Here is a 72,089-nt window from a genome sequence, read left to right as displayed (position 1 = left end):
CTGAGAGTCTGGGCAGAGAAAAGGCACATGCACATGGAAAGAAATAAAGAATACAAAGTAAAGAGCCATTTAGAGTAAATTATGGTACAGGCAGTGGGTGCTTGGGCAAGGAGAAAAGGAACGGGTCCTCATGGGAGAATGGCAGGAAGGGCTAGATAGAAATGGGGGCTTTAGGAGGACTGGAGTGCTCATGGCTCAGAAGGGAAGGGAGAGAGCCGATGCAATGCCCTCCACTACAGCATTCTTTCTTGTACCACCTGGCAGTTTTAAGAAAGCAATGAAGCTACAACAGCCAAGTACAGTCAGAAGGAGGTTTGGGGGTTAATGAGTTTTGTTAGCGTGTTACTTTAATTGCTGTCGTTATTTCTGTACATACGCCTAGAGGCTTGCAGTGAATGCATTTTATTATTAATATTAAGCATTTTGTACAGCACTTTCTGTTTGCAAAGTGCTTTACAATCATTAATTAGTTATTCCTCCTGACACCCTGGCGAGGTGATCCAGGCCTCATTCACTCCCCTGCTCGGTTATAAATGACGGCCCCAGTGTGTTGAGGTTAAATGACTTGGCCAAGGTCACCAGGCCCATCAGGGAAAGGCTAGGATTAGAATTCCCCTGTCTCCTTTGGGCTGGGGCTGATACTGCTGGACCCAGCAGCTTCCCTGGACAGTGCTCATAAATGTTACAATAAATAAATAAAACCAGAGGCAGGGAAAAAAAATGGTTCCTAGGCCTCATTGCTAAGGCCTAGGGACACCTCTGTCACAGTGACAGCAACTAGAAATTGCTGAGAGAAGACCAAAACTGAGCCCCAGTAATAACATAACCTTCTGCATTCTCATAGCCGGTTTTAACGCGTCCTCCTGGAGACCCTCGCTGTCCTTGTTGCTGACTCCTTTGAGTCCATTTCCTTTGCACATTCCTTTTTAACTCTGAAGGCATTCACTGCCCAAAAGGGCTCCAAGATGTATAATAATGTGGTGATGCCTGAAAGAGCACCATGTCAATTTAATTTGAACCAATTTGACAAGTCTGATACACTTTCAGGACAGCAGCCCACCATGAGACGACACAAGGCTTCTCTTGTTAGGTCCTTACCCTCGCTATTTCTCCTGGAGGTAATTACCTTAGATCAAGAGACCGATTGTAAACACGTTATGTTTTGCTGACAACACAAAGCTGGGGAGAAGCAGGAACTCCAGTTTGAGAGGCAAGGAAAATGCAACACGATGTGCTTCCCTCTCTAAGCTGCTATGCGGCAAATGAAATTCAGTATTGACAAACGCACATTAATGGCATTGGCCAGGGAGAGGGGCGGACAGGAAAATGCTGACCTGCAGAAGGAACATTTTCTAAAGGTGTCCCTGGACCGCACTGCTGGAAAATTCACAGAGGGAACCATTAGATTCCAGAGACTCTGGGAGTTGTATTTTTATTTTAAAATAATGCATCGACTTAGAAGAGCATTTCCCTCTACCTTACTTCTTTCCCTACACCTGCCCACACCCACTCTCTGGCACTTCTGCCAACTGGAGTAGCTCCTAAGACATTTTCCAGGGATTAGCGATCAAAGCCGACATCCTGTAAGGAAATAGAGATTTTTCTAAAAACAGGAGTACCCGATTTAAATCCCCTGATGACAGATGTTTTTTAAAAGAAAAACCTGTTTTGCCTCAATTCGGGCAGGACAAGCCTAGCCTTGATTTATGTTCATTACTCTCACAATCTTCCTTTCAGATGTGAGAGGGGATCATGATTGTTCAGTTTGTAGCACATTTCTCACTTCCATTTTGATGATATTTCCAGAAAAATGTCAGGACCAGATGGGCCACCTTCCCCCGCAACTCCTAAAGTTAGCTTTACCTTCAAGGAGAAGAAAACACCATCAATGGTTTAGCACATACTTCACAAGATTTCCTTTTTTGGTTTGTTTACTTGTTTTAAGCAATCCTTCTCTGTGTGCTAAAATGCGCATATAATAAGGATCTGTCACCCTGCTACGTGCTGGGTAGTCAGGGTGGGCGGTAGTTAGTGGACACATGAGGAAAAGATATCAGGCTCTGTTCTCAGGGAACTTACCATGGGGGTGAGAAAAAAAAAAAGTGGACTTAAAAATAACAACCTCTGCTCAGCTGTACTAGAGATGGGTCAGATGCCGAAAGATAATCAGTGTGACAGGAATTTGTGGGTCAGGGATAAGAATAATCTACTGGGAACTGATAGTGGAAGAAAGGTTTCAGCAAGGTCTTGAAGAATGAATGTCATATATCTACATGCATGCCCACAAACAGACACCTATGTTTTTTCCCTAATCTAAAAGTCCCATCTGACCTAGAATCACTGATCACTGCTCTTTGAATTCTACTTGACTGCCCTCAAGGTTCTAGAAGCTGGAGAGGAATTTGGTTTGGGGTTTTTTTGGTTCACATCTCAGGACATCTCAGGACAGGCTCTGTATTTCTGGTCACAAAAATACAAGAGCACAAGACCGCAGCACAGGACCTTATTCCAGGACATAAAGAACTTGGTTTTCTTCAGTGTGGATTTTTTTTTTCTAGTGAGGCTCTAAATGCCTGAGCCAATCCCCCAGGGCTCCCACAAGGCACTGGGGCTCCTGGAGGAGGGCACGTACTGATTTTTCCTGGACAGTACTTGCTGATTGTCAGAGCCACTGGCAGAGAACCGCCATTCCACATGGCTTCTCTCCTTCCACTGACACCCAGGGCACTGTAGATCCCTGATCAAGTGTTTCAGGGTGGCACTCCCTCACTGTGCACATTTTTTAGTGCCTTTGTGACAAAGTGTCATTGTTTGAGTAGTTCTCAGTAATAATATGGAAATAATACCTAGTACTAATTAAACACCTATTGTTACTGTGTGTAACTCGCTATGCTAAATGCATTGCAGCATTACTTTATAGAATCCCCCTGACAGCCCTCTGAAGTAGGTATATCCATTATTCCCATGTTTAACATGAATAACCTCAGGCTTAGAGGGGTTGCTAAGAATTTCAAGCTTATACAACTAATAATTGATGGTGCCATGGTTAAAGGCAGCTCTGGCTGACTCCAAGCTTTCTGCTCTTATTTCCCACCTCTTTATATGAACACAAAGGAGACAACAATACAGCATATACACAGAATGGCTGTTCTTCCATCTCAACTGTTTTTAACCCAGATGAAATCTTGAAAGTTAAGAAGAAAGACATGTGAACCACCAAAACAGATATCAAAATTTCCACGTACTGGTGAACTTACTTTTGACTCATAAGAGAATCATTCAGTGACTACTGAATATTCTTTTACAAATAATTATTATGTTTTGTTCCTATCACTTACAAAAGCAGATCAGACAGAGCAACCACTCCCATTTTAACTTATAACAAAAATGAAGTTGGTGGATATATGGTTACATTCCCAAGGAAATGATGTTGGCAGATGGAGGGGTCAGGATGCAAATCTCAGCTTGTCTGAGTCCTCACCATGATTTTGAGAGGGTTTTTCAAAAACATTCTCTGAAGTCAAATCTAAATGTTAATTTAATCTTCAGGAATCTAGAGGTCCTCATACAAACGGGATCATAAGTCATGGGGTGCTAGAACCGCAAAGAGATTCTTTTAATCAAAACCCTAATTTAATAGTTGAGCTCTAAGTCTTTGTAAAATGTGAGAAACATGGCAATTAAAGGATTCTGCACTTTTTGATGTGGTTGTACCAACCTAGGCTAGAATCTGTCATTACTCTAGAATGTGATTATTCCATGGGTGAGTTATAACGAGCCCAAAGTATAAAAATATATAATCTCAAGCAGCTTTTCCTGCCTTAACAGATCATGCCATGACTAGCATGGAATCCTAAATCAACAGACTAGTTTCAGTCTCTTTGTCTTGACTTTTTCTAGTTCAAGTGCTAAAAAGTATCAACATAGTACTCCTATAAATATACATAAAAACCTTCAATCATCATATAAATAGGGATAAAATGAAATACCATCACAATAATAAAAGTAAGAAAAGTTGTGTGAAGTTTTACAAAGTCTGAATTAGTGGCTATGTCAAATAGATATAAAGCTTTATTTAAAAAAATACGTTGTAGGTATTCAAACTCACAGCTGTCTAGCAATGACTCCATATATTTTTCTAGTGAATAAACAGCAAACATGTAGTTAATGCAGGTCTTACAAGTTCACCTCTTAACTAGGCTGTCTAGCCCTCCATCTCCACTTTCAAACATGTTTGTGGCCGGGCACGGTGGCTCATGCCTATAATCCTAGCGCTTTGGGAGGCCGAGATGGGTGGATTGCCTGAGCTCAGGAGTTCAAGAGGGCAACATGATGAAACCCTGTTCCTACTAGAATTAAAAATTTAAAAAATCAGCCAGGTATGGTGGCGGGCATCTGTAATCCCAGCTACGTGAGAGGCTGAGGCACAAGAATTGCTTGAACCGTGGAGGCAGAGGTTGCAGTGAGCCGAGACCGCCGTGCCACTGCATTCCAGCCTGGGCAACAAAGTGAAACTCTGTCTCAAAACAAACAAACAAACAAACAACAAAATAAAAACATGTTTGCACCATAACTCTGCTTCATCCCCACCTTCTTTTAAAATTAAGTTCCTTGAGCACAACGTTTTGCAATGTCTTTTCCTGGGGCTGTTCATAATTCTATCATAAGGAATTTCCAATTTATGGTATCCATATTAATTTACAATTTAGTCTCACTGATAGAACTTCCCTTTTCCTCTGTGGGTATGAGGAATTTAAGACAGTCTCACAGGACATTGGTATAGCAATTTAGCTTCGAAATCCCCAAATCTAATTTTATTTAATTCAGCATGTTTGCTAAACATCTATAGTGTATTCAATGCAATTTTTTTTATTCTGAGGGATGTGAGAGAAAGTGCAGGACATTTTCCTGGGTAAATTTACAGCTTACCATGGAATAAAGAATGTGTATACATGAAACAACAAATAACCAGGTAATGGAGAATATGAAATTCAAAAACATAGTAAAATGTAGCAATAGTATAGACGGGAACATTAGGGAAGGAGAGGTCAATGTTGAAAACAGTGTTGTCCTGAGAAATTTAGTGGAAACGCCGAGCTAGGTGTGCATTGTAGAGAGAAGTGATCATCTAGAGATAGATGTAGGGTTTGCCACCAAAAGGAGATTAAGGTCATGACCAGCATTTGGGCAGGACAAAGCAAGACACTAAACAATCTAACGTGAGAGGCACATGTGACAGAGGAGGCAAGGGCAGCTTAGAAAGAAAGTTTGGTGCAGTAGATAGATGGCCACCCCTATGCAGCACAATACACAGATCTACAGGATGTTCTTCTATTCACAGTAGAAACAACAGGCTCAATTGTAACTTGGAGGGACTGGTCAGAGCTCCCTGCAGATTCTCATTGAAATATTTCTCATCAAGAGAACATTTAAGAGGATGGAGAGGGGTGCAAATGGCCAATAGAAGGACCTACTGAAATGAAAGCAGCAAAATAATTTCCCAGATTGCCACTGACTATTAAAATAGGCCATGAGGGTCCATGGTTATTACTTTAACAATTAGTTAATTTTAGCAGCAGGGAGGCCATTAGCTGACCAGCTCACTCTTCTGCCCAGCATATCCTAACCAATGAGCTGTGATTGGGGCAATAAAAATGAGATTGTGCCCAAACAATAAAATATTTAGACTTTTAATATGTTGGTGGAAATGGACTACATTTTAAAGTGACAGATCATCATATTTTCCTTCACTTTATTTATTTTTCCAAGGTCAATGTGCCTAATCATTGCCTCAGCAGTCTGAGAGAAGGTATAATAAAAGCAACTAAAAGAGGAAAGAGGAAAGATGGTGGGAAGAAACACAAATTAATAAAAAGAAAGTATACAAATACATTCTGTGTGCTACAGTGAGTAAATATACTTGAATTTTGTTTCTAAAAAGGAAAACAGGATATGTGTAAAATCACAGCATAAATATCAAATTGACATAATTTATAAAGAATATGGAAATTAATGATGTAAACATAACTTTATCTTTGAAGAGTGTCTATGGGTAATGTCTTCATCCATAAATGCCACCCAAATGTAAGTAAATTGCCAATTTTAAATTAATTTGCAGAATGCATGCAAATAACTTAAAAATTCTACATACAAGTTAATGCAAATATTGTAAAACTCCCGAAAATGGAAATGAGTATGCTTAACTTTCTGCACCAACAAAGCTAACATTTATATTACTATTTCCTTTCAACTGAGGTTTGTTTTTCTACACCAAATGAGTGTAATGTGATTGTGAGATTTATCCTGAGGTGAGCATTCTGACTTTTATCTTTCTTAAAATCCTCCCTGCTGCATATAGGCAATAATGACCACCCAATCAGAATTGGTCTCTCTTCACCCATGGTCTGCAGTTGAGCATCCTTGTCTCATCTCACTGGGAATGTACTTTCTTTCTCTATCCTAATACTACTCAAACATTACAACATATAATGTCCATCATGAAAAACTGAGCTTCTTGCTTATAAGTGCACCCTATTTCTCACATGATATTAAAGGCTTTTAGTATTCTATGGAAATTTCATTGTGGTCTGAAGCAACCAGGAAAGGCTTTGAAAGGAAATGTAAACCTGAACAGCCCTTGAAGAACAAAGACTGTTTGGATGGGCAAGAGGAGAGGGCAAAGCCCTATGTTCTAAAAGATAAGACCTAGATGAGTGAGGGTTAAAGGAACACACTTGCTACTTTTCTGAGAGCAAAGGCCACTTGAATGAGGGTAACTCAAATGCAGAGCAATAGCAGAGCCGACTACAGACTACACCCTACAGATGGTCCTCCAAACCAGCCAGCCCAACCATGAGACAACCCTCTCCAGCTCGGGTTATGCATCCCCTGGACCAGGAATTCTTTTGGCTTTAGACTAGCATGTGGGTAGCCCTTGCATTGCTTTCATGGCATTACATCATCGTTGAGTTCTTGGCACATCGGTTAGCTTCAAATTTACTAGTATTCATTATTTGTTTTTAAAAAAAAAGAAAAAGGAAAGAAAAGAAAGAAAGAGGATAATTTACATTTCCTGATTCAAAGCCAGGGCCTATTCATCATCGCCTGCACATCGCTTATAAAGATGATAAATGAATGTATAGTAACTGAACCCTAAAACAAAATAATGTGTTTTTCTTAAAGCTTCGCAGGGCTGCATTTCCGTTGTAATTAGTTTACTTTTTTTAATCAAATTCTGTTAAGCGGCAGTCAAAATGAAAGCTGATTTTCAGACTGCTAAAAGCAGCCCAAAAAAGAGGAGAGAAAATAAGGATACTTTTTCACATTTAATGGTGCAAAAATATCAAGGTAATTGCATAACTTTCAGAAACAGCAAGAATATAATCATGTCTCACTGATTGTATGATATTCAAATATAGGATGCTATAAGAGAACCTACCATTTGATAGAAAACCTAGTTCAATTGCTATTCCATCTTTGGAAATTCACATTAAGAAGAACATCTTTAAATTTCCATGGGTCTACATCACCCATAAGATAAATTCCAAACACCAAAATATTACCATTTCAACTTCATACTCCTTCCTAAAGTTAAGCCCTGTTCTCTCGAAAGTATCCACTTATTTCATCTCACGGTTCCCTGTTTTTGAGCCTCATGTTATTCTCTCAGCCTGCAGTGGAGTTACTGCTACATTCTGCTAGTTTGCTTCCCTTCTCTGTAAAGCTTTCTCTGGCATCTTCACCAACAATGGTAGCTCATTATGTAGCTAGATATTTCCATCACTCACATTTCACTTAACACATAAACACTCTTGACATTGTCTGTATTGTTTTTAGATTTTGAATGGTTATTAATTTCTCAGATGTATGGCTTGTCTCCCTGACTAGATTTCATAATCCTTGACAGTAGAGTTTAATATACAAGATTATTGTTGAATACAAGACTATTGTTCGTAAACTGACAATATTGGGAGAAAGAAAGCAAGTTCTCATTGGGCTATGGCAGCGATGCTACCTCACTGATGTGAGCTCTCATCAGTTGCATCCCAGCCTTGGAGGACCTGAGAGTCCAGGCTAGCTTTCCTGTTACCAAGAAAGCAAGTAGAGGGGAGGAATGTGTGCCCATTGTCCTATGTGACATGTGTTGGAGATCTTTTCTACATAGGACCTGCACATGAAATACAGTGGAGTACTTGAAAATTTCCTGGAGTAACCCTTTCCTTTTGTTTAACATTCTTTCTTTTCTTGTTTTCTTTTTGAGACGGACTTTCGCTCTTGTTGCCCAGGCTGGAGTGCAATGGCACGATCTCGGCTCATTGCAACCTTCGCCTCCTGGTTTCCAGCGATTCTCTTGCCTCAGCCTCCTGAGTAGCTGGGATTACAGGTGTCCGCCAACACACCTGGCTAATTTTTGTATTTTGGTAGAGATGGGGTTTCACTGTGTTGGCCAGGCTCGTCTCTAACTCTTGACTTCAGGTGATCCACCCTCCTCGGCCTCCCAAAAGGCTGGGATTACAGACATCAGCCACCACGCCCAGGCTGTTTAACATTTCTTGCCACTATTCTCTGAGGTCCTCAGCCACCATCCCCAAGCACATATTCGGTCACACAAAATATCCCAGAATAATTATGCTCTTAACCCTCCTCTGCATTTACCATTTTATTTGGACCTGTTCTCAGATCTTGCCTTCTTTCTAGGGAAGCATGTGTAAATGGCCTAGACTCTAGGGCCTAGAGTATGGCACCTTCCAGGAAATGAGTCAGGTTCTCCCCATTCCTGTGCTTGTGGTGCTGTAATAATGAGTAACGGCTAGCACTAAGTGAGCACAAACCGTATTTCAGGAAATCTATCATATGATTTACAAGTTTTCAATCTTATTTGTTTCCAACATTTTGTACATAATATTGCATCCTTACTGATAGCCTTGGAGGAAGAGGTATACGTCTTCCTACGTAAACTTAATGTGTTACTTTGTCTCTAGATCTGATGCCTACACAAAGATTTTTAGTCTTAGAGGCAGACTTTTTCCCTTCCTTCCTTCCCTCCTTCCTTTCTTGTTTATGAGATGTCTGTTCTTCTTAAGGTACCCCTTATTTTCCTCCAGAATTAATTAGCTGTGAGTCTTCTTGTTGACTTTGCCCATATTACAGAAAGCCTTTTCAATGTGCGTGCACAGCTCTTCCCTAACTTTAGGAAATGTTTCTTCTACTTAATTTATATTCATATGTTGCATTTGGAATACCTTTAATACTCTTGTTTGGGAAAATCAGTTATTGATGACCCTTTCCTCTCATTTGGGTGTGGGGAATCTGAGGCACACATGCTCCCCAACTAGCAGAGCCTTCACATCTGCAAACTTGTCTGGATTTTGTATGTTTGGATCAGTGGTAGATGAGGGATACCTGAGGTGGCCAGGGAAGCTACGTGGGAACATTCTCATTATAGCAAGCAAGCTATTCTCCTAATCCAATGGTTCTCAAACTTGAGCAGCATCAGAATCACCCATAGGGCTGGTTAAAGCACCAACTACTTGGCCCCACTCCCAGAGTTCCTGACTCAATAGGTTGAGGTGGTGCTTGAGAACTTATATTTCTAACAAGATCTCAGATGCTGCTTCTGCTGCTAGCCCAGTGATCATATTTTAGAATCACTGTCCTAAATAATATATCCAAATGATCTTGTCAGTATGAAAGAGAATTTGACAAATGACTCTCTTGTTTTCAGAAATTATTAACAAATATATTTATCCACACCATCCAGTGGGTGTGTGTTTTTAAATCAGCTTTCAAGATAGAAGTCAGAGCAAGGCAATCTCCATTTTGGAAAAGTTTTTCAAGCTCATCCTTCGCATCACTGATCAATAAATTTCCAATGCTGCATCACATTGCCAAAAATGAGGACTTTGGTTTTGGTGCTGCAATTTCTATTTTATCATGCTTTATTTTCTTATGCAGATTATCTTCCCACCTATGTTGTTATTCATTTCATCACATTTGTAGTTTGATTTTAGCCTTTTCAATACTTATGGATTTCTTTCCTTATTGCATGTAGACTATGCCTTATATCTTACTAAACATGGCATGCAGTTTTCTGAAATTTTTTCTGGTTATTTTAGTAAATTATTTTCAAGTCTTAACTTTCTATTAATGTTTAGGATAATATTTCATATTCTTTTGCCTTTAATATTTTTGTCCTAGGTTCTGGTCTAGTTTTCCTATGTTCCTGCATCCTTAAATAATGAGATTTACACATATCAGTTCAATATGGGCATTTAGTACTCCTTTTAGTGATTCCATATTTCAAGAAGTCGTGATATATTTCAATCCAACCTTTTTTGAGAGATATGATGTGTAAACATGCTTTGATCGGGCCGGGTGCGGTGGCTGACACCTGTAATGCCAGCGCTTTGGGAGGCCGAGGCGGGCAGATCATGAGGTCAGGAGATTGAGACCATCCTGGCTAACACGGTGAAACCCAGTCTCCACTAAAAATACAAAAAATTAGCCAGGCATGGTGGCAGGCACCTGTAGTCCCAGCTGCTACTTGGGAGGCTGAGGCAGGAGAATGGCATGAATCTGGGAGGCGGAGCTTGCAGTGAGCCGAGATCACGCCACTGCACTCCAGCCTGGGCAAAAGAGCAAGACTCCGTCTCAAAAAAAAAAAAAAAAAAAAAATGCTTTGATCTTACTAGTCACCTAGCATTTGTCAAAAAGCAAACAAAAACAATAGCAAAACCTTCTCAAATCTTCAGCTGGATAGCAATTTGATAAATAATCCAACTAGACCAAGGCTGCTTTGCTGGATATAGATTCTTAATATCTTATTCTATTGCCTGATTCCTAGAACTGATGCTATCTATAATAAACAAATATTTAAGTAATATTAAATAATAAATTAAAACTAAATTAAAATTAAAACTAATTAAAATAAAACTAGTGTGAACAGTTGTTAAGGATGTTCTTATTTTTGTCACTCCCAAGAACACTGTATGTATGGGATTTATCAATCAAAATGCCAAACGCCAAAGCCATTCCTTGTTGGCACCCCATCCCACCCTCTTCTTTCCCTGTTATCTAAAGATAAAAGAGAAACAAACTCTGCTGCAAAATGCTACATCAATGCAGTGAATTTGGGTGATCTCCCAGTGTTATGATCAGCATAGACACCAAAGGTAATAGGTATTGAGCCTAAAGAGAAGACCCCAGACAGGGTAAATGAGCATCTTTGGGGTGCTCACTAATGTGGGGCTGCATGAAAGGCCACAAATGATTTTTCTCAATACAACTAAATGAACCATATAAGTGTTAAAATATCTCCAAGAATCTGGCACTGGCTGTCTGCCTTAGTTTCTCCAGAGGTTATGAGTAATCATTTTTTAAATTTCTGACAAAATTTCCATTGGCTAATGTGTGCAGACTATTCCAGAGACTGCTAATCAATGCTCATTTAACCAGAAATCAGAATAAGTTTTCTAATATAAATGTTGTCATCTCTTCTCTTTTTCACAGTTAAAATCCTTCAATATCTCCCCATCAATGGCAGGATAAACCTTAAAATCCCTTAGTATGAGACACAAAGTGTTTCACGTTCTCATCTCAGCCACCTGTCCAGACTTCTCTTCCATCACCCTCTCCCAGTATTATGGACTGAATTGTGTCCTTCAAAATTCCTGTGTCAAAGCCTAACCTCCCAGTGTGACTGTATTTGGAGATGTGTCCTCTATGGAGGTAATTAAGGTTAAATGGAGTCTTAAAGGTGAGGTCCTGATCTAATAGGATTAATGTTCTTATCAGAAGAGACACCAGAGAGTTTGTGTACTCTCCCTCTCTCTGTGTCTCTGTCTCTCTCTCTCTCTCTCTCTCTTCAACCCCACTCACCACCACCCCTGCCCCTGTGCACGTGCACCAAGGAAAAGCCATAGGGGGACATAGCAAGAAGGTGGCCACAAGCCATGAAGAAAACACTTACCATAAACAGAATTTGCAGGCACTCAGTCATAGACTTCCCAGACTCCAGAACTATGAGAAAATAAATGTCTGTTTATTAAGCCAACCAATCTGTTGTATTATTTATAGTACCCCCAGCAGACTAAGACACAAAGGTCCCTGTTTTAGTCAGAGCTCATCAGGAAACAGAAAAAGATAGATGATCGATAGGTAAGCAGGTGGGTGGATGATTAGAAGGTAGTGGTTCACATGATTATGGAGGCTAAGATGTTCCAGTATCTGAAATTGGGAGAGAACTGGGAGAGCCTGGTGTAGTTCCAGTCTGAGCATTAGTTCAAAGTCAGGAGAAGAGTGATGTCTCAGTGAAAGACAGTCAGATAGAAAGAGCAAATTCTTCCTTATTCAGCCTTTTCTTCTGTTAAAGCCTTCAGCAGATGAGGCACACCCACACGGGGCAGGGAGATCTGCTTTCCTCAGTCACTGATTCAAATGTCATCTCATCCAGAGACTCCCTCACAGACACACCCAGAATAATATTTTACCAAATATCTGGGCAGACTGTGATCCTGTCAAATTGACACATAAAATTAACCATCACAGTCTCCTTTGGTAGCTGTGATACCAGTTATCAAACACAACCACGGACTACACACAGTTCTACTGATTCAGCAGGTTGTCTGCTGTCTTGTCTTCTTAGCTTCCATGATTGTGCGAACCAGTACCTTGTAATAATCTTGGTGCATGTCATTTACTCCTCTGCCGTAAATGCCTTCCTTCTGCATCCCTTCACTGTCCGTGTTCACCTAAATCTCCACTCAAGGGCTGATTCCTCTGAAGCCTCTCCTGATTTCCTCAAGCAGAATTGCCACTTTAAGCAACTGATGAGAAAGCCCGTATTAGGTACTATTGTAATTTTTATTTATAAATATAAAAGGCTTACTTCTCACTAGACTTTGAGCTCCTCCTGTTTAAAATTCGTCCTTATTTCTTTTTATATTTTTGCACTGAGTACAGACCATTATTAGATAAGTACTTTAATAAGTTGATGTTTGAAGTAATGCATATTTGAAAAAGAGCAAGGTTAGAAATCGAAAGACAAGAGTATGAAACTGTGACAATGCCATCTCAGGCATTAGTGAGGGGCGCATTGCCAGGACTCCTGATGGCAGAGCATAAGGTGACTTCTTCCCCCATGCAAACATGAGCACTCTATCCAGCCTCTGCAGCATCATCCCATCTTCCTCCCTGTTCCCATTCCCTCTATTTTGACAGATAATGGGTGGCTCCCTCAGAGACCTCTGTGGGAGCGCTCAACAATCTTAGCACCACACACCCGAAGAATATAATTCTCCTGCCTATCTCCATGTATAAGGAGATGGAGTGCAAAGGAGAGCCCGGCTGAGTACCTAAAATGGCATCACGCAGGCCAGATCAGGCACAAAGTCCCCTGGAATCAGACAAGAAAGGCTGGCGATGACTGGGGAACCCTTCAGGATGGGGGAAGACAAAATATGAGGATGCATAGCTAAAGGAAGCCTTCCTGTCTCAGACACGGTGCTCCCACACCCTGCCTGGTGGGGAGGAACACAGATGCTGAGTTCCATGGTGTCAGAGCAGTCTCGCTCACAATGCTGGAGAAGTTCCCACACTCCTGGTCTGAGAAACCCGTTCCAGGAGGCAGAATGCTTGTTTGGAGTTCTAGGACAGAGAAAGACAAGAGGACAGGTAAGGTCCAGGCAATTACTGTAGTGGAACTCCTAGGTAAGGTGGAGGTAGGGGTTTCCTGCTAGAGGGTGGAAAGGCCCGAGAGGAAATACAGGCACTCAGTGGGAAAGTCTCGATGTGGTCTCCTATCTCTCTGTCCATCTTGATGTCCATGATATTATGAGTCACAGTAATGCCCAGTCCCCCTATGTGTGTGCCTTCATTACATGACGGCAGACAGAGAGAAGGGTGGCCAGCTTTCAGGAGATTTGAATGCTGTCTCTTGGCTTTCTGCTGTTTTCAAATCACCATGCCTGGGTCTTGGGATCAGATACCTGATTTCTTTAAATTTTAAGAAACTGAGAGCTTGATTTTTCTCCTGACTGGAAAATTTGCAGCCAGTTTGCCTCTGGCTGTTGTTTTTTTTTTTAGGGACCTGTATAAAAATTGGCCTATCTGGCCTCAACAAGTAAACCCATCCTAACTGGCGGCAGCACCACACTTAAGCTACCAAAGGGCTGCGGGTAAAGACATAGTTACTCTCTCCCTGCTCTCGATGCCGATCTGTGTGTTGGAAAATGGAAAAAATATATATATTCAATGGCAGCTTGAGGGAAAATTGAATGTACAAGTTCATATTCACATTCATACAGACTCACCCTTCAAGTCCCGAGGGCCAGAGAATTTGGATACATTTGCCAGTTAATCTTAAAGTTTTGCTGGACTTGATCAACGAGTGCTGGGAGGGGAAGAGTGTGGTCCCTTTAAATGATACCGAAGTGGGGAAGGGAAGTGCTGGGTAGAGAAAGGCGCGTCCCTGGCTAGGGCTCCACTACCACAGACCTAGGTGAGGACAGGCACTCCTGCCTTCACGTCCAAGTGTTGCATTTTCCAAGACCACTCTGGCCTGCCACGTCCCCATTCTGGGCCTATAAAAACCCCCAAGACCCTAGCAGGCAGACACACAGGCAGCCAGACATCGAGAGGAGCACCTCAGTGGAAGAAGACATAAGCAGCTGCACAATGAGAGGATGTGGAGGGCATGCACAGGCGGAACAGTACACCGGCTCACCAGCAGGTCATCCACTGGCAGAATGAGGCAGAGTTTGGCTGGGGCAGTTGGAGGAGAACCCGGGCCACCAAGAGCCCTGCCTCCAGAGGAAAACCATCTCCCTTCTGGCTCCCCCATCTGCTGAGAGCTACTTCCACTCAATAAAACCTTGCACTTGTTCTCCAAGCCCACATGTGATCAGGCTTCTTCCAGTACACCAAGGCAAGAAACCCCGAGATACAGAAAGCCCTCTGTCCTTGTGACAAGGTAGAGGGTCTAACTGAGCTGACTAACACAAGCCACCTATAGATGGCAAACTAAAAGAGCACCCTGTAACACATGCCCACTGAGGCTTCAGGAGCTGTAAACATTCACCCCTAGACACTGCTGTGGGGTTGGAGCCCCACAGCCTGCCCATGTGTATGCTCCCCTAGAGGTTTGAGCCCAGCAGCAGGGGGCACTGAAGAAGCAAGCCACACCCCCATCACGAGCCCTTGAGCGGGGCAAAGGAACTTTTCCCATTTCAGAATGATTCGTTCTAAGTACCATTCAAAGTGGTGGAATCTGGCGGCATTGGCCCCGCCATCCTGTCAGAGTGGCAGGTAGAGTTCTGGATAGCCCACAGTGACACAGTGTAGCTGGTCTTGTGGTTGATGCGGTAGATCATGCTGCTACTGGATTCCAACCCACTGATGAGAAATCAGTGCTGTGACCACCTATGCTTTCTAGTGAGGTGGTAGCTCTGCAGAGCAAGAGAAGATATCATCTCTTCAGGGACTAGATGATCTGTAGGTGAAGTTGTGTTGTATGTCTGGGGTAATGAGAAAAGCTCTCTTTCGACCAGGTTCAGTGGCTCATGCCTGTAATCCCAGCATTTTGGAAGGCCAAGGTGAGTGGATCACCTGAGGCCAGGAGTTTGAGACCAGCCTGACCAACATGGAGAAACCCCATCTCTACTAAAAATACAAAATTAGCCAGGTATGGTGCCTGTAATCCCAGCTACTCAGGAGGCTGAGGCAGGAGAATTGTTTGGACCAAGGAGGCTGAGGTTGCAGTGAGCTGAGATTGTGCCATTGCACTCCAGCCTGGGCAACAAGAGCGAAACTCTATGTCAAAAAAAAAAAAAGAAAAGAAAAGCTCTCTCTCTTGCAGAGAGGGCTCCTGAATGGGTCTTCCACTCTGTGAAGAAGTTCAGGAGATTTTATAGATGAGCTTGTGGAGGCGGTGTCTGATTTACATAGGGCGCAAAGGATTGGTTGGACCAGTTGCGCCATTTACATAGCAAGTGAAGAAGCTGGCTACCCACCCTAATCTTCTATTATGCAGATAGGTTCTCTACCTGGCTGGTGCCATGTTGCCTGTTCCCTGGCTACACACGCGGTGACAAAGAAAAGGGAAGATGGAACCTCCATGTTGAATATGCCTGGCTCCTAGGTATCCCTTGGCACTGCTGCCAGCATTTACCTGTGCAAGCTTCTAGCCTGCTTTTCTGTCTGCAGCTTGATTTTCCAGGCTGCTCTTTGTTAGAAAATAAATGATTTAGGGGCTGCTTTTTTATTCAAAGGGAAACCTTTCTGAGGACTCTCTTACCCTCACTAACTGTCTGAATAATTTCTTTTTAGCTCCTGTAACACAGGTACCTCAGCTGCCTCTCTCCTGAGGCAGGAGAAGCTGGAATGTGGGAGAAGCTTTGCCTGAGGACACAGTGAGGGCGGCATAAGTACTTCCTCTGAGTGCTCTCATCTGGGTGTCAGGGTTTTCCCTGTCCCCAACCCCTAATGTTGTCCAGGTTTATGCAGTCCTTCATAACATATTAAGTCCTTTTAATATACAATTAGAAGTTGAGTCCCCATTATGCTTGAGTTCACAAGAAGTCAAACATTCTACAGAGTATTCATCACCAAGGAATTCCAGGAATTTCCAAGAAATGCTTACAGTTTATCCCACCCTCTGTCACTCCAGGCAAGCAGCTGCTTCTAAGGACAACACTGCTTGCTCCCCTGACATCACCTCTTCAAACCATAACTGAGTCCTGCAGGCGGCCATGGCCGACTTTGACTACATCACTGGATGCAGGAATGGAGCCTCCTCTAAACCATGCCTCAGAACAGGTTATGAGAGTTTAAATCTTTTTATTAAAGTTTTTCAGATAATAGAAGAGATTTACAATAGAAAAATTCTTGACACTGATTATAAAATGTGAGAATTTCTAGGTTGGAGAGACTGTATCTTCTATACAGCCAACCCTTCAATGGATATTTCTTGGACATTGTCCCCCTGTTAAAAGTATGGACCCTTGTCTAACACCTCAAAGCTCAGCACTGGGAAGGAAGAAGTGGTTCTTCTCATTGTCAGTCTCACATTCATGTCCCAGTCTGCATAATAATCTGTGGACCTTTGTCCATAATGTCCATAATGGCACAGATTTATATGATGCAGCTGAACCGATTATCTCCTCCTTGTAAGTTGCACACAATCTACAGGTTCAGAAAAATATTCCTGCCACTGAAAAATAATATCAAGTAACAGTGGCTACATTTTATTGAAGCATTACTAGGCTCCAGGATTACCATCCTAATGGTATTACCTGGGTTAACTCATGTATTATTATTATTTTCATTTTGGTGCTTAGTAAAATTAGAAGCAGGAAAGTTAAATACTTTTCCAAGGCAGAAAATAAAGTAGCAACTAAATGTCAAGTGCAAATAAAACAGAACAAAAAATTGCCGCAGTTACAGAACAGTAGTATCCCTATCTTCCATTGTTCCTGTTCCCTGCCTCACCCTAGCTCTGCCTCTAGACATGAAATGCAAATAATAACAGTGTCTACCCTCTCGGAGCCTCTGTAGAAGTCTGAGAGCAACTTGTTAAGGTACTGCCTTGCCATATGACATTTTCCACTGGGTGATGAATGGCCCTTTTCATGAACAGGACATCCTGTCACTTAATCTAGGCTGGTTCTGAAAGGGAATGGCACTCATCACTGCCAGCAATGTGGTGCAGTTGGATCCAAGGCAGGTAAATTTATCTACCCCTCCTACAAACTACTGACTTCCATCCAGGTTTTCCTTCGCTGTTTCTCTGGCTCTTTTAGGAGTGTCAGTGCCCAAGCAAAAATCTTAAGTGTGAAGGGAATACTAAAGGGAATCTCTTTCAGGCCTCTTTTCCTGGAGATAGTTTGTTGATTTGGCTCAACTACAATAGAATAAAGGTTTCAGGTTAGCCAGATAGAGGAGAAATTTCCTCTAGATTCCCAATCCAGCTACAGTTCCTCCATTCTCAGAAAGTGGGCACATCTCTCAATCCCTGCATTCCATGCAGTAGGCAAAGATCCTATTAGGTGCAATAGAAAAAGTCCTGGGGTCCATACTTGGAGTGGCCAACGTGATAATCACCAGAAAGTCCTTCTTGCCTGACTCTATAGCTGAATATGCAGTGTGAAGAGTCATAGCTGTGATCCACTGACCCAGGAGAGGGGCAATTACGTTTCCAAGACTTTCCAGCTCACTGCACTATCTAAGCCCAGTTGCCTAAGAAATAACTGTAGGTTTAGGGGCTAGAGAGAGACTTCTTGGCCTAAGTCTCATAATGAAAGAGATGGGACACATAACCTGAGGAAGCGTCCAGTGTCAACCGGGGATTCAGAGGTTGGTAGGCTGGATAACAGGTTAAAAACACAAGACCTTTCTATTGCTAAATAGTATTTCACTGTAAAGATGAGCTACATATTCTTGATCTATTCACTAGTTAATGCACATATGGAAATACCACTCAGCAATAAAAGACAACAAAGTGCTAATACACACAAGGGCATGGATACATCTCAAAATACTGGGCTAAGTAAAAGACACAGACACAAAAGACTGCATGGATGGTTGCCTGGCCTGAGGCTGTGGTGGGAGTGGGGACTGACTGCATTGATACAGGAGGGAGATGTTGGGGTGACAGAAGTGCTCTAAACCTTGAAAATTATAGTGATTTTATGACTGTACACACATACTAAAAACCATTAAAATTTAAACTTAAAAGAAGTGAATTTTTCAGATATTTTAAATATACTTCATTAAAGTTGTATTGGTGTGTGCAGGTCTGTGCACACCCACTCCCAGACACAAGTCCAAATTCAAGAGAAAGTTCTACAACACATATCTGAAACCAGGGAATGAATAAAAAGGCATTAAGAGCCAGATTAAAAAAGAATAGAAGAGACTACAGCTACAGGCTAAAAGTGTGCCTAGAGTTCTCTCCTGGAGAGCTAGATGTGGCCTTCAGTACTTATGTTCAATTCCAGTATGCAAAAACTACTGGAAACTGATTTGAACTCACTTGACAGCCAAACCAGACCTGAACTAACATTAGACTACTTACATAATATGAACATTAAGAGGTTTCACTCCAGAATACAACTGTGTGTTTATAGGTTTATTCTTAAGATTCCACTGTATATATTACACTAGCTTTGTATAATCCAACAATTCAGAAACCTATCTGGCCCCAAGATTTTCAGATAAAAGATTGTGGGTCCATATCACATTATGGAAATTCGGTAGCCTTAAAGGCCACAGTAGAGCTTCCCTAACCTACACTGATGAGTAACTGGGTTATGGTGTGTGTATTCAGTCTCTGACAGCTTTGTCTAGTCACACATACACACACACACACACACACACACACTTTGACAAATTCTAAAGAAGCACAAGGGCACTGAATTAGTGGATTTGATAATGAAGAGTGAAGGAAAGATGAAGATAAAAAGAGAGGCAGTGGAGGGAGGGAGGATGAGGCAGGGTAAAGGCTGACCTGATAAACGTTGCCACAGGTCAGATCTAATTTAGTCCTCCAAAGAATGGTCACTGGCTCTTAAATTTTCTGAAGAGCAATGGTGTCAGATTGGAAAGGGAAGGCACATTTTGTCTCAATCAGAATCATGACTTAATATATATCAATTATGGTGCCATTCAAACATGTGATTGGCTTTGGTCTCCCCATGTCTTATCTGGTTTCTATTGCAGACTGTGTCTCCACAGTGAGAAACAGAATCTAGCGCTTTCACCCACCATGAATGAGATCTGCACTGCTCTCTGTCAGCACTCTGTCGCTTCAAGGAAACAGATCAGATTAGCACATGACAAATGCAGCTGATGGGTAAAACGGGAGAGAGAGCATGGTACAGAAAGAAGCATATATGCCTCATCTAACGAACTCTCTCCATCCAGTTACAATCCTTATGTTCTTGAACAAGTCACTTTGTCACTCAAAGTTATAGTTCTCTTGACTGTCCCAAACCTTACTTGAAAATGCATGCTATTATTGTGCAACTGAAATTAAATAATGAATGTAAAACTGCTCCCAGTATGTTTACGTATCAATTATTATATATCTACATCATCATTTTAATGACTGCATTTTATGTATATACCAATCTTACTGAGACAATCCATTATTATTAATAATGTATATTGTCTTCAGGTTGATCTCTCATATAATGGGATAAAGTTTTATATATATCATTATGTACTTATCTAATTACTTTCTTCAGGAAAAAATATAAAAACAGGATTAGTATGTAAAAGAACTTTTCATTTCAATCAACTTTATTCAGGTAAAATTAAATAATACAAAATGCACAAGTTATAAATATATATACTACACTGAGTTTCGACAAATGTATGTGTCCATGTAACCACCATGAAAATTAAGATACAGAACAATTCTATAACCTTAAAGATTTGGGGGCCAATTCATAGTCAATTCTCATTCCCTATCCCTGGCCCCAGGCAACAGCTGATCCTCTTTCTACCACTAAAATTTAGATTTATGTTTCTTAAGTTTTATAATTAAGTGGAAGCATACAGTACATACTTTCTTGTGACTGGCTTCCTTTGCTCAGCAAAATAGTTTTGAGATGTATATATGTTTTTGCATTTATTTTGAGTCTATTCTTTTCACTACATGGTAGAAGTTCATTGAATGAATATACCACAATCTGTTTATCCGTTTACTTATTTAATGAGCTCTTATGAGTAAAGCTGTTATGAACATTCATGTACAAATCTCTGAATAGGTATGTTTTCATTTCTCTTGGGACAATATCAAGGAATAAAATTATAAAGCCATATAGTATATATATAACTTTATAAGAAACTGCTCAATTATTTTCTAGAGTGGTTGTATTATCATGCATTTTTCACCAACAGTGTGTGAGAGTTCAAGTCACTCCTCATCTTCACCAAAACTTGGAATTACAAGATATTTTGTTCATATTAGCCATTCTAATTAACTGTAAAGCTATCTTATCGTGGTGTAAATTTTTATTTCCCTGATGACCAAGGATGTTAAGCATCATTTTATATGCTTATTGGTCATTCCTATCCTCTTTCTGAAATGTCTTTTCAAATTCTCTGCACATTTTTAACTAGGTTATTTGTCTTCTTGGATTATTTAGGATCTTTATATACTCTGGATACAAGTACTTTTTTCAGACATAAGAATTGTGAGTTTCTTAGCCTGAAGCTTGCTTCTTCATATACTTAAATGTGTCTTTAAAAAAGCAGAATTTTGATCAATTGGTGATAGAAACAAATAGATGATAGATAGATAGATAGATACATAGATAGATAGATAGATAGATAGATAGATAGATAGATAGATAGACAGAATCTGTTTTATCAAATTATTTTTTTCAAGTTTTGTGATTTTTATGAGTTAACGAATCTCTGCTTTCTCTAAGTTAGCAAGAATTTTCTCTGTTTTCATTAATAAATTTTACCTTTTAATTTTGTTTTCAATCATTCCACATTAACGTTTGTGTATGCCAACCTCTTCCTGCCATAAAAGTTAGAAGAACCAGTAAGAAAAACTTTCTAAACTTAAAATTTTTATCCACCCAAGCTATTATTCAAATATAAGAGCTATAAAAATATTGCTGGGTAAATAAGGCTTAAGAAGCTTTGCTACACAAAGTACCATATAGAAAATAGTTAGAGATGAAGAATTTAAATAACAGGGAGGACTAGTTCAAGTGATAATATCACACACACAATGCCATATATGAAAAATGTCATACATGAAAAATATAGATATTATATAGGATATATGTATATAACATGATGTGTACAATGTTATATATATCTCATATTTTGATACTGGCAGTTGTTGCTTTTAAAAGTAACTAGAGCAAAGCAAAAGAAAGCAAATATATTCATAAGAGCCTAGAATTAAAAGCCCTGTTAAGTTCAATATGACAGAAGTTGGAGCAGAGAGACCAAGAGATGTGAAAACATACTAAAGTATTTGTTACCCATTAGAAGATACAGATATCACTTTAAGGAAATTATTAAAATAATACACACATGAGTGGCACAGCACAAAAAAAAAGACAGTATATTTGAACACAGACTTTTCAATTACTGATCGAACAGGTAGATAACTAAAATAATTTGAAAGATAAAAACAATATAATAAAAAACCTCGAACTAATGGCCATTTATGGAGTTTCACAAACAACAATTACAAAGCACACATTTCTCTCAAGTACTAATAGAACATTTACAAAAATTTAATAATGTGCCAAGCCATCAGAAAGCTTTAATAAATTTCAAGGAACAAATATAATTCCCATAAGCACATGGTTTTGTATACTCATATTTTCCTCTTTACGACTGTAGATCAGAGTTCTGAGTCATCAAAAGTAAGGGTAAAGACACCCTTGTTCTCAATATAGTATAGGAAGATAGAAAAACACGAAGAGACTCCAACTGTTCCTCTCATCTTTTTACGTCCTGTAGACATACCTGGTAACCAACAGGCTTATGCCAAAACCACCACTCTCTCTATGCATCTGTCTAAAATAGCCTGGTATGAGTTTCTACAGTTGGCTATGACAGGGCAACTTGAAGTAGAACAACATTTTTTTTTCCTGAGAGCAACCAAAAAAGCTGGATAAAATGCTGCCAAATAATTGCATTGCCAAATAATATCTATGCAAATACACTGGAGAGCTTCTGAGGAAGCCAAGACATGTGAGGCCAAGATCTTAGAAGGGGAGCTCCGGGAATTTGTGGAATTTTAAGTAGTGAGGAGTAAGAGCCTGAAGATCTAACCATTTGTCTGTAAGAGACAGAAGGCAGTTGGACTTTCAGCAACCTCACAGAGCTACAAATGCCAACATTGAACATGGGCTATCAAGGCAGCTGGGCGTAGGGGTTTAGAATCCTTGTGAAAAGTAAGGAGAGAACGTGAGACTGACATCCTCTGCTTGCCAATGGATGAGTAGAAAGTAGCTAAAGAGTTCAACAGAACACCCCATAGCCACAAGGTTCTGTGGGGGAAAACTAGAATTCATACACTTTCCAGGAAGAGGTTCCCTGCTGATCACCCCAGGATCTCAGTGGTAAATCCTGGAGAACTACAACTAGGAGTAGGGGGCAACTGAGAGACATAGCAAAACTTACAAAGTCTGAAATCCAGCTTTCAGTCAGCTACATTGATGACTGAATAGAGGTAACATGCTCTCACTCTTATGCCTGCCAAAAATAAGTTTTATTCTCTTTGGAGGAATATAATATTATCAAGAGCCTCTGCAAGTTTTTTTCTTTTTTTCTTTTTTTTTTTTTTTTTTTTTTAGAGACGGACTCTCACTCTGTTGCCCAGGCTGGAGTGCAGTGGCATGCTCATCTCACTGCAACCTTCGCCTCCTGTGTTCAAGAGATTCTCCTGCCTCAGCCTCCCAAGTAGCTGGGACTACAGGCTGCACCACCACCCAAGCTGGTCTCAAACTCCTGACCTCAGGTGATCTGCCCGCCTCAGCCTCCCAAAGTGCTGGGATTACAGGCATGAGCCACCACACCTGGCCTTTATTTTGTGCATTTATTTATGTATTTATGTATGTATGTATGTATGTATGTATGTATGTATTTATTTTTGGCAAGTTTTTTTTAATTAAAAAAGTTCATCACTTAATCAAAAATTACCATGCATTTCAAGAATTTGGACCAAGAAGAAAAACAGACAATACTAATAGTCATATAGTTATTTCGTATATTAGAGTTATCTATCAGATGTGGACATTAAAATAACTGTGATATATTCAGAAAAAAATAGATGACAGGATGGACTATTTCACCATAGAACTGGAAACTATAAAAAAGAGTTAAATGAACATTCTAGAATTGACAATTGTAGTATCTGAAATTAAGAACTCAATGGATGAGGTAAACAGCCATTGAATCACCACTGCTAAGAATAAAATAAAATGAAAGATGGATTAGTAGAAAATAATGGAATCAAAGAGAGAGTCGAAAATATTAGAGAGAGAGAAATGTGTCATGATAAAAAGATGTAATATATGAGTAATTATAACCCAGAAAGCGAATAGGAGAGAATGAGATAACAGAAATACAAAGGAATAATTTCCAAGAGTTTTCCAAGAATTATAAAACCTTGAAGGCACAGATTCAAAAGCTCAACAAAACCCTAAGCAACACAGTTATAAAAATAATACACCTAACATATGTCATAATAAAAGTTTTGAAAACCGAAGCCCAAAAACAAAATCCTAAAAAGTAGTCAGAGGAAAAAGGACATTACCTTTGAATGAAAAATAATGAGTGAACACTGACTTCTCCTCAGAACATATAGAAGCCAGATAATGATATCCATAATGATCTCCTTGAAGTGCCAAAGAAAACACCTGCCAATGTAAAATTCTAAACTGAATGTAAATGTCCTTTAAAACTGAAAGTAAAAAAGTGAGATGTCTAATCAAACAAAAGTTGAGAGAATTGTTAATGAACACCTGTGCAAAAGGTTATATTAAAGAGAGTATTGGATGCAGAAAAGGCCTTCAATAAAATTCAACATCCCTCCATGGTAAAAACTCTCAATAAACTAAGTATTGAAGGAACGAACATACCTCAAAATAATAAGAGCCATCTATGACAGAACCACAGCTAATATCGTATTCAATGGGCAAAAGCTGGAAGCATTCCCCTTGAAAACCGGCACAAGACAAGGATGCCCTCTCTCATCACTCCTATTCAACATAGTATTGGTAGTTCTGGCCAGAGCAACAGGCAAGAGAAAGAATGAAAGGGTATTCAAATAGGAAAAGAGGAAGTCAAATTGTCTTCATTTGCAGATGACATTATCCTATACCCAGAAAACCACATCGCCTCAGCCCAAAAGCTTCTTATACTGATAAATAACTTCAGCAAAATCTCAGGATACAAAATCAATGTGCAAAAGTCATAAGCATTCCTATACACCAACAACAGGCAAGCAGAGAGCCAAATCATGAATGAACTCCCATTCACAATTGCTACAAAGAGAATGAAATACCTAGGAATACAGCTAACAAGGGAAGTGAAGGACCTCTTCAAGGAAAACTACAAACCACTACCCATTCCATGCTCATGGATAGGAAGAATCAATATCATGAAAATAGCCATACTTCCCAAAGTAATTTATAGATTCAATGCTATTCCCATTAAACTACTATTGACATTTTTCACAGAATTAGAAGAAACTATTTTAAAATTCATATGGAACCAAAAAAAAGCTCATGTAACCAGGACAATCCTAAGCAAAAAGAACAAAGCTGGAGTCATCATGCTATTGGACTTCAAACTATACTACAAGCCTTCAGTAACCAACACAGCATGGTACTGGTACAAAAACAGACACATAGACCAATGGAACAGAATAGAGAACTCAGAAATAAGACTGCACGTCTACAACTATCTGATCTTCGACAAACCTGACAAAACAAGCAATGGGGAAAAGATTCCCTATTTAATAAATGGTACTGGGAAAACTGGCTAGCCATATGCAGAAAATTGAAACTGGATCCCTTCCTTACACCTTATACAAACATTAACTCAAGATGGATTCAAGACTTAAAAGGTAAAGCCCAAAACTACAAAAACCATAAAAGAAAATCTAGGCAATACCATTCAGGACATAAGCACAGGCAAAGATCTCGTGATGAAATCACCAAAAGCAATTCAACAAAAGCAAAAATTGACAAATGGGATCTAATTAAACTAAAGAGCTTCTGCACAGTTTAAAAAAAACAAAAAAAAAACTATCATCAGAGTGAACAAGCAACCTACAGAGTGGGAGAAAATTTTTGCAATCTATCCATCTGACAAAGGCCTAATATCCAGAATCTACAAGGAACTCAAAAAAATTTATGAGGAAAAAGAAAAACATTAAAAAGTGAGCAAAGGACAGGAACAGACACTTCTCAAAAGAATATATTCATGCGGCCAACGAACATGAAGAAAAACCTCAGCATCACTGATTATTACAGAATTGTAAATCAAAACCACAATAAGATACCATCTCACCCCAGTCAGAATGGCGATTATTAAAAAGTCAAGAAACAACAGAAGCTGGCAAAGTTATGAAGAAATAGGAACACTTCTACACTGTTGGCGAGAATGTGAATTACTTCAACCATTGTGGAAGATGGTGGGGTGACTCCTCAAAGATCTAGAAGCAGAAATACGATTTGACCAATATTCCCATTACTGGGTATATACCCCCCAAAATTTAAATCATTCTATTACAAAGATACATGCATGCGTATGTTCATTGCAGCACTATTCACAATAGCAAAGACATGGAATCAACCCAAATGACCATCAATGATAGATGGGATAAAGAAAATGTGGTACACATATACCATGGAATACTATGCAGCCATGAAAAGGAATGAGATCACGTCCTCTGCAGGGGCAGGGATGGAGCTGGAAGCCATTATCCTCAGCAAACTAATGCAAGAACAGAAAACCAAACACCTGCATGTTCTCACTTATAAGTGGGAGCTGAACAATGAAAATACATGGACACAGGGAGAGGAACAACACACACTGGGGCCTGTCTGGGGGTAAGGTGGAGGGAGAGAGAGCATTAGGAAAAATAGCTAATGAATGCTGGGCTTAATACCTAGGTGATGGATTGACGGGTGCAGCAAACCATCATGGCACACATTTACCTATGTAACAAACCTGCACATCCTGCACATGTACCCAGAACTTAAAATTTTTTTTAAATATAAAAGACCAACAAAAAAAAAAAACAGAAAAGAGAGTACTGGAGAAGAAAAGTATTAAAGATGGACTCGAAAAAGAAAATTATAAAGAAAGGGTAAATATGTGTATAAATACAAATGAACCCCACTTTGTCCCCTTAGATAATTTCTAGACTTTTCACCATTATCATGACTATCTCTGAACTGTACTTGTAAATCTTGCTCTTAAAGTGGAAGGCTCACTAGTGGGTAAGATGTGACAGATCTGATTTGTCTTACTGCAATATAGAAGTTCTGCTTCACAAATATAGTCTTTATCTGAATGAGTTCTATGTTAAGTCAAACCTCCTGATGGCTTCCTATTTTAGGGTAGGCATTTACCTAAGAACAGCAGGTCTTTTAAATGAACTAGTGATGCCAATCCATGACTTCTCATACCGCCACAGCCTCATCCTATGAGTCCCACATTTATATCATTAGGTTTCTCATCCTGACAACTTCATGTCATGAAATGTTATTAATGCCAACTTATGTCAGTTTGGCATGGTTCTAACCTCTTGGGTTTGAGGAAAACTAGAAAGTTCCCAGAACTTACATTACAGACTTCCCATTGCAGCATAGTCTTCTGGGGCACTATCCTCTTTCTCTGTGTGTGGTATGTCATCAGAAAAAGCGGAGACAAGTATAAGTCACAAAACTAATAAAATTCTGTTCCAAATATCAATTTATTATGCAAGGAGTAATTGTGTCAGTTACTTACCTAGTGCCTCCCAGTCCCACATTGATAGTTCTGTCTTCTCTGGAATGCCGAGGCTGGGTGTCTTTAATTAAATTTCCAGTTTCCTTTGCCAACCAGTTTTCTATTAGTTTTTCCCAAAGGAGGCATTAGTCAGAGATCAGAAGAGAAGCGGAGAGAAGAAATTATTCTTACTTGATTTCTCTCTGCTGCTGGCAGGATTTTTGGAAGTGTATATGCCTCTTCAATTATCTTCATTGGACTTTGATTGATATAGTGTTTGGTACCAAGAAGAAATTTGATATTTGCAGAAGTTGTAAGTTCTGTCATACTGCCATTTAACTAGTCTTGTTTACTATGCAGAAGATGACTAGGTCTGGGAAATGACTGTGGAGTTCCAGGAAATAAATCAGGTGGTAGCTTAGACTGTAGGTGCTATTCCTGTGTTAGTATCTTTCCTCGAACAAAGCAAAATCCCCTGGCACCTGGCATGCAGCTATTTATATATCATATTTTTTCTCCTATATAACAATTTCCAAAGATGATGTGAAGCAGGAAGCTTTTGCCTCACAGGGTAGCAATACTCTTCAACTGACTTGTTCCAGAGCCACATAACCTTCCTGACCTCTGTCATAACCTTGTTTGCAGGGACCTTGAGCACCCCAAGAACATCATGCTGGTCCGCTACCTTGATGGTATCATGCTGATGGGACTTGATGAGTAGAAAGTGGCAACTACCTTAGTTGCCTTAGTAGCATTCAAGAGTGCCAGAAGTTAGGAGATAAACCCCATAAAAATATATGGACTTGACACCTTGGTAACATTTCTAAGAGTCCAGTGGAGTTTCCCCTTATACAGCCTACCACTAAGAAATAAGCACAATGCATGTTTGTGCTTTGGATTTTGGAGGCAACATATACTTTATTTGAAGGTACTCTTCCAATGTATTTACTGACTTGCTGAAAGGCTTTCAGTTGTGAGTAAATTCTGAAGCTGATCCAGGTTATAATGGATGCTGTTCTGACACAGTAACTTTAGTATCCATCCTCTCCAAAGGAACACAGAATAACTATGGTGAACAACAATGCTGGAAGAAGTCTATGGAATTCACCAATAGACAGATCATAGTGCAGTTCCCCAAGATTTTGGAGCAAAATAATGCCCCCTCCTGAGGATACTGGTAGCTTCTAGAATAAAAAGTTAATACTGGGCCCTGGTTTACTATCTGGTCACAGGACAACTGATCTAGCAACTTGAACTATATCTTGAACTAGGTGTTTTCTTATTCACTAAATCACTAATTTAGGGATGTAGAGCAGCACTCTCCCATCAAGTGGAAGTGTTATCTACTAGGAGAGATTTTGGAAGGGTCTAATGGCACAAGTGAATTGCAGAAGAGGAGGCTGAGAACTTCCTGGCACCTCCACAGATGCACTTTCTCTTACCACTTCTTTAAATGACTCCTATGGCCTTACGGAGTGATCCCCACAATCAGTATTTTATAGTATACAAAGCAAAAAGTAACTCAGACCTAGCAAAAAGTTCTATATAATATTCTGTCACTAGCCATAAGTGTCATTTGTCAACCCCAATCAGAAATATCGCAGAAAGACAGCATGAGGAGAAAATCTACATTGTTGTCTTTTTATTTTCTTTCTTTACTTTTTTTTTTTTTTTTTTTTGAGAGAGAGACAGGGTCTAGCTCTGGCATCTAGGCTCATACAATCATAGCCCACTGCAGCTTCAAATTTCCGGTCTCAAGTGATCCTCCTGCCTCAGCCTCTTTAGTTGCTAGGATTACAGGCATGAAACACCATAGCCAGCCCAACTTTGCATAAAAGGAAATAGGGCCAGAATTGTAAGTCTATACTAATTCGCAAGCAACAGATAACTATTTGACTTGAGAGTCAGGTATTTATGAAGTAACAAAGATTCAAAGATTAATTCTAAGAAGTTCAGGGGGAAAATCATGAGTTGACCGTTTCAGGATGGGCATAGCAAAGAGCATATATTTGTTCTATGCTATTGATTATCATAGGATATTCCAAGAAGAGTAAGTTATGAAATATTAAGCAGAAAAGATGACTGGGCCTGTTACTGCCTCTGAGCCTCATGCTTTCCCTTCTTAATTCTATTCAGTAATGGCAAGGCTGGGAGTCTTTTTATCAGGCTTCCTGGTAGGTGTAAACATGAGGAGGTATTGGTGGCCTGACAGACAGGAGTAGGGAAGAAGCAGCGCGTCTTCTTTGCTTCTCCCTTAATCTCTTGTGGCATCTGCAGAAGTGTCTGCAGCCCTGGTTTCAGCCAGGAGCCTCTTCATGGTTCCAGCACCATCCATGTGGCCTTTGCTCAGTATTTTTGGACTCTGATAACACCACTTCCTCCCTTTCCTTCCACCAGCTCTAGGAGTGGTGGATGTTTCCTACATTCATTAATTCCTGAGTTACCACCCCAACCCCATTTACTTTCTCTGTTTGAAACAGATACAATGTTTTCCATTCCCTGCCTTACATACCCTTCCTTTTCCCATTCTGTCCTTTTCTCTGGGACCTTTAACTATCTCACTTCTTCATCTGAATCAGTGATTTTCACACAGTTTCCTGGGGTCTTAGGGGTTTTCAGAAGCCCCCCACAGGGTTACTGATTTAAATAAAAAAAAGAGAAGGAGGAGAAAGGAGATCTAAATTGTTTGGAAAACATCCTGCTCACTTTAACCATATTATTTCCATTCCTATATGTTTTATTTGTTTGCATTTCTTAGAAAGATTTCATTAGAACAAAGGATTTTGCTTATAATAAGTGTTTGAAATCATGGATCTTTGCCACTGATACACATGTTAAATAGAACTTGGTCAAGGATAAAATTATGGCTATGGCCTCAGTGGACGTTGCTTTACTCTAACCAGAAGGAGTGGGGAAGACATCATCCCAGCCTGTTTCCTCCCTTTCCTCCCTCTTATCCCACCTCGTCAATTATAATTTTCTTCCGTGGCCCTGACCTTCTGCCCTTGTTTCTAGAATATTCTAACCCTCAGAAACTCAGCTGAAAAAAACTCCCTGAATACACTGCATATCAAAGTGTAAATGCATCTAGAAAGCCTGCAATAAAAATAACCCAAACAAATGACTAACACATCACATGTCCTATTAGCAAAGTACTTGTGTGGGAACAAAATGTTGTTGTTGGTTTTGTTTTCATTTTTTTAATACAGTCAAGGCCCCAGTGGGGCATGAATGTAGAATATCATCCCATTTTATAATATATGCACCATAATCTTCTTAAAATGAGTTTTCACTTCAAGAAACATAAGGACTTAAATATGAGCAGCCTGTTTTCTGCGTTTGTGTGTTTGGCATCTCATTACACTTCAGACCATTTTGTCTTCTTAGAACAATTGAATATCATTAGTGGAAGCATATTTTGTTGCCAGAACTTGCTTGGTTGCGATTGTGCTCGTTAAAATGTGTCCATTTGCCAGCTGATCGATGGGAGTTCTGAAGGGTGCCTGGTGGGTGAGCATTTGAATATCAGAAGTTTCATCTCTTTCTTCCAGAGAGAAAAATAGCTTTGCTACCAACCAACACAAAGCATGAATTGTCCTTGACTTTCCCTCCCTCCTTCTGTCTTCTTTGTGTAGCGCTCAGTTTAGCTCACTGACTTTCAGGCACCCAGAAATGTGCAAAAACATAAAAGCTTCAGAGTCAAGCGAACCTGGGAGCAAATGCAGGTTCCTTAGCATGATTTGCACAGTAACCTTGGACAAATCGCTTAACCTCTCAGGGTGACAGAGTTTGAATTTGTAAAATGGCTTCCAAATATCTACTTTTCAGGGTCCTGACAATGAAAATCCCTAACCCGTTTTGGGAATATAGTAGATGCTCAATAATTGACAGCTGATCAAAGTGATGGTGGACCAAAACACTGTATAAAACAATTAGAGAAGAGGTCAGAAGCAAATGTAGCAGATAATTAATTAGAGCATAATCAAGTACTAAAATGTAACGTACCTCAAAATAAATTATTTTAGAGACAAGACCTAGAAGATATCATTGATTCTCATTACTCACAGGTGTATAAAATTGTATAAAGTCACCAGGAACGCTGCACTGGCACTGAATTAACAAAAACACAGAATCATTTTGCTCCTAGGGTAAAAACAGGATTAGGTTCCCATGAGCCCCTAGCCACAACATTTTTGTCAACTAATCAATATATAACATTTTTTCATGTATGTTTCTGTTTAAAGATACCTCATTCAATATATTTCATTGATTGGTTAACATTGAATTCACAACCAACAGCATTATAACTCATGCCTGAACAAAGCTTACCTAATGCACTTATTTTCACCAGAAGGTACATCCCAGGTTTCTTGCTTGACTTGCTGCAGAACATCAGAGGGCAATTTAGCACTGCGTTTGAGAGCCATTTTAAACAGCTAAATTACCACCAAAAAGCATTAAAAAGCACAAAAATGTGAAAAATGTCACACCAAATAGATGACAACTAGGACCCTTGTTTACCGTAGGAGAGCTGAAGCAAGAAAGCAGAGTATCTCTTTGTTCAACCTCTGCTGGAAAGTACACATAGGGTGACTCAAATTTTTCTTCATTCTGCATGCCCATGTTCTCAAATGACCATGGAAACACCGTGAGTATTGATTTGGGCATTACAAATAATGTTAGTAAGTAGGGAAATTTGCAAAAATGGAATCTGCAAATAATGAACATCAACTGTAAATACCAAAGAGGGTTCTTGAACAAAGGAGGGGATGACTCAAAATGAGTGATGAGAGGAGAGATTCTGGGCAGAAAAAGCCACATTTGCATAAGGAAGAAGATAACTAATAGTTGGGAACAGTGTATGAGAAAAATTCATATCGGTCAGGAACCAGCCTGACTTAGATTTCATGTAACATACCTGCTCAGTTCCTTCAGATCTGATCGAATATTCCCTATTCAGACGGACCTTCTCTGGCCTCCCCATTTAAAAAGCATCCACCTCTGGTCATTTGCACTCTTGCTTTTCCCCTTGCTTTATTGTTCTCCAGAGTACACTTTTACAAGCTGATACATGTGGGGTTTTTTTTTGTTGTTAATTGTCAGCCTGTCCTTGCCAGAACGCAGACTCCATGAGGACAGGGATGTTTTCTGCTGTGTTCACAAACCCCAGCATCTACAGAGTGCCTGCAACACCATGTCATTATCTATTGAATGAAGAGATAAATTGAATGGCCTGAATAACACATTAAGAAATATATCTCTCATCTAAGAGGGAATAGTCATTTGGGCAAAGAGTCCAATCAGATATGGAAGATTTATAGTCTAACACTGTATGCAAAATGAAAGAAGAGAAAAATCATTCCTACCCCCATGGGGTAAGCAATTCAGGCAGAGGAGAGACATGAGCTGAAGATAGAACTGTGGCTATTGTTCTAAGCTTGCATCAAGCATTATAGCTAAGCAAGATGATTTATTTTTTAAAAAAACGTTTTGAATGAGATAGGAGTCTATGGGGTTGTGCAGCAGGGGGAAGGAGAATGTGGATTAATGTTCAGAGTACATATGCAGAGTGGTGACAACTATGTGCCAAAACCAAGCAGGCACAGGTTTCTGTGTCTCAAAATCTTCTGGGATGGTTTACACATAAAAGCACCAACCCCTCCACCAAATCTCAGCATGTAAAGCATGTCTGATTACCCGTGCCTGCTTAAGGTTCTTCCCTACTCAAAATCCTCACAGCAATTATAGAAAACATCTATCCTTAACAAAAACATTTTTCTGTTTTCTGACCATTTTTCTGTCTGCCTCAATTGCAACTGCATTCTAAATGATGATTTGAAGGAAATTGGGAAGCTCTCTGCATTGCCAATGGTGACTAAATTGAGACTGCTGCAGAACCTCTAGGGTCTAAGGGTTTTCAAATTTCACTGTTCCTGGATAACTAACAAATTAAGCCACTGTCAGTCATTAATACTTTAGTATAAATTAGCTTATTCTGCATTTCAAGCAGTAATGATGTAATTCCAAACCTTAATTTTATAGAATGAGAAAACTGAGATCGATAATGGGAAAACAATTTTATACCTAATTTAGTAATTTGAGACAGGACAAAAACCCAGGTCTCCTGTCATTTAATTAACTGTAGAATTCTGATCCAAAACCGTTCCAAATGTGACAGCTTGCAGAAGTGGTTGAAACTATCTCCTAATGAAATTTCCAATTAGTGAATCCTTGTGAGGAAAGAGTATAGAACCCCCAGTAAGAGGCAAATAATTGAAAAAAAAAATCAAATAACTAGTAAAGGTATTATCTTCGATTGGTTTATTAAACTCGTTCTTCCAAGAAGTCAAGTCCCTTCTTAGGGCACAGTATTCTCCTTTGGAAGATAAACTGGGCTTCAGTTTTGTTTTGTTTTGTTTTGTTTAAAAAGGGAGCCCAAGAAAGGCCTGTACTTCTATAAAGACTTAGGACCAATGTGTCAAAACAACAAAATAAGGGAAGCTCAAAAGAGACGGAGGGGAAGTCACAGAGCTAGACTTAAAAGCACCCCAAAACAAACATCAGGTTTGCCACTTGTCTACATTTGACTGTGGCATGTGCACAGGAGTCATGCGCCCACTGAGACTGGCCAGCAGTTACAGGGAGCCGGCTCTCCCTGAGCTCATAGTGACTCTCTCAGTCATGTAGAAGCAACTTCAAATCCTTGTGACAGCAAATGCTAATCAGGAACCTGATTATACCCCACCCAGAGGCGAAAGATGAGCTGATTCCTTAATGGAGGAGCTGGGTTTGACTAGAATGTCTTTGGGAACATTTCATTTAAATGCTGCTCGTTTCTTTAACACATGCTATCATTGCCTTCACAACCATGTCCTACACAACACACATACACACACACACAGAAAGCCTGCCTAAACTAAACATTAAATCTACATTCCTCTTCCCTCTGTCCCACATCCCAGTAAACCCTTGTCTCACTGAAAAGGACTTTATAAACAATCTCACTTAGCTGTTAATCCTGGATGCTAGCCTAGAATAATCTCCATAGTTTTGTCTTCAAATCATTTTTCCTCTCAATAAATAAATATTGCTTACATTCTCAGAAGTCTTTAAACTGTCAGACAGAAATTTGCTCTTCTTCCTCCATGAAGGTAGGAATAAATATTCTCTTCTTTAATTTGCATACTGTTTCAGGAATCGTATTTTTGCTATGAATGGAATTGACCTGCTAAAGGTGGAACTTCTAACATGACAGCAGGTAAGTGAGTGAGTTACTTGGAGAACAAGGATCCTCTTCCAGTAGCTTCCAAAACAAACTATATTTGCCACCACATTTTTGTACATCCATCTCTTGACAACGTTTAAACACAGAGATATTGAGCACCAAAAATAACATTATCTGCGAAACTATATAGATCATTAAGAGAAACAGTTGGCCTTCTATTTTGAAGCCACCATGTTTTGCTAATTTCTTTTCAAGATGTATTAGATTACTATGTTGGGGAAAGGAATAATACTGTTCTAAACCACAAGTCAGCAAAACAGTCTTTGGGCCAGTTCTGGCATACTGCCTTTTTTATAAAGATTTGTTAGTTGGACACAGCCACGTTCACTTATTTACATATTATGTATAGCTGTTCTAACGCTAGATGAGCAGAGATGATAAGTTGCAATAGAGATCATGTGGCTCACAATGCCAAATACATTTACTATTGGTACTTTATACGAAAAATTTACCAATTCTTGCCCTAAACCAGTATATTAGGTTTTGGACAAGGACATTTATGTCTTTAACAAGGCTTCCTGGAAAGTCTACTATTAACCAATGTTTGAGAAATCCCACAATAAAATCAAAAGTGCCAGGCTCCAGGAAACTGCCTGTGGTACAAGTGCAGAAGGTACACATTTAGGAACAGTTGCCCAATGTCAGACTCTAAGGAAATACCACACCATAGCTTCCTCTTAACTTTTTCAGTCTCAGGTTCCCTCCAACTTCCTGATTTAGCCTCATATTTCCTGATACAAATCTTGGTACTTTTCCACTTGGCTCTTGGCATCCTCTTTTTAGACAGCCAGTTTTCATTCTTGGCATCAGTCTTTAGTTCCACTCTTGCCACTCATATTGTGTATGTTTTTCTGTTCCCACTCCACTGCTGATCCCAGACATCCAATTCCCATCTCAGTTAAGTACAAGCAGAACAACAACAAACATTCTTCTCAGTCAAATGATTTGTCTCTCAGGAGGTCTCTAACTCTTGATGTTTGATCCCAAGAAAAACAGAAAATTGAGACACCAAAGCTTGATTTTTACCCCATATTTCAAGGTTAATCGGTGCTCAAGGAGTTGTTACATGGGATTTTCCAAGGATACATTAATTCCATGGCCTCAGGAAAAGCTCTATCACCAAGTCATGGAATGGGATACCTGGTACATTGATTAAATGTATAATCAGTCTTGTGTTCAGATTTTTAAAAAGCAATATTTTTCCCCAACTGTATCTATTTTTTCTGAAGACTTGGAACAGAATCTGTACCTGGATTTGCCTGTTGACAATGAAAAGGTGGGTGATAACAGTTTCTCTGTGGACAACCCACAACCTCTATGCAATTGAATGGTCTGAACTTTGGCCACTAAGCTACCCCAACATTTATTTTGACTGGAAATTATAACATACCAAAAATTATAACATTAAGTTGAAAGTATTGATCTTACAAAATTTAAAGACTGTCATAATTAGGGACATATCTATTTTTAATAAACTGAAAGAGGTAGTTTAAAAAGCTTATGTAGGTCACTATATATTGTATATAGTCATACACATGCATAAACACATATGGTATTATTGTGAGATATATGTGTATATATATGAGATATATATGTATATGTATTATATAAATACTGCAGTAAAACAATGAAAAGTTGTTGTAGAAAGCCAAGCATCACTATAATTTGAAGTCATTAATAGTAAAGGCAGATAGCCTTTTTTATCATAAAAGCCCCCAATAATGCCACAAAATTAAAAATATAAAATAATATATATTTGTTATGATGACCTTGAAAAGCTACATACAAATTTTAATTATGCTCAATATCTCCTCTTAAAAATTTAAAACATTCATACGTTTTACAAACATACTCATTAAACTATTAAGACGGGAACTTCTCTAACAATAGAATATAGCTTTTCTTATGTGGATTCATTTCCATAAGGTTTCCAAAACCAGGATTCTTGTGGGTATTTAGATGGAGGCTGATCATGATGTTCTGAAAGCTCCATGCAACCTGACGTGTGTTGCATACATTACTGCATACTAATATCTTGTGTGATACCTGGAATCCAACTACTTTCAGGAAATTTTTACAGCTTTGTCCTCTTGGATTCAAACTTCAGTTTGCATCAGGTAGAATTATTCCCCACCTTTGAATGCTGGGCCTTAGGATTTCAGGGTCAACTCAACTTCTTTCAGACTGGTCTATCCCAGCACTGGCTTCCTTCTCATCAGTGAGTAGCAAAAGTGTCTCACAGCTGTGTTCCTTCAAGATATAACAACTCTCTCCTCTAAAATTTGCATCATCCAATTCTTACTGCCTCTGAAAAACTGTATGAGCCACTTTCAGCGTTCTTTCTAGGCCCCTGGAGTTCCTCTCAAGGAGGTAATGAAGACATGTGTCAAAGTTAAATGAGAGTAAAACCCCAGGGGGCAAGAGCAAATGCAGGCGTTGAGAGTGATAGAAATGACAAAGGCTGTGATATAGGGACTGGATGTGCTCCTGAGGGCACTGAGAGATGTAGATGTATGGAGGATCCTGGAGGAAAAATAAATTAGATTTTAAAAATTGGGATAGGATACAGGCCAGGCATGGTGGCTCACACCTGTAATCCCAGCACTTTGGGAGGCCGAGGTGGGCGGACCATGAAGTCAGGAGATCGAGACCATCCTGGCTAACGTGGTGAAACCCTGTCTCTACTAAAAATACAAAAAATTAGCCGGGCGTGGTGGTGGGTGCCTGTAATCCCAGCTACTCAGGAGGCTGAGGCAGGAAAATGGTGTGAACCCAGGAGGTGGAGCTTGCAGTGAGCCGAGATCACCCCACTGCACTCTGCTCTGTCACTGCTCTGTCGCCTGGGCGACAGAGTGACTTCGTCTCAAAAAAATAAGATAATAAAATAAAATAAAATAAATAAAAATTGGGATAGGATAAGACTTTGGTTAAAAGAAAAATAGTAAAAGAAAAAATAATACAGCAAAAGATGGTGACTCAAGAAAAAATGTTGAAGACACTCCAGTTGCTGACAGTGGAAGGGATTTCCCTGAACCTTCTGTCCAAAAGGAATGCCTTGGGTTAGAAGTGACAAGACAGAACACACTTGTTACCAGAGGTGACTCTCCACAGGGCAAGTGGGCAGGGAGCATTGGCAGCAGCATGGCTGAAACAGAAGCAAAGAGGATGAGATCAAGGCTTAAGAGAGATGGAGCATGTATATGTAATTACAAAAGTCCATTTTAATCGTTTCCATCGAGTAACTCTTATTTTCCTACTTAGACTGCCAGTTTCTACAGGGCAGGAGAAATGTTCTGTAAGTATTTGAAAACACAGTGAAATGGGAGCATTCATTGATCCCCCTTGCAGGACATGTGACATGGGTGTGGCTCGCCTGTTGGGCTGGGCCACCACTCAAACCCCTGAGGGGAGGGGGAGCACATAGACAGACAGGTGCAGGAGCCCAGGTGTGTGTGTGTTACAGTGTGCCCTTTTAGCCCTGCCATCCTTGGACAGCTTGAGTGTGTTAACAGCTCAATGAACCCTCTGCCTTTTCTCAAGGGCAGAGGGCCAGTGTGACAGCTTTCTGTATCCCAAGCTCTTGCCCAACATCCCAGAAGAATCAGGTCACACATGGGCCTGAAGCATGAATGCAGGGTTTTATTGAGTGTGGAGGTGGCTCTCAGCAGGATGGATGGGGAGCTGGAAGGGGGTATGGAATGGGAAGATGATTTTCTCCTGGAAGTTCAGTCCAGTGGTCAAACTCCTCTCCAACTGCCCCCAGCCGAACTCTTGGCACTCAGGAGTTCCTCCTCTTCTCTTTCTCTGCTGTGTTGTTCTGCCATCTGTCTGCTTGTCTCCTCATCTCCTCACCTGCTCATCTGAAGGCATGGCAGGCCAAAAGGTAACTTTTTGGGTGTGAAAACAGCAATGCCTGTCCCCATTTAGGGCCACAGGTCTCCAGACTTGAGCGTGGGGTCTTTGCCAGGGAACCTTCCTCTTCTACCCAGTATTTCCCTGTCTCCTGTCTGTGTCAACAGCACTTACAAAATCTTATCCAAATTAATGAACAAACTTGTCCAAAGTAACATGGCTCATGAATATCAGAACCCTTCGACCCTAGAGTTTTATTGACCTACCTAGATAAAATGTACCCTTTTTATGTGCTATGTATTTTATATATGCTTCATTCTTGGCTTCATTTTAAATCTCTTTTGTTGTTAATTTTTCTTTCTTACCTTCTCTTAATGTCTTATACAATTATAGTTGATAAATCTCTATAAGCCATCCTATGTCCTTTCAAGTACAAAGCAGTTAACTGAATCAACAAGGAATATTATTTATGTGATACACATAGAGACACAGACACATATGTGTGTGTGTATTTCCCCTTAGGTGAAATGATTTGCACTGTGTAGTTATAAGTTGGTTAACCTGCCCTTCAATCTCTGGGAATCCTTAAAGCAAAATTCTATCTTCTTACATTGCTTAATACAAAAATTACTTAGGAACCCAAGTAAAGGTAAACCCCTATTGAAGTCTGGGGTCCCTCTTTAATATCCTTCTCTTTCAAATCATCTCTCCCAAATACTTTCCTGGTTGCCCACCTGTGTGTCTCCTTTCCTACGAAATCTCCACTCCATCACGCCAAGTTCAAAGGACTCAGAATGAAGACAAAGGGACCCCCTAAGGGTCTTAAGGCAAGCATTTCTGTTATTTAATGCAGTTTCATTACTTTTTATCACTGGGAGGCATCTTGGCATATGGGAATGGAAATTTAGATTTAGTAACTTTCAGCAATGTCAAAGGAGCTATTAACAGAACCAAATTCTATGGTGTCCTAGTTGCTCTTGGAATATAGGTTTCAGAGTCTCAGCACCACAAGATGACCTCTGAGTTTAATACAAGTCTACCAATAAAAAATAAATAGGAAATAATAAAAATGACATACTGAGGAATTTAAAATCATAAATGCATGCAAATTCATCTCAAAGATGATTAATCAATCATTAAATAATTAATGAGGACTTAATGTTTTCTCAGAACTGTCCTAGGCACCATTGTGAATGAAAAAGTGGGGGAACTTTAAGGCATAATTGTTGAAAACAGGGAAGCCATATGAAATATTACATTAAAAGGGTGAAGGGAGAAAAATAAAAGTGCTAATGTACACAGTAAATTTTACATATATACATATTACAGACAATATATATATATAGGTCTCATTATTCTAAGAAGTGGTGTAAAGAAAGTATAAATGTCTTTGAAATGAAACACTAGAACAAGCACTAGATTAGGAAACAGGATACTGGGACCAGGTCTGGCTTGGCACCCAGAAAGTTGTATGTCTCTGGGAAAGTGAGTGTCTACACCTGGCTCTTTGTTCATCTATGAAAAAAAAGAGAACTGGATTATTTATAACCTGAAATCATATTTTATGTTATGAATATATAATACATTTCTTTATATTAAACACTGACTTATTGATCAAATGAAATTAGAAATATTTTGGAGTTGCCACTAAATTAAGAGGATAGTGTCAACAGAGGAAATCGTGGTCCTCTGAAAGTGTCCCTCAATAAGCTGAAATAGAGCCCAGAGCAGAAGGGCAATGAGAACAAGCTCAAGAAGACTATTTTTAAAGCGCTTATATTCTGCAAGAGTATGAGTGATGGTATTAGTGAAAAATCATGCTATTCCAATAGTTAGAACTTTTATAACACACTTCTACATTGCATTTTTCAGAGAAGATGCAAAGCATTGTGACTAAGGCTCCAGGATGTGAAGATGAGAAAAGGCCCTGAACCAAAACCCAGCTCTTGCATTTATTAGCTGTTTCACTTGGAGCAAGTTAACCTCTCTAGAAATGAATGACCCGGACAAAGAAACAAAGGTAACATTATCATGTAAATCATCCTTGTGGGGGAGGATTAAGTTAAAAAAGCATTTAATAGAATGTAAACATTCTGATATTCATATTTACCCAGATATGGAAAAAATAAAAAGACAAGTTTATGATTGAATTAGAAGAGGTATCACCACATCTTGGAAAACTTAGTTGTTATTAGTATCTTGAGAATGCTAATATTGTCATACCAGGTGATGCCCATGTAAGTACTACTGAACTTTTATTCCTAAAATTAGTATTACCCAAAAGTTGTATTCTCCATTTTAGTCCATCTTTCTAGGAGGAGAAATCTCCATGGTTGGTTATATCCACATTCACCCTCTGGCCTATGCCTTATTGTCTCTCCTTAATGCACAGGTAAAGGTGATTTCTTCAACTGAAAGAGTCTGCAGATTTTTTTTTTCTTTTCTTGTCAACTCTTTAGGGCATTGGGCTGACAGTTCTGGGTCGGACTGAGTTTAATCTTTTCCTTTCAAATCAAATTATGGGGAAAATGCCAGGGAAATGGCTCCCTAACAGCTGGCGTTGTTCAGAAATCACCGAGCTTGGTGAATTTGTAAGATAAGTGTGTAAATTGTGGGGAGAGGCAGACAGCTTCCCCTCTTGGGCTGCGATCTGACGAACTAATGACTAAATGACTCCATTTTGCTCTCCACACAATGGCCTGTCCTGGAAGACTTGAGAGGCTCTCAGGGTTCAGGGCCCTCTCCAAAAATCAGCCTGCCTAAAAGCTGGCTTGGGATCTTCTCTACTTTCTTTGCTCCCTATTTAATAAACTTATAACTTTTTAAACTAGTGAGAGTAGAAGAGGATAGATTCTTGCCTGGAGTAATATTAAATCCACGGAAACCTCCCTATCAGCATACTCAGAAAAATGGCTAAGAAAACAGAAAGAACTTGTAGGACAAAAGCCAAAAAGTGAGAAACAACTTTTAAAATGTTATGAGAGGCACCACATTCGCATTAAATACTAAAATATTAAAATTGATTGAGGTTGTGAAATAAGTGAATTACTTAGTCTCCCATGCATTAAAATTAATTTTTCATCTCTTTCTGCAGGCCACTTCCCACTGGCTTTCCTTGAGCCCACTTAATATTTTATTTGCTGAAGGGAAAAGGTTTCCTTTTGACATATTGGCATTTCTGGGGTTGGTAGACTATCTCACTGCCAACTCCATGAGCAGATTTCTCAGTCCAAGTGAAGCAACAACAAAGAATAAAATATTTACTATGCATCCTAAGCCTGACACATTTGTTTCTTCTAACCAGATCCTTCCCTAAATACTTTTATCTATGGATCCATTCCTTTTGCTTGTTACAATGCCCAATGCTCCCTTTCTGATTCTCCCTCCAACATCCCCAACCATTAGCCTATTAGTAATGTATCCAGGAGAACCACCAAAAAGCAAAAAATAATAAAACAACAAAAAGAGAAGTTGTGATCCCTACAGTCGAGCTGCTGAAACTAGCTCTTACCTTTCTTTTCTGTTCTTCTTCTTTCCTTTTTTTTTTTCTTTTGAGACAGGATTTTACTCTGTCGCTGAGGCTGGAGTGCAGTGGTGTGATCACAGCTCACTACAACCTTGCCCTCCTGGGCTCAAGCGACCCTCCCACCTCAGCTTCTTGAGTACCTGGGACTACAAGCATGCACAACCAGGCCCAGCTAATTTTTTGTATTTTTTGTAGAGATGGGGTTTCACCACGTTGCCCAGGCTGGTCTCAAACTTTTGGGCCCAAGTGATTCTCCCACCTTGGCCTCCCATCTTACTTTTCTTTACTGGGGCTCTGGGAAGGGGGCTTACCTTCTTGGAAATTTAGATCAGCCAAAGCATGATAGTCCCTAATCTCTGGAGCTCAGGAATTAATATGGCAGATCCTCTGTAGTTAGGAGGTGAATTCTAAGCTGATAACCAGGTATCAGAATAGATGCTAAAGGTAGAGTAGATAGATGTACCAAAGGAGTCCAACAGGTACTCACTGGGCTTTGGAAACTTACCAGGAAATTAAACATAAAAACCCCAACTTTCCAATAGTACATTTACATACTGAATCTGGATTCCTTCCTTTAAGAAAAGTCTACACTTGTGAGAAAATGAGATCAGAAATCCTCAACGTCTCTTCAGAATAAGAGAGGATTTGAAATCCTCCATCACTCTTTAATGTGTCCCTTCTTCATGATCACAAAAGTGGAGGAGTGCTCTTGTGCACTAATATAATCATCGGTGCTAGATCCAGAGATGAATTTGACCTTAGCCTAGTCAAAAATCCTCCTTCCAAATATCATGAAGTAGCAGCAACGAAAGATAACTGGCTTGCCCCAGTCAAATCAGAATAAATGCCTGTTGCTGCATTAGAATCCTGTTTCTCAAGTTTCCAATGTAGGACCTTTGCACATTTAGAAGAATAAAACATTTCCCCCTGCCCTCTCAGGTTCTGCAGCTGGGGGGCCAGCAAATGAAACAGATGAAATATAGATTAACAGAAGAAAAGGCATATGTTTCTGTATTGATGTTAATATTTTTACACACATAGGGGCTTCACAGAAGATATGTAAAAGCTCAAAGAGACAGCTGGTTCTGAGGGCTTATATGCTATTTTAACCAATGGTAATAAACTGGCCAAGTGACTAAGTGGAGATAAAGGTAGTTTGGGTTCCTACAGATGGTAAACTATGAGAAGGTGACTAGGAAATGTGTAGTAGATAAGAGTTGTTTGGTAAGGTTCGTTATGAAGACCTAGGCTATCTCTAGTGATGAGAGTTGTTCAGCACTTCCTGGTAGGGGATGAGGAGGCCCCTTTACAAAGGAAAATTTATGCCCTGCTTTTAGGCAGAAAGCTCGTCTTGCATCTGCTGCTTCCGTATCGCTTTCAGCTCAAAACAATCAACATACAAAAGTGACATATTTTGAGGGGCATATCCTGAGCCCCTTCACACAGATCATTTTTAGGGCAATTGGCAGCCAGACTATGTCTCCTTATTCTTAAAATTAATTCTGCTTTTATGAGATTACTCAAGATTAGGGGCCAGTACTGAAACCATATTATTTCAGATCACTTGAGTTTAGAGACAATGGTACAAATAAATTATCTGGTTATAATATTAACACACTCCTGACCTGGTTCAGTATTCAGACTAAAACCTCAGTGCATAAAACCAGTAGCCCTCCCTGTATATATGAAACACTATCAACCTGTTAGCTCACTCCATTCCTGTGATGCTTGTAGGAGAGAAGACGGGAGTCATCAGCCCCAGTCAGCCTATGGGAAAATATTGATTCAGCTCCATTATTCATCCCAAATTACACTGTTGGTCAGTCCTGAGGGCCAGAGCTAAGCTGCCCTGGTGTGAGTTCTGTGTTCTGTCTACTGTTCCCAAATTGGAGGAGAAGATGCATTGCAGCATTTATTTCATCAAAGACATCAGTTACATAGAAGATTCCCAAAGCTTCAACACAAGGGAACACTAACCCATGAGATGATAACAGTGTTTGCAGGAATCAAGGTAAATTGCATAACAACTAGTTTGGGAAAATAAGCTAAATAGAGCTAAACACATTTTTGTGCTGCAGAACTTTTTGGAGTCTTTAATATCTTGTTTGGCTTTGCAAATATATAAGAAGAGTATGTACTAGTACTATCATAAACATTATGACCCTGGAAAGCATCAACTGAGGAGAATTTCAAGTGAATACTGAACCCTGGAATGCACCTCAGGAAACATGAGTTATTGCCTGCGGCATCTCACTATTCTTCGTCAGGTTTGCCAGGATGCCAGGGAGCCAGGTAATAAAAGGGAATTGAAGGATTAGTCCTTTCTAACTCTAGTTACTTTTGCTAGTCTACATTCATATCCTCACAATTCTCAAGATTCCAACAATCAGCTCACTGTGAATGTACTAAAATCACAATATGCAATTTCTCTTCTCGGACCAGACCTATCACTTCATATCTAAACTCTTACCTGTCCACAACTTCAGGATTATTTTTCACATTCATTGCAATCATACCCCTTGCTTTTATCATACTTGTCCATTTACTGTTCCTATAATGGCCATGGTGCTTTTAAGATCTTGTCTAGGCTTATAGTGTTCTTCTTATCTGTAATGAATTGTTTTCTTTTTCCTCTTGGTCCAGCAGAATCCTTATTCAGGTGTCTTATAACCTGTCTCCTCTTCATGTCAGAAGTGAATTTCTTCTGCTATAAATGTTTACTGTGTCATTTACTTTCTGCCTAGTTTTGCTGGTTATATTTCACAGATTTGGGTTTCACCTGCTATTTAGTTTACAAAGTCTTTTACTCATCTTTGTTTCGCTGTCAGCACAGAACTTGATGTCTGGCATGTAAAACATTTCAAGTAATTGATTGTTAAAGTTAAATGAGACACGGGAGTTGAAGTTCTATCAATATGTTGAGATCAGATTACAGAGGGCCTTGAAAGCCACATAGAGGACTTTGGTTTAATTTCATAGGTATTTGGAGGTGTTCTGGATTTCTTCTTAAAGAGAAGAAATAAGAGAAAAAGCACGATGACTAGCAGGCCAAGCAATGTAGCTTGGTGGTCATAGGCAAAGCTTTCTGAATCTCAGCTCTTAGGTCTGAATCCCAGCCCTCTTCTGTCTCTGTGACCTTGGGAAAGTTACAAATTTTTCTGGCTTTCAGTGTCCTCATTTGTAAAATTAGAATAGCCTTACTCTTAGGGTCATTGTGAATTTTCGATAAGGTTATCCATGGAAAGCCTTTAAAGCAATGTCTGGTACCTAGTGAGCCTTCAAGAAACATTAGCTCGTATTATAATTAACAACAAGGAGAAGTGAAAAGAGCATTGCTTTGTGCATCAGGGATCTGAACTCTGCTGCAGTTTGAAGACAAGGTACAAATGAGGTCAAGTATTACCAGTCAAAGAGCCTGATTGGCCCTTAAAGAGGATGTGTGTTTGGTGAATTCACCACTCTTTTCACTCCAGGCTCAAAATCAAACGAGTAGCACAACAAATGCATTAATCAAGCTTACAGAAACAATCTATAAAGCACAGACGCTCAATTCACTAATATACAATAAGAAATACAACTATTAAATAGACGAGATGGTGGTGGTGGATAAGCATGTTCTTCCCTATAGACAAATATATCCAGGAAGCCAAATCATAATCCAAGCGTTGTTTGATGAAAAGGGAACAGAGCAAGGAGAGAAAGTGGGTAAATTTGAGCAGGTGATCAAGCTCATAGCCAGATGCATCCCACTCTGCTGTAGGCACATACCCACCACTTAAGAGATGCCCTGACATACTCTGCACCTCACCCTCCCAGTGACAGAGAGTGCCTCTCTTTCTTTTGCTTCTGAGAGCCCCCTCTATAAAAACCATGCATACTATTGTTTTCTTGTTACAATGCAGTCATTTGGAGGGATGTTTTCTAAGTGCAATCAAAATGTACTCGGAGTTTTGCCTGACTGTATTCTTGATGCTCATGGACCATTTATTAGGACAGTTTTAAGATAGTTCATCTTTTCTGTTAAACTTTGTTAGTGGTCCTCCAGTAGCCCTGAGAGACTCTGCAAAAAATATTTCTGTATCCTTCCTATTTTGAGTCTTCTTAAATTTATCTTTAAAAGGTATATCAATTAGCTTGGGTTACATAATAAACTACCCAAAACTTATTGTCTTAAAATGTCTATTATGAGTCCTTTTGTTCGTGAAGGACTCCGTGGGTCAGCATTTTGGGCTGGGCTCAGCTGAGCTCATCTCTTCCTCTTCACATGATGTCGGCTATGCTCGAACACATGCCTGGGTTCAGACGCTGCCAAGATGACTAGGACAGTCAGGGACTCTCGCCACATGTCTCTCCACGTGTCTCTCTCTCATCTTCCCTGTTCTGTTAGGCCAGGTCAAGAGCCGAATCAGGGTGAAACAGACTCCATTTCTTGATAGGAGAAGTCGTGAAGAATCTGTAGACAGATTTCCTGAAACCTACTATGGATGGGAGTAACTTACGAGTGAACAAATCAATGAATAAATGAATATATCTTCAGGGAGAAAGGTCACAGTAATCAAATACATTAGGCAGGTGAGTTGGCATCTCTGTAACCCATGAGTCCAGGAAACTCACTCATCTACGCCACAGCGAAAGGGATCCCAGTGTAGCATGCATTATTCTCTCCCGACACTAAAATTTTGTGATCCTAAGGTAATCAGCAGGGAAGGTCAAAGTCCCTGAAGGGGGGCTGGCATCGAGTGACCCTTCCTGAGGAAGCTGACGCTGACCACTTCTGCCCAGTGATTGAATTTGATGGGTTTCATCATCTTCCTCCCCTGTCCGCTCCAGCTCTATCGATTGCATCGCCTTCAATATCTCTTTTGTGGTTAAAGGCTGCTCCTGAGACTGCCCTGTCTGAGTTGCCTAGTTTTGTCAATTCCAATTCAGCCAGACATCCTTTTACCCTTTCCTAGACAACAAAGCTTTCTGGTCGATGTTTTTTTTTCTAAAAAAAAAAAAAAAAGGAAAGAAAACTCATTGAAGACTTAGAAGCCTCAGAAAGTCTTACTAAACCCTTCCTTCCTTTAGACCAATTCTCCCTGCCTGGGTTGAGAGCAATTCTTCTTCTCTGATGAGAGCTCATATTTATCTTCTCTTCCAGCCTTTTACCTCTGCCTTGGGACCTCAGACAGAAGTCTCCTTGTTATTCTTCCCTTTCTTTCTTCTTTATGTTTACCAAATCATTTTTAATTTTCAGAAAGTTAACCTGTACATTTTAACCCTTACATGTCTTTCACCTTATTTTCTAGGTCAGAAAAATACCTTTTGAGAATTCTCATTAGGCCTAAATTATGGAACAGGGACACTTTATTTTATGCTTCAAATCCTATATATTTCTTTAAGATTTTCTGCAGAAATACCTCCTGAAACAGGGGAGTTATGAAACTGATACCCTCAGAAGAATGTTCCAGTTATCAAGTGTCTCTTGTGCCATCCTGTCTGTAACTTTGTGATAGACATGAATCAGATTGTCAAAAGCCAATATTAGAAAAAAGCACTCAAACTATAGGGTAAAATCCAATCACCTTATTATAAATAAAAGCAAAAAAACAAAACAACAACAACAACAAAAAAACTCATCCCTGCCAATTTGTCCTCCTTTAACCTCAGCCACCCCACCCTGTCTGCTCTGTTCAGAAGCCACATAAAACCACTAGTCAGAACTCTCCTTTTTCCACCTCCCTGAGATTGCACCTGTTATTCTGCCTAGAATTTCCTCTCCATCAGTTTGCCTGGAAAATTCCTTTTCATATTTTAGGACACATTTCAATTGTATCCTTTTCCAGTAAGCTTTTCTTGCTATTCCTAAATAGTTGTTTATTTCTTCATTTATATCATCACTATATGTATTTTACCTCCATTAACCTCACTGCACTAAAAATGTTGTGCTTTTCTATAGATCTATAAATAGAGTCTCTTCTTGAAGAAGTTGCAGAATCTTGTCTTAGTGTTTTTACAGATCCCTACCTTTGTGTCAGACCTTTTTCTGCTCCTCTAGGGGGCTGATGTTTGTACAATCTGCCTTTGTTTTTGTAGCAGCACCTCCTCTCCATCACCTCTCTACATCCTATTTCCTCTTCATCTTCCAATGTCTCTCTCCATCAGAATACTGCTCTCACACCAGAAACACGATCTGGTCTTCTGTATGCTAAAATCTTGTCAATCTCTTCTTGCTCCTCCATTAACTTCCCTATCATTCTCTTTTACCTGTGTACCTAATTTCTTAAAAGAATAGTTTGCACCTGCTATCAAGTGCCGCATCATTCAGACACTCCTTGATTCTTTACAATCTGATCTCTAACTTCACCACCGTTTTTGTAATTGCATTCAAAAACAGATAAAACTGGCCAGGCGTGGTGGCTCACACCTGTAATTCCAGGACTTTGGGAGGCTGAGGCGGGTGAATAACCTGAGGTCAGGAGTTCGAGACCAGCCTAGCCAACATGGTGAAACCCTGTCTCTACTAAGAACACAAAAATTATCCAGGCATGGCAGCAGGCACCTGTAATCCCAGCTACTCAGTAGGGCTGAGGCAGGAGAATCACTTGAACCAGGAGGTGGAGGTTGCAGTAAGCCAAGATCATGCCACTACACTCCAGCCTGAGCAACAAGAGCAACACTGTGTTTCAAAAAAAAAAAATAGATATAACTTATTTTTTGCCAAAAAGCCCCACCTGCACACACACAAACACACATAGGTATATAAAAATATATGATTTTAAGCAATTTTTACTATCCTTAATCTTTCAGTAGCACTCACTCCTTGAACTCTCATCCTTCATGACCTTGCATTCTTCCTCTTCCAACTGAGAGACAGTCTGGTGAGGGATGGTAGTTGACACTGAAGCACCACACTTTGGATTAACTGATGTTCTCTCTTATGTGCAAGGCATACTGAAAGCACTAGGAGTCAGTCCTCGGTTTTCCTACATATTCCTATTCCCATTTATGAGGTTCATACACACTGAGGGTCAGTCATGTTTATGACCAAACATATTTTTGCCATTTGGGCTTTCTATTATAATGATAGATTTTAAATAATATGTAGGCCACAAATAATAATGTCAGCCAATATGAATGCAAGAAACAGAATTATTTCTTTCATGAAAACTCAATTGTAAACATTTGATGAGGGCAATTTGAGGAAAACAGCACAACAAACCCTGTTGAATTAGAGTGAGATGTTAGTTGTAGGGAGAAAAACATCACAAAACTCTTAAGTGTCATCTTTCACGACATTTAGCATTACTTTAAAGAAATCAAATTGGGAAATAGTAGATGAGGCATCATGGTTATGGTTTATGCAGAGAAAAAGAGCAGAGTGCTTCTTCCCTGAAAATAAAATGCTAGTGGAGAGAGAGAGAGATGTTAGAATCCAGACAAAGATTTTTCACTCCTGGAAAGAGCATTTAAGTATTTTGATTAATCTACAATGACCAGTTCCCTTTACACTACGTAAGAGGGCTTCTAGTAGAGGTAAGTGCTCATAGCTTACATTAGACAAATGTGACATTAAATCCAGCTCAGCTGCTTATTATCTGTGCATTCCTAGGCAAATTACTTACCCTCTCCAAGCTTCAGTTACCTTACATAAATAGAGGAAACAATAATATTTTACTTACAGTACTGTTATGAGGAGTTGAAACATAAAACAACCAATCACATAAAAAGATGTTTAACCTCATTAGTATGTAAAGTTTATTACATAATATCTGACACTAAGTGTTCAATAGTGTCAGCTATGATTTTTGTAGAAAGTGCTCAATAAGTTATCATCATCATCACTAATATCATGAACGCTGTTCTTTGATGCTTTTCTCTACCCTCCATCCATCTTCATCATGAGAATTCCACATGGTCTCTATTCACTCCTCTCTTCTCTTCCTAATAAAATTTCTCCTTTAGCAAGAGCACCCATGGCAATAGCATCAAGACGCTGCTCTGCCCGTCATTCCCCTGTGTGGAAAGGCGTGGATTACATATCTATTATGTGCAAGGTCCTGAGAGTAAAGTCTGGAAATGATATTGACCTCAGGAAGCTCAACCTCTCTATGATTGGCTAGCTCAGCCCACAGTTATTTCTTGTGACTCTGGAAGTGCTATCTATACCTCTCATTTACAAATTGTTTGACATCTTGTATTGTTTTGAAACCAGACATTATATATATGTATATACATGATCTTCTGTTGGCTTTGTTTCTCTGGAAAACTCCAACTAATACTCCAGCTAAAGCTGAACACAGCTTTCACTGTATGTGGAAATTATTGAGTCCTCTTGACTTCCTATTTTTGAAGCATAGCTGGAGTTTAGGCTTTGGATCTATTTTCTAACAGGCAGCAACATGGGCCTGTCAACCTAGGCAAATCCTGCTGCTTTGAGGTAAGAATGAAGTTGTATTCATTCCAACACTGGACAAGGCTAGCATCAAATTTGTGGGTTCGCATCCACCAGTAAGTGACTCTAGACTTGGTTGTGCTACCTACCATGTAATATTTCCCAAATACCTATATGCCCCCTATATGCCTCCTTATAAGCCCCTGCTGTGCTTGCTCACTCTCAGTGATGACACCTTAACTTGGGTTTCCAGTACTTCCTAGTGCCTGGGCCTATAACCTCAACCACCTTGTCTTGAATTTTTACATACTGTGTTGTTTTATGTTCCTGCTCTTCCTGCCCTTCCAACACCTCATCCCACCATATACTCCTTTGCTGCTATATGTGTTTCATGTGCAACGTCTCCAAAGGTCAATACATTTTGACTTTCTTGAAATAACAGCACTACCCAAATTTCCCTACTAATGAGTCTTTTTACACCAGACTGAGCCTTTTGCATATGCGTTCTGGCCTAAATGTGAAATGAGGTCACTATTGCTTTTTGGATTCCAGATGGAGGACTGCCTGCTCCCTTCTCTCATCTAGCTAGGTTGATATCCCATATTATGATCCACCCTATTCTATCTTCTTCTCCTTCTCCCTATCTGTCACTGCTTGTGAGGGCACAGCATGACTCTTACCTTTGTTAACTCATGCTATGGTAGTATGCCACTGTTAAATTATTGATGATGAGTTGGTTGATCCCCTTTGATAAGCCCCAAGGGCAGGCAATACATGGGACAGCTACATTGAACAGCAGGAGGAGAGTGAAGACAGGGGTCAGCTGCAGCTTGAAATTGCATCAGACAGAAAGCTTGAGATCTTGGTTAGCCCACGGCGATCTTGAGAGCCAAGAGGTGGGATAGTATAGGGTCCTCAAGGGATAGTGTCTATAAAAGACAAAGTACTGTGGTATCAAAATCAACCATCCCTACAACTCTAGGATATGTGTTAACATTTCCTGTTAACAAGAAGACAAAGAAGAAAGAAGAAAGGATGAACATATGGAAAAATCAGCAGGGAAAACACAGCAATTCTTTCCTCACAAGGAGCTGAATAATTAATGGTAGGAGGTGGGTGTTTTGTTAATGAAGAAAATAGTGAAAAACCTTATGGAAAGTGTCGATGAGGTCAGTGATAGGAGATGAAGGGACTTTCTAATCAACCCAGATTCTCATGGACATTGAAGTCAGGAATAAGAGCTTAGGAACCACGCAGAGTGCAATTATGTGTGATACTAATGGAAAAGGAAAAAGCAATCTTTTGGGGGTGATTCACACAGTGAGTAATTGACTCTGGGTTTAGAGAGCAGCAATGGCACCTCTGGACAAAATGATGAGGCTCTAGGGGCTGCAATTAGGCAGGTTCCAGATCCAGTGGCTTCCTGGGGGATCCAGGAGAACTTGGAAGGGCAGAGCCATGCCCTATCCTTATCTGTCCTCCTGAACCCTGAGCCTGAAAGCCAAACTCCCTGACATAGCCTCCTGAAGGTAGGTCAAGATGGGCATGGGCAGAGGCAGACCCTCATAGTAGGGAGGGAAACAGCAATTTCTGTGTATATAATGGGGCTGGGTCCATGCTCACAGCAGCTCAACAATGCATAGACTCCCATGGGTCTCCATAATCTCTGCTGCAGGATGGCTGCACTCCTAGCTGCCCTCTGAAATCCACTTAGTACCTCGGCTGACCTCCCTGGTCTAAAATGCACTCCATTCCTCCAGCATCCATCTCTCAAGGTCAAGCAAAACGGTAATTCCTTCAGTAAGCTTTTCCTAGCTATTCTAACCTGCAGAGCCTCTCTCTTCCCTGGTTGTCCACAGCCCTTGGGGTCTAGTAAACTGTAGTACTGTCATTGATTACAGTTTGAGTCTTATCACCCTAAAAGATCGTATAAGCTCCTTAAAAGCCAGAGCTGTATACCCAACAATATCCAGCACAGACTAGAGGCATTAATTGCCTAGTGAATACATATTGATCAATTGATTATTTAACTCACTTAACACTTTCACATGACTTGGCTTAGATATCTGATGGTTAAAAAAATTCAGTGGAAATCAAAAGGATTTAATTCTAATTAATGAGGAATAGAGATGAGAAAAATGGCTACTTTGTGACAATAAAAATAGACTTAAAAATAAAATGAACAATCACATAAAAAGATGTTAAACTCACTAGTAACCAAGAAAATATATTTTAAAACAGTAATGAAATAAAATTTTTCACACATTAATTTTGCAAACACTGATGTGGGAGAATGGTTACTAACACACAGTATATGCTTTGGTGGAATATAAATAGATAGAATCTTTATGGGACTTAAACCACTGGCTTTTTAAAAATTAGTAATCCTGCTTTGGTGAACCTATCCTGTAGACAAATGTATACTTAAACCAAAATTGTAAGTATTAATATACTTTTTAATGCCCATAAGGAAAAACTGGAAACACCTGAACATCCACCAGTAACATATTGCTTCAATAAATTCTGAGGCTTCCTTATTATAGGACACCATCAAGCTAAAAACAACGAAGGCAACTGACAGGGAAGGATCTCATCAAGGTCCATGTTTAAGCAATACATTAAACAACTCATTAGAATCACATGTATATAGATGATCCCATTTAGGTTTAAAATTCATGTGAATATATGTACACACATGAATATGTATCTCTATCTATCTATCTATCTCTGCATAGAAAAGGGCAGGAGGGATACACAACAAATTATCCATAGTTTTTAGCACCCTCGAGCAGAAAGGAATTAAGTAGGAGGAAAAATGAAGAGGTACTCTATGTGCTTCCATACAAAATACAGACTTCAACACAAAATAGAAGACTCAATCTAGGGCACTTCAGTCCAAATCTCATGAAAAGGTTTCTGCATGTGCGATGTGCACACATACAAATGTGGGATGTATATGCTTCAGCCAGCTGTCTGCATGATTGGGATTATCAAGGAACTGCAACTTCACATCACCCAGAAGACACGACTGCCTTCCACCTTTGCAGCGCTGTTCCTCCCATTCCACATTTCAGCACTATTCTTCTCTCAGGGCCCTTTGTGCTGCTTCAATCCACATTGATCTCATCCCCTCAGAACTCCTATGGCATATGTCTGTGTCAATCAATTGATAATTAATTATGAATGATTTTGTGACTTTGGAGAGGATAACTTTCAAATGAGCTATGAAGCAATTGCTATATTGTAATGTTTACAGTTTTGTTATCTGACTTTCCAGCAAGTGGCAGAATTACAGAAGCCTGTTTTCTGTCTTTCTTTTTCTTCATTCCCTTTTTTCTTAATTTCCCTCTCTCTCCTCCCCCATTCTGGAGATGCTCTGCTCAAAACAAGAACACAGAATACTCAGCTAGGTAGACAGCATGGAGCCTTCTCTCTCCCAGCGTACTGTGTCACAGTTCCCCCAAAGGTCCAAAGGCAATGTGGTATTTTAATTAACATAAAGGCCTTTATCTCTGATGGACTTCATGGCAATAGAGTAAATACCTGCCTGCGGCAAACCGACCTCCGCAAATGAGAGAGCCTACAATCTCATAGGTGAGCTCAGCTAGAGTTATATAACCGTATGAAAAATAAACACTGCAATAACAAGAGTCCCATTTCAAGTGTTGATTCTGGGTATTGTGCCTCTGTGTTAAAAAGCTTGGAAAATAGCTCTTAAGTGCCAGTCAATCCATTTGCATCCATTACTCAGTCTCCATTCAAAGGAAGGTCAGGCCATCTAGGATTGCAACTGGTCTCAGGGCAGAGTGGCCTCTGCTCAGCAGAACTATTCCCCAGGGCTTCTGATTGCTGTGCTCTTGGAAAGACAGGGGGGTTGCTTAAAGACTCTCGGAGTCCTCTGGGTCTTCTCTGTTTTCCCATCCTCTCTGCTTTTACTCAACTGTGCCTTCAATCCCCAACTTCCCCAACTCCTAGAATTTCATAAAAGATGCACAATACATTTTTAATGAATTAAATTAACATTTTTAGCAACATCACAGAAATAAAATATCTGCCTCCGGCTGAACGTGAAAAAGGAGTTACTGCCTAAAATTTAGGTGCTATAGTAGAGAAAAATAGAGACAGGGGGATTGAGAGAGAGATGTTTGATTTGAATTCAAGAAATGTATAGTTGAAAAGTAGAAGATAATAGAAAGCTAGCAAAAGAGAAGACATGGAGTTTTATATATACCATGCTGAAAAATATGAATTTATCATACCAGGAGCCAGTGAAGAATTTTAAGTAAGGAAAATGACGTGACCGAAGGTTGGTTTTAGAAAGCTCACTCTATGGCAGTATAGATGGTAGACTAGGAGCAAATACCTTCAGCAAAAGAACCAGCAAAGAGCCCACTGCACTGACCCAGGAGTGAGAGCCTGCACCATGGCAAGTCCCAGACATTGCAAGTGAGAAACTACCTGGGAGATGCTGGATAGCACTGTGAGGGTCTGGAGCCCAGAGGTGGCAGATGAAGTAGAAACACTCACACGATGGTGTTTAGAGGGCTGGATGAATGACAGTGTCATGCACAGAGACAGAAAGTCCACGGAGTTGTTTGGATGGAGAAGGTGAGTTCTGTTTGAGACACTGTAATTTCAAGGCACTGTGTGGGAATTGCAAGGAGGCAGAAACTGTGGCATGGCAGGGAGGGGAGAAGCTTGGGAACACAGCCCTGAGCTCTGGAGAGTATGCTTAGAGATGCCAGTCATCAGTTAAGAGACGGGGCTGACGCCCAGTGAGTAATGAGGTCACCCAACAGTGATTCAAGTAAGAAAAAACTGAGGATCCATTCCTTAAGAAGGCTCAATTTTAATGGTTGGGCAGAGGAAAACAGAGTCTCTTTTGACTTTTCATTTCATCACCCGTATTTAATTTTAGTTTAATTAATGGCCTGGGTTTTTTTACATCGGACATGAATCACCTCTCCTTTCAAGTCCCCATGCTACCTCCTGCATTTCTCAGTCTTGATTCTTTTCTTTCCTGCCCAGAGGCCCTGTCTTGACACATTATTTTTCTTTGTACCCCCTCTGGCATGGCAGGAGGCTCCTCTGCATGTTTTCTAGGAGCACTTGCCTGTGGAGGACATCAGGGTTGGAGACCTATGAGGCTGGAGAGGATAAGATGGGAAGTGGGCCCAAGGCCTTAGCAATAAGCATCAAATAAAAATTCTCATCAATCCTCCATGGTGATATTTTAGATCCTATAGTCAATGCTTGCTCAATTGTTTAGGTACCATTATGTCTACAATCAACAGTTTCTTACCCCAAGCAGCTAAAACCTCAAATGTTTCCAGTGTGCTTAAGGTTTTAGACATAATTTCAACACATTCTCTATATAAGTGAATGCAATTCATCTCAGTCTATACCAGTAGGAATAAAAACACATTAATAAAATAAATACTAAAATACATAAAGTAGTAAAATAAACAAAATGATATCACATTTCAATATAACATTTTTAAATGTCTTATATATTCAGAAGACACCCAGGAATGTACATAGATCAGGGATTATTCTCCCTCAAAAGAGGTACCCGAGGCAGAACCAGGACCACAACACAAGATCCAAGCACAGTATCAAACCCGCCCATGCTAATTTCCAGTAAAATAACTTGTGAACATCCTGCCCATGTCTCTGCTTCTCCAGCCAAGAGAGAGTGTAAGTCTTTCTGTTTCACATGCATCAGAAAGCAGCTGGTATCTAAATGTACTATAATGAAAAACTTTCCCCTTGGGTGGGCCAAGGAGGTGGAGAGGGGGTGTCAGGAAGCTGTAACTGCAGAGATAAATTGGCATTGCTTTGTTGGAGTTAAGGAGAAAGAGCGTTTCTAAAGGAAACAGAAATGCCAAGAGACAGAAGCAAGGAGCAAAGAGAGGAACCGGCTGAAAATCTAAACACAGGATGAAAAAAAGGAAGGCAAACAAGAAACAATGAGAAGGACCAGAGAATCTGAAAACCTGATTTGAGAAAGCATTTGGAAATTGGGCTCGTTTCATAGTAAAAAGAAATACATTTTTTGGTAAATAGATGTGATAAAAATTTTAAAAATGAGGCTACAAGGATAAAACCATTTCAAGCATGGGCAAGTAGTTGGAAAGTATAAAGCACCGTAGGTAGAATTGCAGAAACTGAAAAAGAGCAGGCTCGTTTAGGGTGGAGTCTGATACCAGAACCCCAGGGAGCAGCCCTGAGCCCTGACTGAGACATCTAGGGTTTGCCCTTCACCAGTCACTTAATTCCCCTTTGAAGTTGCCTGTCAATCACACCCCGAGGGAGCCCAACGGTGTTAGAACCATTCTTCCCAAGGCACTCCTTCCATTATCCTCGCTAAACCTGCCTCTGCCGTAGGGATGCACGCAGATTGCTCACATTAAGAAGCAAATTGATTATGAACTGAGTTTTGTCTACCAACAATTTTTAATATGTAATCTTGTCATGAGTGAACGAAAGTCATTAATAATACAGTAAGCAAAATGTGCTACAGTTAACCTTAAATTATAACTTACAAAGAGCATTCTTGCAGTTTCTTCTTTGATTTATGAGCTCAGTTTATTCTATGCAAATTCATGCACAGTTTCTAATAAGAGGGAGGAGGAAAGATAAAGGAGCTTTGAATATTTTATAAGCTTTTTCCACTTACCTTAATTTAGAATTATGAGGCTGAATATATAAGTAGAGAATAATTACCTATTACTAGTCTCCCACATAGTTTATCTATTTCAGCTCTGAACATCCTGAGCAATGCAGAGCATAACTGTTTTACTACCTGTACCACTGTGAATATGATAATTAGGCCTCCTTCAGCATTACTTGTTGCTGACACATGAGAAGATAGACACTGTAATATAACCAGACAGTCCTGCACTGTTGTTTGATATCCCTTTTTAAAATAATATACAGGATGTCCAGTATTTCATTCATTGTACATTGTTAGTGAACTTTTTAAAGAGGTTTGTGCCCTGAAAAAAAATTTCCCTGCCTTTCTTCTCCCATTGCTGTGTTCTGTGAGCTCCAGGAATATGGGATTAAGTATTGCAAGAGGTAGGATTGATGGCCTGGAAGACAGAAAGCTCATTCCAGGAGCAGCATGGGAGCTCTGTTCTTTTCTCACCCTTCTCCTCAATCGCCTCCCCACCCCCTTCTCACACACCAATTCTGTGCCTCTGACTCCCTATCCACCACCCACAGTCTCAAGGTTTTAGACCACATGGATGTCCAGGTGAAATGGGTGAAGAGAAACAGAAAGAAAGCTCAGTGTTTAGGAGATATGGCAAAGAAAAGTTGAAACGATGCCTCAAAGTATAAAAGTGGCTGCTCAATTGTTAACTACAAGGAAAAGGAAATGGCTTTCCAGGGTCACTAGACCTTGATTAGGTCAATAGCAGGACTGAGTGACTAGTAGAAGACTCCACAGTGAGGCAATTTCTGAAGAGAAGCAGTAATTCTTAGGTGTCGGCTTAGGAACTGCAGTCCAGACCAGGTGACAATTGGTCATGCCCAGACTTCAGGATTCACACACACTTTCTCAGGGAAGTCGCTAGTAATGGTGGCTTTGCTTTTTCAGAAATCTGGACTTGGGTAGAATATTGAAACTGACCAGCCCATTTAATTTAGGAAATAGGATGGAATGGACGGCCAGCTCTTTAGTACTTGGACACACAAATGGATTCGGAGCTCACAGGAGGAAGAAGGTGCTGGCCTCTGCCTGCTCATCATTCGAGTCAGCTGGACTCCTCATTTGAAGGGATGCAGGATCTCAAATTTGTTTTGTCTTCTTTTATTATCAACAGAAACTCTTAAGCACCCAGTGATGTGCTGAATTATCTGAAAAATAACATAAATTGAGAATGAACGGTCCTTTGCTTTAGTTAGGGCTCAAGGCTAGTGCGATGCAGTGGTCTCCTCTTCTATCATAGTAAACGCTGATCAAATTTAAGAGAGGGAGCAAGCAGCTTCCAATAAAAAGGGAAATAAAGGTTTTTCTTTCCCAGTAAATTGTATCATTGGATTTCATGATAATTAGCACTTCATATTGTATTACGGTGATGTTGTCAGACCGACAGCCAAACAGAACAAATGAGTTAAATATCTGTCAGCAGGATGTTTCAGGTCTGATTAAGGCCACTGCAGGTGTATCTGTCTGTGTCTTTTCTTTTTTTTCATGGTGGACAGTATATTGAATTGTCAGAGAAACCATCGTTCTATTAACATCAATTATCAATGAGTCAAGAAAATTATAATCCCTTCTCTTGACCATAGGAAGAAAACTTCAGAGGATAATCATTAATATATTAAGAAGAGGGGAAGGCACACTAAAATGAAAATTTATAACCTGCTCTTTAGTGCCTAATATAAGTGAATAAAGGAATGACGTATGCCTCAAATCATTCATTCCTTCCAGCTGCTGCTTTGCAACAACCAGGTAGCTTTGTGACATAAAAGTCACTAGTGAGTTAATCCTGGAGAATATAAAACCTACGGAGATTTACCAAGTGGTGTGCACTCTGCCTTTAATTTTACATACATTGTTTGTTTAATCCTTATATCAGCTCAATGATAATATTTTGTTATTCTAATTTTAAGTAAGGAAATGCAACATCAAACGGCAGTGTTTGTCCTTTATTATAACCACTAATATTTGTTACACACCTCTTTGAATCTAATTACATGCTGAGCACAGACTAAGGAAGACTATAACAGAAGGGGGAAATATCACCCCATCATGAAGGATTCTTGGATGAAGTTACAGATATAAAGCAAAAGGTGAAGAAAAATAGAAAAAAAAAGAAACTTAAAAACAGAAGAGAGGAATAACGATAGGGTACAATGTAATATCAGAGCTGTCACAATGCATTATATAGTTGATTGTCAAATGAGTGGCAGAGATAGAAACTGCTATTAGTTTAGAAAGGAAAGAGAAAATTATGGGCTAAAATGGTCTGAAGACTGTAGGAGAAGGAAGGGAGCTGACTTTGGTCATGAAGGATGCGTAGGAATTGGGTACAGCAAGAAGGTCAGTGGGACACGGTAGGGCATTTCAGATGTTTCAGATGGAGAGTAGGAAAGAAACGTTTGAGGGAATTGAGCAAGTACCAGCTCAGTCTGGGAGGCAAAGAGGTGTTCAGTCAGGTTGGAGAGAAAGATTCAGACAAACAGACAATGAGTAGTAAAGTTGAAGGGTTTATTCAGTAAGGCATTGAAGAAGATAGAGAAGAACTTGGATGGCATTCTTTTTTTTTTGTCTCTTTTTTATTTTATTTTATTTTATTATTATTATACTTTAAGTTTTAGGGTACATGTGCACAATGTGCAGGTTAGTTACATATGTATCCATGTTTCATGCTGGTGTGCTGCACCCATTAACTCGTCATTTGGCATTAGGTATATCTCCTAATGCTATCCCTCCCCCCTCTCCCCACCCCGCAACAGTCCCCAGAGTGTGATGTTCCCCTTCCTGTGTCCATGTGTTCTCATTGTTCATTTCCCACCTATGAGTGAGAACATGCGGTGTTTGGTTTTTTGTCCTTGCGATAGTTATTCTTTTTAAAAAATTGAACTATCCTCATTCTAATCAAATCTATTGTTGGCACTGGCTTGCAGTTAATCACCCTAACTGATCATGTTGGCCAGTAGCCTTGTACTTTGCCTCTCCACTATTTTCTATCATTATTATTATGTTTGCAGAAAATATTTTCAAAAGAAGTTTTACATCTGTCCTATAATTCCTTATAAACCTTGAACCTCAAGTCTAGTGGCTGCCAACATTTTTTGGTCATACATATCTATCAGGAAAAAAATTTATACACACACATATATATATAAAATGAATGAATATGCTACATTCATTATAAGATATAATTAAAATATAACTTGTAAAACATATGAGAAATGAAATAACCAATATTTACATTTTAACTTTATTATGTAATTGTAATATAATGTTAACCTTTTTGCTGAAATTGAAATCATTATTCATAATAATATTTTCAATGAATGCAATGAGACTGAATATTCTTCACATTTCAGAAAGTCTTGCTTTAGTGCCTCATGATAGAACAATTGTGAGGTCCGGCACCAACTGCAGTTTATTTTGGTCCTTGGTTTTCACGGCTGCTCTAACTGTAAAAGGGACCCCATGAAGACGCATGATGACCATGAATAAAGTCAGAATTGCCTATGCTGACTAGTCATGGGCTTACTTTCCAATCCGATGTATCCATAGAACAAAATTATTTGTTGGCATTTTGCTAGTCAATTTCTAGCTTATTAAATCAAGCAGGTTAGAAAATGTTTTTTCTGATATTTTCAATGTGCTTATAGGAGAGTTTTCATCATTACTTTTGGCAATAATATCACACAGATTGGAAACCTCCTTTCTAACCATGCACTTTCAAATGGAGTTATTTCCTGCTCACTGGCTGACCCCTCTCCAGATCTAAGTAGGTAGCCCTTGCTTCTATCTGGCAATGGGGCTGAGGAAAAGAAAGAGGAGAAGTGTTGGCTCCACCATTTCCTAATGAGACAATTCTCGTGGGCTGGCATTGTGAGAGTTATCTTCGGTCTACAGTTTCTTACAGGAATATCAGAAGCCACTTGGCTATTCTTTGAAGGTTGTTTTAATTAAAAGAAGATTATATAATTTACAAATTCACTTTACCTGGATGCATATGAACCACAAGAGAGCAAAAGAAAGAGTGGTCATGCCCCACCAAACTCTGCATTATGGAACCTTCACCCTCCCCTCCAGACACCTCAACTCACTGTGAGTCATGAACTGTCTGGCTTAAGCACCAAAAGAAAGGGCTGTTATGACAAATTAAAAAATTGAATGTTACTCATTTCATCCTTTCACTAATACAAGTTTCTGATGTTCTCTTTCCACACCTCAGTGGATCATCTTATTCATCCTCTGATTATGAGCATCATTCTAGAAGCAATTATTTTGCACTGTTTTGAGTGTATGGCATCTAAAGGCAAAGGACTGTGTGATTTGACCAAAGTGCCACACCCATACCATGTGGACACTCGCATTAGAAACAGGTCTGTACACTCACAGACCCTGTGCCCACAAGGGAGTGTCTGTTTGTTAGGAATTCACAAGAAGTACACACAGAGAAGTCAGAATCTCAAATGTGATTTCAGATTCATTTGTGTAATTTCTTCCTTCACTCCCTGACCACCTCTCCACAAAACACACAACTTAACAACATATATGTTAGACTTAAATTTAATCCAAAGCACTTCCCTAGAGTAATGAGTGGTTAATACAAACAAGTGCTTACAGGCATATACACAAACTAATGTACAGATGCAAGCTGTTCTTGAGACAGAAATGTCATCTAAGGGAACCCTAGCCCAAATATAACCCCTAAAGACCCAATATAATGTCAGAAATGTCTACCATCAAAGTTATTCTTAACAAGCTCTTTTCATTATGCCTTGCTGCTTGGGATATGAGCTTTGTGTACTTGAGGCAATAATGCCTAACACATGTCATGTTAAAATCATATTATTAATACTAACAGAATGGGCTATAATTCAGAGTTTAATTACAAGGCTTAAGTTTTAAATGCCATAGGAATTAGCAAAAGAAGGGATGCGAATGGGCTGGAGAACCAAGGGAGGTTTTCCTGAAGGAGGAAAAAATTAATCTGAATTTTGAGAGACTCACAGAGCTAGTCTGCTAGTCTGACAGGGACTTGCACTTGAAAAAGGTTTGAGGCAGGCAGCTCAGCAGCTGCAGTGTGATCTAGGTGTGTGTAGGGCCAGTGAGAGGGTCAGTGGGTCGGGATGAGCCTCATGGAGTCCAGCACACAATGTGCTCACATGGGCCTTTTCCCCTAGAGATGGCTTTAGTGCCTATTTCATATGGAAATACCCTCCTGGAAGTGTCAGCTCTGTCAACTGAATTTTCATATCTCCCCATTAAACAATCAGGATGTGATTGGGTTGTTACATTTATGAGTCAGTTTTTGAAATCTCTTTGAAGATAATTGTGTTACTACAGTAAAAAATGTGCTCTTCATGCGATTTCCCCCCAAAAGTTCCCCAACTTCACAATCTAGTGGGTTTGCAATTCTTGGCTGTATTATCAAGTCCCATAAAGGCTAAAATACAGGATAATTTCAAGGGGCCCAAAGAGTGGGGCAGAAAATAAAGATATGATGTTCTAATTGCTATTTAATATTATAGTATTAGAAGAAAGAAGGTTAATGACCCACCCCAATGCATATGCAACCTTCCTCATTCTGAATGGTTCCCTGGCTTCTTTGATTAACCACTGAAGGAACGTAGCCTCTTCAGGAGGTTAATAGCATTCTCAGAAGCCTCTTTGCCTACCCTGTGACTAAGCCATAATTTTTGCCTGTGCAGAACACACATCCAACCTCTTCTCAGCCTTAAAAATGATCTTTCTAGCTTTTGCCTTGCCCTTAGCATGCCTGTGAGCATGGTATCACATGACTGTTTTCTAAGATAGTCACTATGTCCTATGTCCTGTGCCATCATAAAACCAAGTACAAAGAACACCAGCTGGAAAAATATGGCCAATGCACTTAAGGGAAACTGCCTCCAATGTGCTAAAAAAATAAATTTTATTTTACCACTAACATAAGCCCACAACTAGACCAAGGTATTCCCCATCATGACAAGTTCCTCTGCTTCTGAGTCCTGTGCACACATCATGCATGGGTTCAGAATCATTACACACAGTGCTCCCCTCCTTGATAAAATTCCTCAAGGATCAACTCAAGACTTCTTGGACACTCCAACATACCCAGGTCTGGTCCCTCCCTTTGTTCTTTCCCTTGAGCCCTTCTTAGCTAGTCCCTTTCCCTTCACTTTTAACCAAGGTCTGTAGTTTGTTTGTTTGTTTAATGTGTGTGTTTCTGCTTCCACTCTATTGCCTGTATTCTGAGACCATATGCAAATTTTTAGTCTTTTTAGTTCACATTTCTCTGAATCGAGAGTACAGCTGAGATAATATAAGTAAGGACTCCCATAGACATTTGTACTTAAGGCAGATCATAATATTATGGACTCCCAGCCATGTTCTGTGATTAAATGAAACTTTTAAGATATTAGAAAGAGTGAGTTTATTTTTGTATGGGAGAGCCATGAATTACTGGGGCCAGAGGATAGATTGTTGCAATGGTTTAAATGTGGTTTGCCCCTGCCAAAACTCATGTTGAATTTGATTCCCAATGTGGTGGTGTTGGGATATGGGGCCTAGTGGGAAGTGTTTGGATCATAAGATCACTTCCTTCTTGAATAGATTAATGCTGTCTCTAAGGAGTGAGTTAATTTTCACTTTCACAGGAATGAATTAGTTATTGAGAGAGTGGATTGTTGTAAGTGAATCCAGCCTCTCCTGTGAGTCTCTTTGCATGCACCAACTTCCCTTTCTGCCATGAGTTGGAACAGCAAAAGGCCCTCACCACATGGGTTGTCCTATCTTGGACTTAACCTCCAGAATTGTGAGTGAAAAAAATTTCTTTTTTTTTTTTTTATAAATTTACAGTCTCAGGTGTTCTGTTATAGCAACATGAAACAGACTAAGACAACTAAAATAGATTGTTGTGAATCATGCATCCTGGTTTTCTTGCTCCTTTCTAGTGTCCTTCCATATTAATTTTTGGCTTTGACATGTAATTTTCTTTGGCCAACATGACATCAATAAACATGACACAAAGCTTGAAAAACTTGCAAAATGGAGCTTACTTTCTTGTAATCCGGCCACCATCATATTAAAAGGTCCAGAATCATTTGTTTGAAGATATATGGCCCAGCTGAAAGCAAAAACAAAAAAAACAGATGTGAGAAGCTACCCAAAACAATCAAGCCCCAATTAGCCATCAGATGAGTACAGCCACAGTGAGACCAAGTGAGACCAGCAGACGAATCATCCAGCTGAGCCCAACGCAGATTTCCGACCCACAAATAGAATGGTTGATGCTTTAAGCCCCTAGGTTCAGGAATGGTTTGTTTTGCAACAATGGATAACTAACACATATTTTAAGCAAAATTGTGGCATAATCTAACTTAAGTTATAAAAGAATTTTTTGGGCTACTGTATGGAGACTATAACATAGAGAAATAGGGCAAAAGCAAAAAGAGAGTAATAATGCAATTGCAGTAGTTAGGATTGATGTGGGATAGGAGAGAGACTCTTGGACTAAAAGGGACTGAGATAATTCTGAAACCCATCTGGGCACAACTACTTCTTTGAGGATTAGAAATGTTTCTTAACTGGGACCCAGCTCTGCTGGACTATAACTAGGATATGGTTCTGCTTCCCACCCTTTGAAGTTTGGGGTTCAGAGCTGTCTTTTCATTTTGAATTATCTCGACCTCTCTGAGTCTAAACTGGCAGTACTTCACTAATTTTAATAATGCAATCCTTTGAAAAACCTTTGGGGTTTCCTAGAAATCTTATTGATCTTCAACCAATGCCCCAAAGCCACATTTAGAATTCTTTTTAAAACAAACATTTCCAAAACTTGGGTGTGTCAGACTACTGTGAGATAGCTCACTTGAAGTACGTATGCTTTTTCTTAGTAAAGTTATAGAAAACACTGCCTTAAATATTTTTGAGGTCATTATAGAATTTTACAAACTCTTTGAGCTTTACTGAGGCACTTTTCACTTTGAGAATCGTTGGTCAGCTGAGAAACTGGAGATGTGACACAGCTTTGTTTTCCAGCCTAACAAGTCCTAACTCCTCTACATTTCATCAAAATTTTACTTAAAAATTAAATAGTCATGATTTAAGCTCATCTCTTTCTTCCTATATCTTATACATAGTTAAAAGAAGCAAGTTGACAATGTTAAAATTCTGTTTGTAATTATACTTAGCCAAATCCACAAGGTCATCAGGTACCTTTTCAATCTTCCAAGTTACCACAGGTGATATTTTGGCCAATATTTTATAACTTCATAGACCACAAGTTTTTAAGCATCTAAAATCACTTTCTCAACATTTTTTCAGCCTTAACTCTTTCATTCACTTTTCTTCAAATTTCATCAGAAGATTTATTCCCACATGTCTAGACCTCTCTTGCTGTCCAATCCCAAAGCCAATGCCACATGTTTAGCATTTTTATTGCAATACACCTTGCTTGTAGGTACTTCAGTAAACTAGTAATGTTCCCCGTATCCCTGATATCCATCACAGCCTTATATTTTCCCTTCACACATAAACTCTGGAGTTGGTTATTTGACTTCTTTGACCTATGGGATATCAACAAACATGATGCAGCAGTTTGAAAGTGCTTGTCCACTGAAGATGGTGCTCTTAAAATGCTGTTGCTATCATATGAAGCATCTGACTCTCGTACTGGAAACATGTGGCCCAGGTGACGTCTCTAGCCATCTACCAGATATGTGAAACCATCTAAGATCATTCAGCCTGATGTAACTTGTCATATTACTATAGCCATAACAGAGACCCCAAGAAAAACTAGTATAAGAAATATCCACTTGATTCCATCCAAAATTCCTGGACCACAGAATCAAAAGTAAATAAAATTATTGTTATTTTTAGCTACTATGATTTGCACTGGTTTTATATACATTAAATAACTGAAAGAGAAGTTAATACCAGAAGTGAGATACTGTCATACTAAATACTAAAACACATGTCACTGGCTAGGGAACTGGGCAACAGATAGAATCTGGAAAAAAAAATAGAGAAACTTATGACATATAGTGGCAGAACAATTGACAAAAATATTGTTGGCAAGGACTTGGAACATAGAAAATGTACTTAATGAATTTGTGATTCTGACTAAAGCAATATCAAGCTAGAATGTTAAAAATATCAGTTGGATCTTTCTAGCTGTGTATGATAATGTGTTGCAAGAAAGAATAAGCTAAAGAAAGACCGTTCTGTTTGTCAGCAAATTTGACAGGCATATGGAAGGCAGCATATGGCAGACTGGAAAATGAAACTATCTTTTATCCTCAGTTTCTCTAGCCAGACAAAGATTCTTAAAGAAAGAAACAATCTCTGTGTAAATACCAATTCAAGAGTGTAGCTGTAACAGCATTCATTAAAACTTCAGAAAGGTAGAAGTGGCACCTAACAGATCCTCTCTGGTAGAACACATGTCTTCCATGAATTTAAAGGTTGGGCCCCTCACCAGACTAACATGCCCCAAATAGAGAGAGGTTTATCTCAAAAATACGTGTGAGTGTGGCTTTTCTCACATATAAGTATAAGAAATTAATCTTATACTTAAGAAACCCACAAGTTTTTTAAAGGAATTTGATTAGCTTGTACTAAGTTGACCAGAGACAGTTCACAATAGAGCCCAGAGGGATGAGCTACACCTGCAGTTAAAAAAAAATTAGACAAAGAAACTACCAACAGAAGCAGAATTGTTCCCTAATTGAGAAGTATCTCTGGCCCCAAACAAAAGAAGGCTAACACCATGTGCCTGGTTTAGTTTCAGAATTACAATAGCTTAGTTAGATATTCAGGAATTTAATACATTGATCGTTAAACCATTGGTTGCTTGAAATCAACCATGGTTGGAATATTTACACAAAAAACATTAGCAAATGCTACAAATCAGAGATTTTAATTTTTTCAGTGACCCAACTGATCAGAATACTATGGCTGCCAGGTGAAGAGCCCAGTCTTATTTATTGGAAGATGAGAGGCTACCTGGAACAGAGATGTGTGATCACAGATGAAGCCTGCCTAGACCAACAAGTCCACCAACTGTAAGATGTGTAAGTGAGGCCATCCAGGATCATCCACACCCAGCTGACTTGGCATATGACTTTAGAATGTCCCACCTAGTTTGCAAACGTGTGGGCAATAATAAAATGGTCACTGTTTTAGACCACTATATTTGGGGTGGTTTGTTTTGCAGCAACAGATAACTGACACAGCAAGTTAATAGTTTCCTATCCCACTCAGTGAAATTTATAACTCTTGCCATGATCTAGGAGCCCTGTATGCTCTAAACTCCTCCTAGGTCCTAATCTTACTTCTTACTACTCTTCCCCTTTGCCTTGCCTGCTCAAGCCACACTGGCTTCTCTGCCATTACTCAAACAAGACAAAACACTTTCCAACTTTAGAGGCTGTGTGAACTCCAGTTCTCTCTACCTGGAACACTCTTCCACCAGTTATCATATGGCTATCTCTTTTGGGTTTCCTATCAAGTGTCACCTTATCAGACAGGTCTTCCCTCACTACCCTGTATAAAATAGGCCCGTTCACTTCATTCCCTTTTACATTGCTATATTTTCCTTCATAGCTTATGTAGTCACTTGTATCATTACATACTACATCATATATTATATATTATTACATACTCTATATACATATATACTTTTAAAAATGTGCTATTGCAATGGTCTATATGACTATATGTACTATATAACATATTAAATACACAGTTATACACACAGTTACAATTACATGTAATATGTTAAACATTACACAATTATTACTTATCTTCCACCAATAAAATAGAAATTATTTGAAAGCAGGGCATTGTCTCTTTGGTTTTCTTCTGTATCTTGAGCCCTTAGAATTAACCTGACACCTAGAAGGTGATTAATAAATATTTGTTGCATAAATAAAGTGCATGAAACAAATTAGTTACATATGTGTCTGGCACTTCACTGTGTACTTGAAAGAGAAGATGGAGAAACAGCAACAATCAGCCTATACTCTGATAAAAATAATAATAGTATATACATATACAGTGCTTATATATAATTGGCATTGATCTAAGTGCTTTACACATACTCATTTAATCTCCACTTAGGCTGGTATGTATGCACTATTATTATCTCCATTTTACAGATGAGGAAAGTGAGGGTTGTAGGGTTTCAGTACTTGCCCAAGATCCCACAGCTAATAAGTATCAGAATCAGGTGCCAAGCAGCAGCTGACTCCAGTGTTCAAGCCTTTTGTCACTATTCTATATATCTCTCAATTAATTTATGGTAGTCGCAGAAACAAAAACAACATTCTTAAAACAGAAAATAGTTAAATGATGCACTGTGAAGCTTAATTGCAATTACAATAATAGTTCAGGGAACCCAAGTGTCTATCAAAACTGGGATGGCCAGAAGAGGATTCCTGGAAAAGGCAGGGCTTGGCCAGTGCTAAAGAGCCAGTCAAGAGACAACCACTTTAGAAGGAAGATTCAACTTGAATAGTGGTGCAGTAGAAAGAAGGAACTCAGTAGGAGCAGGAACATGTTGACAACCAGTGGTGACCTAATGAATTGACCTTATATTTTGTTTTAAGGGAATCACAGGGCCTAATGAGACTTGGAAGAAGGATCAAGCAGAGCATCTCCTAGGTGGAGAAATGATTTGTTCAAAAAAATCAATTTTCCGATTATTAATTAATTTCTTCTCTAAAAAGGGTACTTTCTTTTTTTTTTTTTTTTTTTTTTTGACACAGTCTCACTCCATTGCCCAGGCTGGAGTGCAGTGGCACAACCTTGGCTCACTGCAATCTCTGCCTCCCGGGTTCAAGCAATTCTTCTGCCTCAGTCTCCCCAGTAGCTGGGACTATAGGCGTGCGCCATCACGCCCAGCTAATTTTTGTATTTTTAGTAGAGACAGGGTTTCCCCATATTGTCCAGGCTGTTCTTGAACTCCTGACCTCATGATCTGCCCACCTCGGCCTCCCAAAGTGCTGGGATTACAGGCGTGAGCCACCGTGCCTGGCCAAAAAGAGTACTTTCTGGGCACCTGCTCATTAAGAAAGACCCTGCTAGGTACAGGAGGAAGTGTGAAGCAATGTAAGAGATGATCCTCAACTTTGAGAAAGTACATCCTAGTAAAGGAGATAAAGCATGAATTCAAAGACCTGCAGTAGGAGGCAGATCTGTTGAGCATTCTTGTGTTATTCAAGGGGCAGCACAATTTGATAGAAAGGTAAGATTCCTTTCTGCTGAGAAGGTTAGAAAGGACATTTTGTAGTAGTGGTGCTGGACTTGAGTCTTGAAAGGCAATTAGATTTCTCATACACTGAAGTGAGTGAAGATGGGTTCCAGGTAGAAAAAGAGGGGTGACAAAATGCCCATGGGTCATTTTAGCAGAAGGGGGAAAATGGGTTTGAAGAACAATGAGTAGATTAAGTTTAAAAACAAAAGAAGCATTTTCTCAGATTATATTCCCAGAAACACCAGACTCCCAAGATGTTAAATGGAAGAAAAAAAGGTTCTTTCCATTGAGTGTGTGCATGCTCTTGAGTTCATACATATGTGAGTGTGTTTGTTCTTGCACATGTATGTGCACATGTGTATGTTGAGTAAACATTAAACACACCAGAAAACTGAAATAGAAGATACAAGTAGTGCAAATATGGCTACAAACGTAAGTTGAGAACAGATTGTAGAAGTCCTTGGAAAGAATATGAACAAAGAGGTGACATGAAAATAGCAGCCTACCAAGATCCACCTGGGTGAGAGACTACAGGAAGAATGAGCTGCTGCTTCATACACTACATAGGGAGCAACAAAGGTTTGTTTTCATTAAAAAGTCTTACCAGAGGGTGATGCAAAGCAGTTTGTGTATGTTTAATTCATTTCAAAAAGCTCACCTCAAGCTTTTTTTTCTCCTAAAATAACTGTATTACATAAAATAGAGTAACATTTTAAATTCTCATTGCCTAGACTACTGATACTCTGAAAATTCAGGTTTTTCTAAGGTTGGAGGCAGTAAGAGATGCCCCCTGGAGATATTGGGAGCAAGACAAGAGATCACTGGTTTCCGCTCCAGTGATGCAAGTCCCCAACTCTGAGTAGCTCAAATGATGTGCAGCGCCGGAGCCTGAAACTAAGAGAACATCTTGCTCTTTGGACTTCTCATTCTCAGCTAGTTCTCAAGATTATCTCATTTTCTTCTCCCAGAGCCATTAATGCTATCACCCTGAATGCCGGTTAAAGGGCACCCTTTGCATGGCTTGGCATTCTTCCCAGATATGTATTTCATCCAAAATATAGAGACCAAATTACCAATAAAGAAATTATGAGTGACTACCGCTGCTCTGTCTCTGTCATTTTCCTCCACAGTTGAATACTCTTCATTGTTAGGGACTCGTTTTTTCTTGCAATTCAGCTTAAATTTTCCCTCACTTGGCTTCATGTCATCACTCCTAATTACAGACTAATAAAGCCTTTGGATTACTGTGAGCAATTTTCTTCCCTCCCTTCTCCCACCTCAACTTTGCTCCAGAGGTTTTCTGGACCCAGCCCTGGATTGCACAAAATTGTAACCAAACCATACAAGTTCATCCACAGAATTAAGATCTGGAGTTTGAGACTTAATGCTCAAGGGTTGCCTTTATCCTCATTCATTCTGCCTACTCTTAGTTTAAGAAAAGTATCCATTATACAGCCTGTCTGAGCTGAAGGCTTCCTGGAACAAAGTGGAAGGCACAGAAATGGATCTGTGGAAGGTGCTTGCAGGTCAAATTTCCATGAAGGGGCACACTCTTTTTTTTTTTTTTTTTTTTTTTTTTTTTGAGAGGGAGTCTCGCACTGTTGCCTAGGCTGGAGTGCAATGGTGCGATCTCGGCTCACAGCAAGCTCTGCCTCCCGGGTTAACGCCATTCTCCTGCCTCAGCCTTCCGAGTAGCTGGGACTACAGGCGCCAGCTACCACGCCCAGCTAATTTATTATGTTTTTAGTAGAGACGGGGCTTCACCGTGTTAGCCAGGATGGTCTCGATCTCCTGACCCGTGATCCGCCCGCCTTGGCCTCCCAAAGTGCTGGGATTACAGGCGTGAGCCACTGCACCCGGCCGGGACCACTCTGCTGTATTGGTGAACCGAGATATTCAGCTTCAACACAGCCTGTCTGCCTGCACTGGCTGGAGGGCCATTGCTGGAGACTTGCCATAGGATCATTGCTAGAGACTTACCGGAGGGCCCATGAGCTTTTCCTAGCCCCAGAAACAGGAATACAGCACAGTTTACATTGTATTCCCAAGCCAGTCTCTAGCCCACTCAAACTCACATCCTTAATGAAGTTTCTTTCCCTTCAAGATCAAATTACCCCATGGAATAAAACATTGAAATAGAGTTTAGGAACAAGCATTAATTACTAATTGTGAGATCTTGGGCAAGTTACTGGATCTCTCCACATATTTATTTTGAAATTTCAGGGAAACATTTTGTAAAAGAGACTCATCAAAGTACAATGTGATAATTGTCAAGCCAAGTGTTATTAATATTCACTGGGGCAGAAGTTCTATAGAAGAAAAGCTAAGGACTGGAAAATTAAAGGAGGGCTTCTTAAAAGGAGAGGAGATTTAGGCCAGACCTCCAAGGAGGATTAGAATTTAGCATCTGCAGACCCTGAGATAGGGCATTTCAAGCAGGTGAGCATTATAAACAAAGCTTAATTTTGTTAAAGAATAAGTCCTTAATTAGCCTTGGCCTTTTTCCCTCATTTTATGTATATGCCCGCATTATTAAGATATGAAATACAACCCTAAACCTTACTAGATTTTGTGGATCACTCCAAGTAATTTGGGAATAAAGGTCTACTATTACCTGCC

This window comes from Gorilla gorilla, chromosome 17, assembly GCF_029281585.2.
Source record: "Gorilla gorilla gorilla isolate KB3781 chromosome 17, NHGRI_mGorGor1-v2.1_pri, whole genome shotgun sequence".
NCBI classification, from domain to species: Eukaryota; Metazoa; Chordata; class Mammalia; order Primates; family Hominidae; genus Gorilla; species Gorilla gorilla.
This window is presented reverse-complemented; position numbering follows the sequence as displayed.